This window comes from Anabrus simplex, chromosome 1 (assembly GCF_040414725.1).
Source record: "Anabrus simplex isolate iqAnaSimp1 chromosome 1, ASM4041472v1, whole genome shotgun sequence".
Taxonomy (NCBI): Eukaryota; Metazoa; Arthropoda; class Insecta; order Orthoptera; family Tettigoniidae; genus Anabrus; species Anabrus simplex.
In genome coordinates, this window is record NC_090265.1 from 390,663,603 (window position 1) to 390,735,691 (window position 72,089).

General features: G+C 40.6%; 1 protein-coding gene across 1 annotated transcript; it reads right to left on the reverse strand.

Annotated features, from left to right (window-relative positions):
• Positions 1-25,260: 25,260 nt before the first annotated feature.
• LOC136866454 (uncharacterized) lies at positions 25,261-54,684 on the reverse strand. Its single transcript, XM_067143416.2, has 5 exons — positions 54,660-54,684; positions 43,120-43,304; positions 41,659-41,887; positions 30,722-31,071; positions 25,261-26,413 (listed from the first exon to the last, which is right to left on the reverse strand). The coding sequence occupies exons 1-5, from the start codon at positions 54,669-54,671 to the stop codon at positions 25,963-25,965; spliced, it is 1,227 nt and encodes a 408-aa protein (XP_066999517.2). The 5' UTR covers positions 54,672-54,684; the 3' UTR covers positions 25,261-25,962.
• Between the last annotated feature and the right edge of the window lie 17,405 nt (positions 54,685-72,089).

Consider the following 72,089-nt stretch of genomic DNA (forward strand, 5'->3'; position numbering starts at 1 on the left):
CCCTTAAACGCGTAGCTGGAAAAGTGAATGCTAAATATAAATTTTGATTCAAATATCTTCAATAGTTTTCAAGTTGTAAGAAATACGCTCAACACGCGCCCGTTCTTAAGTTAAGTCCGGTTAATGATATCTGCCTTATAAATCCTCTTACCGAAATGATGCACATGAAAAAAAAAAGGTTTAAAAATTAATTTCCAATAAGGCAGATAGATTTCTATTAAGTTTGATTGTGTACATTTTGTGGGAGTGCAAAATCACGGTTTCGGTTTCGTATAAACCCCCCAGTCATTTCATGGATTTAGGAACAATATTTGCCCTGAAACCTACCCAAGGACAGGTGGATTCTAAATATGAATTTTGGTGGAAATATATCCAGTAGTTTCCAAACTATAGACAAACAGACAAACAAAAAAACAGACACCAAAACTAAAAGTATGCAGATGGTCATTATTACACCTGAAACGGATAACTGTACAGAAATGTCGCCAAAATAGTCAATGTACAGACACACTCTAGAAGTGCAGACCTTTATATCGAGAGTTACTGCTTTGAAACTCTGCGACATACCTGCAAACGGACCTCACCATCAGACGCCTATTTCAGTGTTCTACATGGTTGGTCCCATGACATCTTCTCGTATCTCCTATATTTATGGGTTAGATTGAGTTAGAATCATTGGGTGTGAAATTTTGTACAGTTTTCGCATACTACTTTATATTTGTGATACTAATGTGACAGATAGAATCATAAAATTTGGCTATCACATTGCCACTGGTCATGCTAATGGGCGTGCCGAATGTCATGATTCTATCTTTCCTATAAGTGTGCCAAATTAATGTTAACATATACGTGTGAAAGTACAAATTAACTTGAAATCGAGAAATACGGCTCTATTTAACTTATAAGGAATAGAAATACGATAAAATGTCATAGGACCAAAGTTGTAGATCTCTCCAAAATGAAAGGCGATTGTGCTTTCTGATTTGTGATAAGACTTACAGATTAGCCACCAATTATCCCGAAACGAAGGTGTGCACCGTCGTTAAAATTGCATCCATATTTAGATATTTTCCGGGGCCGAAAGTTATACATTTGCATAGCTTAGAATATTTCCTCAAAGGAAAGAGTGTCAAGCTTTCGGAATTAGCACTCGCATACATACGGTGTAATTAAGGAAGAAAATAATTCAGTAAAGAAAGTTTAAATTAATAGAAAATGGATTAAAACTGAGGACAGCCGGATGACGACAAATATGTAAATACCAAGTGAATGTATTGGAAAATCAAATGCCCTTCAATAAAATATGCTGGTGTGAGTTATGGATATAAGAAAGAGGTAACAGAGGAGAAATTTAGGCGCAGGCATTCATAGGTCAACAGATAAGATGGCCAATGGTGTTATTACTTAAGCTATTCGAGGACGGTTATAAACTCCAACGATATTCCGCCAATATCCCGCAGAATGGCCGATTGACGCCCTCTCTTGCCTTCTACCCAAGGAACAACCATAAGTTTAAAGGTATGATGAGGAAAATGGCAATACGTTACTTCCCTGCTGGCAAGCAGAGACGTTGCCATGGCAACCTGTACGTTCGTTGTCGGTCTGTCGGTCACACACGCAGATCATGATACCCGCAGAAAATAGTAAATTTCTCCGTCATTTGAATAGTAAAGTAAATTATGAACATAACCAAAGTTGTTTATACTGAAGAGACGTTTCACATACGGTCCACAGAGTTTACAGGAAATCAATAGTATAAGAGAAAATGGAGGAAAACCGTTCTGGTTTTCCTATAAACTCCCGTATAATCAAAGATTTTAAAATGAAATGGATATAGAAACCTTCCTCGGGGTGAGTATACTCCAAATATGAAGTTTGATTGAAATCTATCTGGCCGTTTTGCCGTGATGGTGGAACAAAGAAACAATCATACAAACAGACACGAAAAGTAAAAACCACGGATTCGGTCTTGAGTTGACCTAAAACGGAAAAATATCTAAAAAATTGGCAAAACAAACGAAATTACAGACAGCGGACCCCCTACAACTTTATTTATAAGATTAATTGTAATGTTTTTATCTAATTCTGATTCAAAATGAGATTGGTTTTTAAGCTTATTAGAAAATGCAAGAGCTTGATAAGAAAAAAATTGCAAATAATCCACTTCGAGTCAATCTATCAGACAAAGTAAGCCAGAGAATGACAGTAACTGTTGTGCTTAATGTTCCCTCAATGAATAGTATTTGAATATTATCATGATGTAATTGCCATAATACCCCGATGCTCAGGATTAGATGACTAAATACATGTTTTGTAAAGAATATCTCAAATATAAAAATACTAATTACATGGCACCGCTAACTGGTTTCTATATATAAATCAGTCGAAAAGATACACTTGTTTTATGTCGAACAAAACCCCTCAAGTTACATGTAAATTTTTATCCCCTAAACTTAAAATTGGGCATCTTCTCCCGATCTACTTAATTATTTCGTTACGATAAGAATATAGGGAGCACATTATTTAAATCATGTAGAAAAGTATTGATCATCTCGGTTATAACATTAATCTTAGAATAAAGAGTTACGAATGCCAAATTCCTATCTATATCATCTCTTAAGGGGGGACGTATGCGATTTTGGGTCGAAAATGCGATTTTTTGAAGTCAGTGTTAATATTTAGCTACATACATTGGCACTATATTTCCGAAGTTTCCTGATGGTACCTAGTCTACGAGTATGTCAAAAATAATATTTTGTTTCGATGTGTATAAGACCATGCCCCCTCCGTGGTAGTCATTACGACAAAGTGAACTATTTTGTCTATTTGGACTGGTGAATGTTGAGACAAGTCTTTCTACACGATCAAGAAGGGTGTGACAACTTCCGCTGTATGGCTGCGAGCACACAGACCGGAGGTGCAAATTGTTGTTGTTGTTGTTGTTGCTGCTGATGGGTTATTATAAACACCTTCAGAAAAGGACGGGTGGTAGACTGTTGAAATCAATTTGTGACCTGAAAGGCAGAAAGCTTGAAGATGGTAAACCACTTGGTAGGTTACACAGGCTCACAGATAAATAAATACACAGTCTGCAGGTTTACTATGACAAGGCCATAAGAGACAATGTTGGAGATGTCAAAGCTATGCAAAAAGCAGTATGGACAATATTTTTCCACAAGCTTGCTGCTAGTGAACATGCAGCAAAAACTGGTGTAGATATAAACAAGCACAGACAGAAGGAAGATCATATAAACATAAACAAAGTCATCCTGAAGCTGTGATGAATGCTATCAAGGCAATATTGCGGATTCTAGCACGTCCCAACCTGTTAAAAAATGCACTCATGGCAAAACTCAAAACGCAAATGAGAGTTACAACCAATTAATATAGAGGAGGTGTCTATAAATGACATTGGCTGCTTCTGATGTTGTTAAAATTTCTGTATATGGTGAATGTTTGGTGTTGAATGATGGAAAGAACAGAAGAATTTAGGACCTTGAAAGGCTCGGTTTTGATGCTGGTTCTTACAAGTGAACAGTCCTGAGAAAGATAGACGACTAAGGTATGGATGCTTCAGGACTATCAGGGGAAATGCTCATCGAAGAGTCCAGGTAAAAGAAACAGCTGAAAAACAGAGGTTTAGGAGAGTCACGAGAAGAAGAGGAATATGTTCATGGGCAGCATTAGTTGTTTGTTTTTGGTAAATCACATTTCAAATGTTCTTTCTTTATTTTCCGTAAATTACATATTTCAATGCATACGGAACATTTTCTCCTAAACTACTAGGACTATTCTATTGAAATTTCCAATTTTACACCACAAGGAGAGGAACACATAAAACTGTAAAATTTATCCAGACGTCTTAGGATTTGATCTCTTAGCTTATAATGAAGTATCTCGTGTAATTTTTGAGAAAAAACATAATTACTATTTGTATTTTCCCATGATAGTTACGCGATATTTAACCCCTGCATTTGGCTGTATCTTGTTGTTTTATAAGCGATGATTTACTGAGGGACAAGAACGGTCCACTATGAAATGTTTTGCCGAGGACAACCATCGTGTTATATTTGCTGACCGGTGGAAGTCGAATCGAGGCTTCTGGTCTCTACCACAATACCGCAGAAGTATTTCATCACGCTCCTTTTGATTTTAGGAGTAATCCGCCTAGCGAGCAAGTGGCTGTGCTATTTGGGCCCCGTAGCTATCAGCTTGCATTCAGGATATAGTAGGTTGGAACCCCGCTGTAGGCAGCCCTGAAGATGGTTTTCTTCCCATTTTCACACCAGGCAAATGTTGGGCTGTACCTTAATTAAGGCCACGGCCGCTTCTTTACCACCCCCAGGCCTTTCTAATATCATCGTTGCCATAAGAGCTAACTATGTCGGTAAGAATTGTAAAAGAAGAAAAAAAAAAAGATGGTTTTCCCTGTTTTCCCATTTTTACACCAAGCAAGTGATGGGACTGAATCTTAATTATGACCACGGTCACTTCCTTCCTTGGCCGGGTTGAGGCGCTGGTCTTCTGACCCCAGCTTGGCAGGTTCGATTCTGGCTCAGTCCAGTGGTATTTGAAGGTGCTCAGATACGTCAGCCTCGTGTAGGTAGATTTAATGGCATGTAAAATAACTTCTGCGGAACTAAAGTCCGGCACCTCGGCGTCTCCGAAACTGTAAACGTAGTTAGTGGAACATAAAGCCAATAACATTATTATTATTATTATTATTATTATTATTATTATTATTAATGTTACTCCCTCCCCCTCCTAGCCCTTTCCTATCCCATCATCACCATAAGACCTATGTGTGTCGGTGAGACGTAAAGTAGATTGTAGAAAAAATGTAATACATATACACTATTTCCTTTCCATATCCATTTTTATAGAATGTTCTTACGATATTTTCTTGAATGCCCTGAATTGTTTAATTTACTGCCTTTCATACGATTGCTCAAATCCTTCGTGGCGCAGGCGGCAGCGCGACGGCTGAGTTCCATGGTTCAAATCTCGGTCACATCATGTGAGATTTGTGCTGGACAAAGCGGAGGTCGGAGAGGATTTTCTCTTGGCACTGCGGTTTTCCTTGTCATCTTACATTCCAGCAACACTCTCCAATATCATTTCATATCATCTGTCAGCCATTTAATCATTGCCGCAGAGAAGTGCGACAGGCTTCGGCAGCCGACACAGTTCCTATCTTCGCCGCTAGATGGAGGCCTCATTCATTTTATTCCTGACCAAGTCGAATGACTGGAAACAGGCATGGATTTTCATTTTTCATATGCTTGTTCAAATGATCTCTCCTTAAATTATTTGTAGATACGTAAAATGAGCAAAGGACAATGTCAACATGGGCATCGGAAGTCTTCACAAACATTCATCTCAGTTAAAACACCGTGTGGAATGCTATGGTGTGTTACGTACCATTAATATCAGAAAATTTATGAACCAGAGGAATGGCATGCTAAAGAAGAAAGTTATCTAACTCCTCAGCTATTTCCTGCCAATATTCATTCAGGCCGTTATACTCGGTACGCAGCAGTAATCCCATCTATCGGAGATGGGTGGTAGCAGAAGAGACAAAGCACATCACAACAAACAACAGGTGGTCAATATAATGTTATTGTTGATCAATTTTATGAGCTTTGTATATTGTAGGCCTTAACATTTTGTTTTCTTCCGACTCTGTGATATTAGTGTGTCTAATGTAAAGGGAGTCGGGCCGATGACCTAGATGTTAGGCCCCTTTAAACAACAAGTATCATCAACAAGTACTCCTTCCTTTCATGACTCCCTCTTGTCTTATTTTTCAAGCGGTCCTTCCTTTCCGATTTTTTTCTCATTTTTATAATCATCTTCACAATTTTCCTTGTTGATACTGACCGATGACCATGCGTTTTTACACCTTAAAAATTCATGTCCAAAACCATCGTCTCTTAACACGCATAAGCAATATTTCCATGCCAGCAATGCTCGGCGTTGGTATGGACTAAGCAACACAAGTCTAAACTCCAAATCCCATGGCACAACAGCCCCGAACGGCCTTGGCCTACCAAGTGACCGTTGCTCAGCCCGAAGGCCTGCAAATTACGAGGTGTCGTGTTGTCAGTACGACGAATCCTTACGGCCATTATTCTTGGCTCTCTAGACCGGGGCCGCCATCTCACCGTCAGATAGCTCTTCAATTAATCACGTTGGCTGAGTGGACCTCGAACCAGCCCTGAGATTCACGCAAAAATCCCTGGCCTGGCCGGGAATCGAACCCGGGGCCTCCGGGTAAGAGACAGACACGCTACCCCTACACGGCGGCCGACAACAAAAGTCTAAGTTAATTTAAATTCATGCATTCTCTTGTCAATGTCGACCCTCTGTGGGTGAGGGTGGTAGAGTAATATCCATGGTTACAAGAGGCGACTAAAAGGGGCCGCACGGTCTCTGAACTTGGGAGCGTGGGTTTGACACCACAGGGCCCTTAGCTGATTCCCGGCATTGCTTCCAATGCAGACTCCTCACTTTATTATATCCGACCTCCCTTGGTCAACACTTTTTTCTTTTCTGACACGGACAGTATTACGTATGGAGGCCCAGGGAGTTTCACGCCCTTCGTGGCCCATGTCTTTCAAAGGCCGATACCTTCAGTTTTCGAAGTGTCGGACCCCTGCCATTTTTTCTCTCTGATTAGTATGTGTAAGTAGGGCAGCATCCTGCTTCACGAATTTACTGAGCTCAGAACGTTTTAAGCAAGCCTCGGACCTATGAGAGTAACGGAATCCCACTGCCGTTTGACAGGCGAGGGACTCCTTGGAAACAACCTGGTGAGCGAAATGGAATTCGATGGGGAGCTATCAATATTAATGGGGCTTATGGAAGAAAGAAAGTAGAACTGGCTGAGTCAGCAAAGAGGATGCATCTGTATGTGCTAGGAGGAAGTGATATTCGGGTAAGGGGAGATAACAAGGAAGAGATAGGAGATTTTAAAGTGTACTTGACGGGTGTTAGAAAGGGAAGTGCAAAGTGTGGGGTAGGGCTTTTCATCAGGAGTACTATTGCACGCAACATAGTTTCTGTTAGGCGCGTAAATGAGCGAATGATGTGTGTAGATTGGGCAGTTGGAAGAGTTAGGGCGAGAATTGTCTCCGTGTATTCACCATGTGAGGGTGCAGATGAGGATGAAGTTGACAAGTTTTATAAAGCATTGAGTGACATCGTGGTTAGGGTCAACAGCAAGGATAGAATAGTGCTAATGGGCGATTTCAATGCGAGAGTTGGAAATAGAACTGAAGCATACGAAATGGTGATTGGTAAATGTGGGGAAGATATGGAAGCTAATAGGAATGGGAAGTGTTTGCTGGACTTCTGTGCTAGTATGAGTTTAAAAGTTACGAATAAATTCTTCAAGCATAAGGCTATTCACCACTACACATGGGAGGCTAGGAGAACCAGATCCATAATAGACTATATCTTAACCGACTTCGAAATCAGCAAATCTGTTAGGATTGCACGACTTTTCCGGGGATTTTTCGATGATACAGACCACTCTGATCTGTAGTGAACTAAGTATCTCTAGGCCTAGGGTAGAGAACGTGAAATCTGTCTGCAAACGAATAAGGGTAGAAAATCTCCAGGACGAGGAAATTAGACAGAAGTACATGGATATGATTAGTGAGAAGTTCCGAACAGTGAAGAGTAAGCAGTTTTAGGATACAGAAAGAGAATGGGTGGCATACAGGGATGCTGTAGTAGAAATAGCAAGGGAATGTCTAGGAACAACTGTGTGTAAAGATGGAAAAAGGCGAACATCTTGGTGGAATGATGAAGTGAGAGCAGCTTGTAAACGTAAAAAGAAGGCTTATCAGAAATGGCTCCAAACAAGGGCTGACCTAGACAGGGAATTGTACGTATATGAAAGAAACAGTGCGAAACAAGTAGTTGTTGAATCCAAGAAGAAGTCGTGGGAAGATTTTGGTAATAACCTGGTAAGGCTAGGTCAAGCAGCAAGGAATCCTGTCTGGACAGTAATAAATAATTTTATGAAGGGAGAGAAAAAGAAAATGAACGCTGTTTTGGGTAATTCAGGTGAACTCATAATAGACCCCAGGGAATCACTGGAGAGGTTGAGGGAATATTTTGAACATCTTCTCAACGTAAAAGAAAATCTTCCTGGTGGTGTTACGAACAGTCAATGTCATGGGGAGGAGGAAAATGGTGTTGGTGAAATTACGCTTAAGGAAATGGGAAAGGTGGTAGATGAACTCCATTGTCATAAAGCAGCAGGAATAGATGACATTTCACCTGAAATTGTGAATGCAGGTATCAAGTGGCTTCACAGAGTAATACGATTAGCATGGAGTGTTGGTAAGGTACCTTCAGAGTGGACAAAAGCAGTAATTGCTGCGATCTATAAGCAATGGAACAGGAAGGATTGCAACAACTATCGAGGTACCTCATTGATTAATATACGAGGTAAAGTATTCTCTGGCATTCAGACCAGAGAGGCTGTCAGGATCAGATTTTCAGTATGCGCCAGGTAATTAAAAATTGTTACGAAAGGAATAGACAATTATGCTTATGTTTTGTAGATCTAGAGAAAGCATATGACAGGGTACCGAGGAAAAAGGTGTTAGCCCAACTGAGGAAGTATGAGATTATGAGTAGATTATTAAAATCAAAGGCATTTATGTTGACAATTGGGCTGCAGTGTGAATTCATGGTAGAATGAGTTCTTTGATCAGGGTTCTTACAGGGGTTAGACAAGGCTGTAATCTTTCCCTCTTGTTGTTCGTAGTTTACATGGTTCATCTGCTAAAAGGTATAAAGTGGCAGGGAGATATTCAGGTCGGTGGAAATGTAGTAAGCTGACCACTTGGTCTTAATGGCAGATCGTGCCGAAAGCCTGCAGTCTAATATCTTGGAACTAGAAAATAGGTGCAATGAGTATGGTATGGAAATTAGTCTTTCGATGACTACATTAATGTCAGTAGGTAAGAAATCCAAGAGAATTGTATGTCAGATAGGTGATACAAAGCTGGAACAGGTAGATAATTTCAAGTATTTAGGATGTGTGTTCTCCCAGAATGATAAAATTGTAAGTAAAAATGAATCGAGGTGCAGTAAAGCTAATGTAGTGAGCTCGCAGTTGCGATCAACAGTATTCTATAAGAAGGAAGTCAGCTCCCGGACGAAAGTCTCTCTACATCGGTCTGTTTTCAGGCAAACATTGCTTTACGGGAGCGAAAGCTGGGTGGACTCAGGATATCTTATTCATAAGTTAGAAGTAACAGACATGAACGTAGCGAGGATGATTGCTGATACAACAGGGGGAACAATGGCAGGAGGAACTCGGAATGTGATGATAACGGCTAAGTTAGGAATGAACTCGATCGATGAAGCTGTGTGCATAAACGCGCTTCGGTGGTGGGGTCATGTGAGGCGAATGGAGGAGGATAGATTGCCTACGAGAATACTGGACTCTGTTATGGATGGTAAGAGAGGTAGAGGGAGACCAAGACGGCGATGGTTAGACTCAGTTTGAAACTATTTAAGGTTAAGTTGTATAGAACTAAATGAGGCCGCAGGACTATTAGTAAATAGAGGATTGTGGCGACATTTAGTAAATTCACAGAGGCTTGCAGACGGAACGCTGAGAGGCATACGGTCTATAATGATGTATGTTAGTATTGTGCAGAGGATGGTTGCCTAGTTGTACCTTTTCTTAAAACAACAATCACCACCACCTCCACTCTTATCATAGTCGGTACGGTAGAAATGAATAACACATAAATGATCGGAAATTGTATTCACTATAAATTTTGCTTTGTAGTACTTTTCGACTGAAGCAATAACTTGCTGTATGCATTTAAAAATTAAATTTCAGGCGCCTTCCCCTAAACTCCCATTTCATCCAGGGAGAATACAATTATTTACAGCTCAGACTGTATTTCCATGTTCCCTGAATTTACATACCTATTTTCCTTAAATTCTGTTCACCCATTTCCTCGTTGATATGGACTTAGCAACACAAATCCAAATTCACGTGAATCTCTGTTATCATAGCTTCAAGAAACCCACCAATATCAGGAGGATTGATTCACTCAGTAAACTACTTCAAGCTACAACAGAAATGGAATGAAGAATGTCCACCAAGACACCTCCAGAATGGCAACGAGTCAAGGGGCTCCGGGATTCCAACTACCTCGTCCGATTAAACCAGATAAGCACTAATCATGGTCGCTGTGCTGCCTTGGCGTATGTGGAAACAACAGACAATCTTCCACATCGCCTTTGAGTGTCATATCGGGTGTTGCCCACGCGAGAGAAAAAATTGTATTGATGTGACACCTGATGCAGTTGAATGGCTCAAGAATCTGGACTGTAATTTATAAGAGCTGCTGAAAAGTGTCCATAATGAAGTTGTTTTTCCTTTCTTTGTTTATTCTCCATTATTTTGTGCTTTATTTACTGTATGTCATCATATATTAAATAAAAAATAAATTGTGGCCGCTACGGTAAAAGTTTATAAGACATAAATGATGGGAAATTTAATTCTGTAATCACTTAAGTTATGCATTATTGAAAAATGAAGACCTAAAACCTGTTTTCCAGTCATTGACCGGGTCAGGGATGTAATGAATGAAGCAGATATAGGCTGTTAGTACGATGGGGTCGCCACTCCCAAAGTGATTTATTCATGAATGGTAGATGCTATGGAATGAGAATGGAGAGTGTTTCTGGAATGAAAGATGACAGGGAAAACCGGAGTACCCGGAGAAAAACCTGTCCCGCCTCCGCTTTGTCCAGCACAAGGCTCACATGGAGTGACCGGGATTTGAACCACGGCATCCATCGGTGAGAGGCCGACGCGCTGCCGTCTGAGCCACGGAGGCTCTCTTTGTGTATTATTATTATTATTATTATTATTATTATTATTATTATTATTATTATTATTATTATTATTATTAAAGCGACTTTACTGTGTGGAAGTTACGGCTCCTGGCCCTCTCTTCATGTATATAGATGAGTACTAATTTACAATGTAATTTTTACACATTTACAATGAAAGAATTTCAAGAATTTACAGTTTAGTATTTACTGACAAGTCCGACTCTGTGGTGTAGTGGTTAGTGTCATTAGCTACCACCCCCGGAGGCCCGGGTTCGATTCCCGGCTCTGCCACGAAATTTGAAAGGTGGTACGAGGGCTGGAACGGGGTCCACTCAGCCTCTGGAAGTCAAATGCGTAGAGGTGGGTTCGATTTCCACCTCAGCCATCCTCGAAGTCGTTTTCCGTGGTTCCCCACTTCTCCTCCAGGCAAATGTCGGGATGGTACCTAACTTAAGGCCACTCCCGCTTCCTTCCCTATTCCTTGTCTATCCCTTCCAAGCCTCCTTTCACCCCGCAAGGCCCCTGTTCAGCATAGCAGGTGCGGCCGCCTGGGCGAGGTACTGGTCATTCTCCCCAGTTGTATCCCCCGACCCAATGTCTCAGTTCCAGGACACTGCCCTTGAAGCGGTAGAGGTGCAATACCTCGCTGAGACCGAGGGAAAAACCGACCCTGGAGGGTAAACAGATTAAGAAGAAGAAATTTAGTCCAGGTGGTATGGTATCTGGCAACTTAATCGTCAACAGCGAATAAATTCACGCCCATGACGTGGAAATGGCGACTTTCAAAGCTGAACAATGAAAAAGACTGTTCGTCCATGTCTAGGATCGTAGTATGTAAGTGCAAATCGTTTCTAGAGGACCCGCTGCAATCGCTGTTCACGATTAAGATGCCAGATACCATACAACCTGGACGACATTTACGAAATAAAAAACATACGCCTCAACCCTGGATCGACCCCTCGACCTCCTGTATGCTAACCCAAATCTCTATCCACTGCACCAACTGCGCAGCACGACTAACACGTGCTGACAGAGGTAGTTACCATACATGTGGTTTTGACACAATAAAAGGAAAATAGAAACAGGTATATATTAACAAGTCCGCCTCTGTGGTGTAGTGGTTAGCGTGATTAGCTGCCACCCCCGGAGGTCCGGGTTCGATTCCCGACTCTGCCACGAAATTTGAAAAGTGGTACGAGGGCTGGAACGGGGTCCACTCAGCCTCGGGAGGTCAACTGAGTAGAGGTGGGTTCGATTCCCACCTCAGCCATCCTCGAAGTGGTTTTCCGTGGTTTCCCACTTCTCCTCCGGGAAAATGCCGGGATGGTACCTAACTTAAGGCCACGGCCGCTTCCTTCCCTCTTCCTTGTCTATCCCTTCCAATCTTCCCCATCCCCCCGCAAGGTCCCTGTTCAGCATAGCAGGTGAGGCCGCCTGGGCGAGGTACTGGTCATTCTCCCCAGTTGTATCCCCGACCAAGAGTCTGAAGCTCCAGGACACTGCTGGGTCGCTGAGTCCGAGGGAAAAACCGAACCTGGAGGGTAAACAGATCTTAGAAATTATAGACAACACTAGCATAGTGAATTCAATATTCGCGTTTTTGTGTGCATGAGAATTTTCATGTTTATTTATTTATTTATTTATTTATTTATTTATTTATGCACTCAAATGAGCAAAATCTGTGGACCGTAGGCTAAGATGTGGTCTAAGGAGAAACCACTTTTGAGTTCGTTGTTCCTTGAAGAAGGTAGCGTAGGGGGCAGGTCGATGAACTCATGTTGTTCCTGCGAGAGAAAATGACTCGGTGATATATTAACACAGGAAGCTACACTCTTCAAAGAAACACCTCTCCGACGAATTTTAAACAGCGCGATATTTTGACACACGTTTTGTTAAAATATAGGACAGGAGTCATTTCTCTATTACATTATGTGAAAGCAGCAGCAAATCCCATTAATAAAATCAGTCATATGATTTTAATTTTGACCAACATTTTTATCATACCAGCATCCATCCGTCCATAAATCGATACTGTCATTCCTAAGACTGAAGAAAATGGAAAGGAAATTGTGGTCAATTTCTTACGCAATGCGAAAAAAAATTAGTTTCAAATTGTTTGTGCTCAGTTCAAATGAACAATTTCAAAATGTTTGAGCTCTACTCGAATAAGAAATTAAAGTTTGTTTGGTACCTTATGCTCAACTCCTGTGCGCCGGAAGGTTGCTGTCATAGGTTGCTGTTTGTGCTCCTGCAGATTCTATGTAGAGAGAACTAACCATCTTGCCCGTTATGGACCGTAGGCTAAGATGTGGTCTAAGGAGAAACCACTTTTGAGTTCGTTGTTCCTTGAAGAAGGTAGCGTAGGGGGCAGGTCGATGAACTCATGTTGTTCCTGCGAGAGAAAATGACTCGGTGATCGCCAAAAGAACTGATGGAAATAATTTTCAGGGTAGATGAATGGAAAGAAGTGTAAAGCAACTTGTATACTCAATTGATTGCAATGATTCCTGATAAGTCACCATATTGTTAAAAATAACTCGTCGCTTAAGTGCGGCCAGTATCCAGTAATCGGGAGATCGTGGGTTCGAGCCCCACTGTCGGCAGCCCTGAAGATGGTTTTCCGTGGTTTCCCATTTTCACACCAGGCAAATGCCGGGGCTGTACCTTAATTAAGGCCACGGCCGCTTCTTTCCACTTCCTAGGCCTTTCCCATCCCATCGTCGCCATAAGACATATCTGTGTCGGTGCGACGTAAAGAAAAAAAAAACAAAAAAAAAACAAAACAAAAAAAAACAACTCGTAACTGGTGAGGTACGGCCTTCTAGACCACAAATACGTGGCGTATTGAAATTATCGCCTTTCTGTCGCTGATTCCCGCACATTTATTTTATCTACATTTTTAACTTATGATCCTCACTATACTACAGCTCGGCATCGGTACATTGTTCAAGAATTTAACTAACTACTTGGTAATATTTTCGATCGGTATTTCTTTGCTTGTCTGCCTCTGTGGTGTAGTGGTTAGCGTGATTAGCTGCCACCCCCGGAGGTCCGGGTTCGATTCCCGGCTCTGCCACGAAATTTGAAAAGTGGTACGAGGGCTGGAACGGGGTCTACTCAGCCTCGGGAGGTCAACTGAGTAGAGGTGGGTTCGATTCCCACCTCAGCCATCCTCGAAGTGGTTTTCCGTGGTTTCCCACTTCACCTCCAGGCGAATGCCGGGATGGTACCTAACTTAAGGCCACGGCCGCTTCCTTCCCTCATCCTTACCCCCTTCCAATCTTCCCATCCCCCTACAAGGCCCCTGTTCACCATAGCAGGTGAGGCCGCCTGGGCGAGGTACTGGTCATACTCCCCAGTTGTATCCCCCGACCAAGAGTCTGAAGCTCCAGGACACTGCCCTTGTGGCGGTAGAGGTGGGATCCCTCGCTGAGTCCGAGGGAAAAGCCGAACCTGGAGGGTAAACAGATGATGATGATGATGATTTCTTTGCTTTCCGTCGCACCGACAAAAATAGGTCGTACGGGGAACATGGGATAACAAAGGGCTAGGAGTGGGAAAGAAGCGACGTAGACTTAATTTAGGTACAGCCCAGGACAATGGGAAACCACAGTGAGGTTCGAACCCACAATCTCCCGAATGCAAACTGCATAGCCACTTATTTGGTGATCGGTATTTCAATGTTAACTTCATTCATGCTTTAAATTTAGTACGGTTATTATTAGTTAATAATAATAATAATAATAATAATAATAATAATAATAATAATAATAAAAATCGTAAGACCACAGCTACCGAGCTGTAAACCTGGAGTACTGCCATGTAGGTGGTCTGCCTACGAATTTTGACATTCCGATTGTGCTGCGGGCTAGCAATAAAAACCAACCAACCAACCAACCAACCAACCAACCAACCAACCAACCAACCAACCAACCAACCAACCAACCAACCGCATTTAAGGCTGCCGCCCAGGTGGTAGATTCTCTATCAGTTGTTTAGTTAGCCTTTTTTCTTAAACGTATTCAAAGAACTTGGAAATTTGTCCTCTTGAATTCCAAAATTTGTTATCTTTCCTATTTTTAAAATCTCCGTCAATCGTATTCATCTACTTATGTCATTTCACGCCATCTCTCTAGTGACAGCTCGGATCAAAACATTTAGTCGAACATCTCGTCTCCTTATTCACAAGTCTTCCCAGCACAAAATTTGCAACATTTTCGTAACACTACGCCTTTGTAGGAAATCACCCAGAAAAAATCGTACTGCGTTCCTTTGGAACTCTTCCAGTTTTCGTATCAAGTAGTCCTGATGTGGGTCTCGTACACTGGAACCATATTCTAATCAGAGTCTTACCAGAGATTTATACACCCCTCTTTTATATCTTTACCGCAACCCTAAATACCCTCATAACCATGTAAAGAGACCTATAACCTTTCATAACGTCCTCGTTAACATGATTACCCCAATGAAGATCATTCCTGATATTAACACCCAGGTACTTGCACTGTCTGCATGCGATACTATCACCCCTCAACACACTAATTAAAACTGAGAGGACTTTTCTTCTTGGTGAAACTTGCAACCTGTCCGCCTCTGTGGTGTAGTGGTTAGTGTGGTTAGCTGCCACCCCCAGAGGCCCGGGTTCGATTCCCGGCTCTGCCACGAAATTTGAAAAGTGGTACGAGGGCTGGAACGGGGTCCACTCAGCCTCGTGAGGTCAACTGAGTAGAGGGGTGTTCGATTCCCTCCTCAGCCATCCTGGAAGTGGTTTTCCGTGATTTCCACCTTCTCCTCCAGGCAAATGCCGGGATGGTACCTAACTTAAGGCCACGGCCGCTTCCTTCCCTCTTCCTTGTCAGTCCCTTCCAAAATTTTCCATCCCCCCACAAGGCCCCTGTTCAGCATAGCAGGTGAGGCTGCCTGGGCGAGGTACCGGTCATCCTCCCCAGTTGTATCCGCAGACCAAGAGTCTGAAGTTCCAGGACACTGCCCTTGAGGCGGTAGAGGTGGGTTCCCTCTCTGAGTCCGAGGGAAAAACCGACCCTGAAAGGAAAACAGATTACGAACGAACGAAACTTGCAACCTGACTTTTCATCCCATTGACCACCATGCCATTGTCCGATGTCCATCTCAGAACATTGTTTTGTAGTCGCTCACAATACTGTAACTGATTTACTAGGCTACTCTTTCTTTTTTTTTTGCTATTTGCTTTACGTCGCACCGACACAGGTAGGTCTTATGGTGACTCTAGGCTACTCTATCACTGCAGATTCCGGTTCTTTACCCTTTGCCCTGTGAGACCCCTGTCTTAATCATTACAAGATGAGACACTTCACCTATTCTAATTCATTAAGTTCCCTTTTTTAGAAATGTAGCCACCCATTCAACCACTCTGTTGTCTAGTCCAATAGAGCTGATTTTCGTCAGTAATCTCCCACCATCCTCCTTATCAAAAGCCTTGGAGAGGTCAATAGCGATACAGTCCGTTTGACCTTCTGAATACAAAATGCCTGCTATATTTTGCTGGAATCGTACACGTTGAGCCACACTGGAATAACATTTTCCTAAACCCGAACTCTCTTCTGTCAAACTACTTATTAATTTCGCAAACGTATCTAATATAATCAGAACAAAACCTTTCTCAGTGCTTACAAACACATGTCAAGCTGACGGGTCTGTAATTATCCGCATTATGTTTATCATCGTTTCCCTCGTACTCTGGGGTTGCTATTGCAACTCTTCATTTATTTTTTATCGCTCCATCATGCAAACAGTGATCAAATATTTCAGATATGACACTCTATCCCAACACATAGCCTTTAAAATATCCAAAGAGTTCTTATCAATCCCAGCTGGATTTCTAGCTTTCAACATTTTCATCTTTTTGTAGGTTAAATGTCTTCATTACCTTAGGTAAATTTCACTAATTTGCCAGTATTAGTCGTCTCCTGTATCTGGACATTTTCCTTATCAATCAATCAATCAATCAATCAATCAATCAATCAATCAATCAATCAATCAATCAATCAATCAATCAATCAATCAATCAATCAATCAATCAATCAATCAATCAATCAATCAATCAATCAATCAATCAATCAATCAATCAATCAATCAATCAATCAATCAATCAATCAATCAATCAATCAATCAATCAATCAATCAATCAATCAATCAATCAATCAATCAATCAATCAATCAATCAATCAATCAATCAATCAATCAATCAGTACTGAGCTGCATTTAGGGCAGTCGCCCAGGTGGAAGATTCCCTATCTGTTGTTTACCTAGTCTTTTCTTAAATAATTGCAAAGAATTTGGACATTTATTGAACATCTCCATTCGTAAATTATTCGAGTCCCTAACTCCTCTTCCTATAAACGGATATTTGCCCCAATTTGTCCTCTTGAATTCCAACTTTATCTTCACACTACGATCTTTCCTACTTTTTAAAACACCACTTAGACTTATTTGTCTACTAGTGTCATTCCACGCCATCTCTCCACTGCAAGCTCGGAACATACCACTTCCTCGAGCAGCTCGTCTTTTTTCTCCCAAGTCTTCCCAGACCAAACTTTGCAACATTTTTGTAATACTTATCTTTTGTCGAAAATCACCCAGAACAAATCGAGCTGATTTTGTCTGGTGTTTTTCCACTTTTCGAATAAGTAATTCTGGTGTGGCTCCCATTCACAGGAACAATACTCTAGTTGGGGGTCTTAACCAGAAACTTACATGCCCTCTCCATTATGTCCTTACTACATTCCCTAAATACCATCATAACCATGTGCAGAGATCTGTACCCTTTATTTACCATCCCGTTTGCGTGATAACCTTAATTAAGGTATGTCCTTATATTAACACCTATGTACTTGCAGTGATCCCCATAAGGATCTTTCGCTCCATCAACGCAGTAATTAAAACTGAGAGGTTTTTTCCTATTTGTGAAACTCACAACCTGACTTTTAATTCCATTTATCATTATTTCAGTGCCTGCTGTCCATTTCAGTATTATACTGTACGGTTTCCATTGCTGAGTTCATTTAATTTTTGTAAGGTGACACTGAGTGCACCGACAGAAATCTTTACCATACCAGCAACAATGAAATGCAGTGCCGAGATTCAGATATCGACTACCACAACCGGGATCGAACCCAAGAATTTGAGTCAGCCACTCTATCACTGATCCACTGTCCGGTTTCGTAATTGCTGTTAATTCCCTTGGCCCGGGAACTGGGTCTTTGTGCTGTCCCCAACACTAACACTCAGTTTCCCCTACACGGCAGATGTCATTCACCCTCATCGAAGGATACCCACACGAAGTTATTATTTTTATAATAATAATAATAATAATAATAATAATAATAATAATAATAATAATAATAATAATAATAATAATAATAATAATAATAATAATAATAATCTACTGAGGTTGTTGATATAAAAATAGGCAGTCGGATCCATCTGTGTTGGGATATATTACAGGCCACGTAAGATATTTGTGGAGATACAATTGTGGTCCTGCGGTTACGTGCAAATTAATTACTGTATTTTAATATTTTCAGAGCATCAATGTCAGTCCATCAGTTTTTTATTTTTTTAATTTGTTCGGGGCTTCATCCTATAGAGATCTTTTGCCCCTACTTGCACCATTTGATATGAACCTGCGTGTAATTGGAATTGCGTACGTGTTGAGTGTTGAATGTTGAGGGAAGGAACGTTAAGGAGGACACAAACACCCAGTCCCCAGGCCAGGGATATTAATCATTAACAATTAAAAAATCCTGACCAGGCCGAGAATCGAACCCGAGGCCACCGGGTGACAGGCGGACGCCTATACTGCGGGGTCGGACCAGTCCATCAGGTAACGCAAGAGATGAAAATTCAGGCGTTCATTGTTGTGGTTCTTACAAAGCTTGCCGATGGTGAGATTGCACGTTTTTTGAAAGTTGCCTGGTAATTTATGAACAGAATGTGGAAGATGCTGGAAGCCTCCAAGCGCAAAAAGAATTCACGGCGATCAGTTAGTACTTTTTTTTTTTGCTACTTGTTCTACGTCGCACGAACACATCGAAAGTTTTCGGCGAGGAAGTGATGGGAAATGGCTAGGATTGGGAAGGTAGCGGCCGTGGCCTTAATTAAGGCACAGGCCCAGTATTTGACTGATATGTCGTAACTCCTTCCAGCTTGGCGAGTAAAGCAACAGAATACTAACTTCTCATTTCCATACACTCCTTCAGTCACTTGCCAGTGATCTATGACATCTGATGTGGCGCTGTGGCCTGATGACTCTTCACCATATTTACTAGAATCTAATGCGCCATCAATTGAATTTAATGCGCACCCTAAATTTGAAAAAGCTTAAAATAAAATTAAAAAAAGTGCTGACGGTTGCAATGCGTATCCTGAATTTTTATGGGCATTTTGTTTGTCTCTTTCATTGCAATGGTGTACAGTTTTTACGCGACATTTCGAACCAAATTGGAGACTCGTTAGTGTTACCCATTTGCTCCAGTAAGAAGTTGTGCTTATTCCGATGTTCGATAACATACCTTTGGATGACTTCCTCTTCGTGGACCGATGAACTTATCTCTTACCCCGTTAGAAGCAAATATCGCCATTTGTGCAGCCATCACTTGCAAATGGCGTTCTCTGTTACACCTATTCTTTTGCAGCCTGCCTATTTTAATGGTTTTCATAAACTATTACCTCTTGTTTGAAGCTAATTTCATATAAAACCCTTCGCTTTTTGTCTTGACTTCTATCTCTTGAACCCTTTACTATATAGTGGTTTCATTTTAAACCACCCTAAACCCCTTCCAAACAAGGTGGTTTCATTTGAAATCACCCTAACATGATTCTCCCGGTCTAGAAAGCCAAGAATAACGGCCGAGAGGATTCGTCGTGCTGACCACACGACATCTCGTTATCTGCAGGCTTTCGGGCTGAGCAGCGGTCGCTTTCATAGGCCAAGGCCCTTCAAGGGCTGTAGCACCATGGGGTTTGGTTTTGTTTGGTTCTAACATTATTCTTTTTCCGAATTCTGCAGAGTGCTTTCTTTTGAAGCCACGCTTGTAAAGCTTGATTGGTGGTGCCATCTTGTGTGTGAAACAGAAAGTGTAACTTTATTTTACAGTTTCGACTTAGTTGATGTAACTTCAAACTTTTCAGTCTATCGAAAACATTAATTATAACACATATAACATATCTGTAAAAAATACACATTCTTAAACAAAGAATGACATGTTTCGCTCTGCAAGGACATCCTCAGATCATATTTAATCACTGTAAATCATGCGTATATGTGTACAATATTGTTTAAGTCGCGCAAAAAGTTTCAGTGATTGAAAGTTGGTGATATAACGGAGAAGTAATAACAAAGAATTATTATAGTTTCTTCAACTGCCACCTTATTAACTTATAGAAATATTCAAAGCCGTTCATAAACCCTCTCAGAAGTAATAAGAACAAAGAGTGAAATTTTCAGAGAAATCGGTCCAATAGTTTTTGAGTCTATTAATCTCAAATATACCAACATCCAATTATATATATATATATATATAAGCATGGACACGTTTATAAGTGCAGACCTCTATTTCGAGAGTTACTGCTTTGAAAATTAACGACATATTGACAAACGGATTTCACCATCAGACGCCTCTTTTAGTGTTCTACATGGTTGGTCCTACGCCATTTTCTCGTATCTACTATATTTATGGGTTAGATTGAGTTAGAATCATTGAATAATTTGAAATTTGTTACAGTTTTCACATATTACTTTACGTTTTTGATACTCACGTTACAGCCGGAATCATAAAATTTGGCCAACATATGGCAACTGGTCGTGTAAATGTTCGTGCCGAATGTTATGATTCTATCTTTCCTATAAGTGTGCCAAACGATAACATATGCGTGTACAAAGTACAGAACTAACTTGAAATCAAGAAATAAAACTCTATTTAATGTCTAAGTGATAGAGATACGACAAAAATCATAGGACCAAAGTTGTAGATCTCTCCGAACGGTTATTGTGCTTCTGTTTTGTGACACGACTTACCCTTTAGCTACCAATTATCCCGAAACGAAGATCTGCACCATCGTTAAAATTGCATCCATATTTCTATACTTTAGGAGGCCAAAAGTTATACATTTGAACAGCTTGGAATTTTTCCTCAAAGAAAAGATTATCCAGGTTTCGGATTTAGCACTTGCATACGTACGGAGTAATTAAAGAAGCAAGTAATGCAGTTAAGGAAGTTGAAATTAATAGAAAATAGGATTATAACTGAGCACAGCCGGATAGGACAAATATGTAAATACCAAGTGGATGGATTGGAAAATAAAATGCCCCTGAATAAATTGTGATGGTGTGAGTTACGGATATAAGAAGGTGGCAACAGAGGAGAAATTTAGACGTAGGGATTCTTAGGTTATACTTAATCCTAAAGAGGCACGCCAGAAGCCAGGAATTGCCGGGCTGAGTGGCTCAGACGGTTAAAGCGCTGGCCTTCTAACCCCACCTTGGCAGGTTCGATCTTGGCTCAGTCCGGTGGTGTTTGAAGGTGCTCAAATATGACAGCCTCGTGTCGGTAGATTTACTGGCACGTAAAAGAACTCCTGCGGAACTAGATTCCGGCACCTCGGCGTCTCCGAAAACAGGAAAAGTAGTTAGTGGGACGTAAAGCAAATAACATTATTATTATTAATATTATTATTATTATTAGAAGCAAGGAATTAAAGCGGGAAACAGATGTATATACAGTAAAAATTACAGTATAAATTATGGGAACTTACGGTGGGAAATAAAGGGCTACACTCCGCGGTACTGCTCAAATATTAACTGTGCCCCTTAATGCTATTCGAGGAAGATTGTAACCTCCAACGGTATTCCGCCAATATCCAGCAGAATGGCCGATTGACGTCTTTCTTGCTTTCTACCCAAGGAACAACCACGAGTTGACAGGAGTGATAAATGGCAAACGATTGTGTAATGTTGTTTTATTCTTTGATCTGACCACTGATGAAGGGAATGGCTGAATTCCTGAAACATGTTTGGTTGAATAAATAATTTTCTTTCATTAATAAGTGTATTGACAAGGCTGATTCTAATATAACTATTTTAAATATTTCTGTACTTCATTCAAACTAGTCAATACAATCATCATTTTAACCTATCATGGTTAATGGCGATACGTTACTTCCATGCTGGTAAGCTGTCAGAGACATTGCCATGGTGACCTGTAGGTTCGTTGTTGGTCTGTCGGTCACTCAATGCAGAACATGAGACCCGCAGAAAATAATAATTTTCTCCGTCATTTGAAGAGTAAGCGAAATTATGTACATAACAAAATCTGTTTATAATGTAGGGACGTTTCACATGTAGTCCACGTATTTTACAGAAAATCGATAGTATAAGAGAAAATGGAATAAAACTGTTCTGGTTTTCCTATAACCCCACCGTCTATTCAGAGATTTTTAAATCATATGCAACTCAAAACTTTCCCAGGGATGATCACATTCTAAATGTAAAGTTTGGTAGAGATCTATCCAGCAGTTTCGCCGTGATGGTGGAACAAACAGACATGAAAAATAAAAACCACTGATAGGGTCTTAAGTTAACCTAAAAAGGATAACTATCTAAACATTTGGCAAAACTAACGAAATTGCTGACAGCGGACCCTCAAAAACTTTATTTATATAGAGTATTTTACACTGAAATTATATCCTTATGGTATATAATGTCATAAATAATACAAGGAGAACACGTTTCCCCCAATTATCTTAACGTAAGACGGTAGGCTGAAATTTTTTAGAAAATTGATTTTTAGACTTTTGCATAATTGGATACTATGTTCTTTTCTGAATATTTCTATGTATTATATACTACTGTCCTTCAATTATAAGTGTATTATTTACCGGGAAAGTTGACCGCGCGGTTATGGGCTCAGAGCTGTGAGCTTTCATTCGGAAGATAGTGGGTTCGAGCCTGACTGTCCGCAGCCCTGAAGATGGTTTTCCGTGGGTTCCCATTTTCACACCAGGCAAATGCTTGAGCTGTACCTTAATTAAGGCCACGGCCGCGTCCTTCCCACTCCTAAGCCTTTCCTATCGCACGTCGCCATAAGACCTCTCTCTGTCGGTGCGACGTATAACAAATTGCGAAAAGAAAAGTGTATTCCGGTTGTTAAATATTTTTGAATTTTTATGACATCTGTCACTCTGTAATAATATTTTGCGCCTTTTCGTAAAAGTATTATAAATATCCGACGCTTTTACAGTTAGAGAATGAGGTTCTTGGTTAAACTGCTACTGCGCATATCTACAGTCGAAATCAAACCAATCTACGGGGACTTTTCCCACCCTGACTTACTGAGGAAGGTCTTGCACGGCAAGACGTAAAATGTAAACGAGGCCTTCAATAAAGTTGTGTGGGCCCGCATACGTAAAACTGTGCTTGCTGGTTACAAAACGTTACAAATAGGAGTAACGTGGAACAATGGAAACATTGCCAGACTAAAACCTTTAGAACAGTTAGATATATCACCTGGACAGAATACTGTAACTATTCTAAGAGAAATTGATATCTTGAGCACCGTCAAGTCAGATTATGCTGCTCTCGAAATGTTTAAAGAAGGAAAATAAAATGGGCCAATGAACACAAAGATTATGAGGACTCTGATTATACTGGAAGATTCTTCTTACCAATTCCTAGAGAGAGATCTGTAAGATTTTTCTGACGTATATATGTTGTAAAATTTTATGTCTCATTTTCTCAAAACTATAAATTCTGAAACATTTGTCCCTTATTTTCAGACACTATAAGAGAAACTTGAATGAAAATTTCATACTTTGTAAAATCCGCTGTATTGCAGCTGTGGATCCTCAGTCATACTGATTACACCAGTAATTATGCTGTAATTATGCTCTTTTCACACAAAAAAATTGGAACGCATGAAAATTAATATATACATGTCTTCCAAAGGACTATACCGCTGCTATTCTGGATCAGTGAGTTGTACAGAGATCATCAAATTAACAGTAAAAATTTCAGAGAAATCCGTTCAGTAGTTTCTGAGAAAACGGGGCATGCATTTGCTTACTATAACATTGTCGGTATAGGGTCTGCAAACCAGCCTGGATACACTTTATAAAATGTAATATTTTAACCTTTACCGTAGCAATTTGAAATTTGTTTATCTCGAAATTAATGTCCGTGTGGTACAAAGTGTTTAACATCGTCAAATAGGGTGCTTTACCGTAAACATTTTATTTGTGATTATTTTATCGTATGTGTATTAACTATGGAAAGCTAGTACTTGTGATTCAACAGGTGACATTCCAGAGTTGTATTACACCACTTGCTGCGAATCAGTAAATTTACCTTCAGCAAAAGCAAGGGAAAGCCTACTTCGTTTTAATATCCCGACCACTATACTATTTATCTGCATTTTAGCGGAATAGTTACTATTCAGCTGAATAAAGCTGGAGAGAAGACGAAATCTTCTTTTACACGGGAAATCATCTTAATGTTAGACATAATTTTTAGACAGAGAATCAGAACCAATGTAAAAGTGTCAAAGGTTGATTTTTATTTTAAACTAGCTATAGCTTATTTATGACAGGGAGCAGAAAAAATCATTTCCTCTGACGAACTCTCATCTGAAAAACTAGTTTAGTTTCTTCTGTTTTTAAATTATGAAGCATCGTTGAAGCAATAGATAGAAGCGTGAAATCATTATAAATTTCAGAAAAAAATAATCAGCTAATATTATTAACTCCATTCTTCAAGACGTTATAGTGTAACAAAAGTTTAAGAATCTAATGGTGGGTATGATAAATAATATTTAATACGTAAAGTACCTACTCGTTGTAAGAGTCTCATTGAGCAAGACTCGAACAGGACCATCTAATTGGTTTAACATCAGTTTTCAGCCGTCGTACTCGCACTGTAAGGAATGGACCCTTCCACAAGTCAGAGAAAAGCTGAACTTGCATACTTTAAATACCAATATAGAAGTTTCCTCGTTCAGCTTAATGGACTCAATGACAGTCACGTGCAACTACAACATAGGCTTGATTCATTCAAATCCTTTGCATCAGGTAATAACCATATACAAAGGAATAAGGACTAGTCCCATTAGAAAAGGAGAACATTTTCGGACAGGCATTATAGATGGGCTGAAGTGAGAAGTGATTAATTGCTGAGTAAAATCTTATTTAATGTTGGATGCTGCAAATAAAGGGCTAAAATTCTTGTACAAGCAACTGAATTTGTTCGTCAAATAATCGATTACAAAATAACTATTTTTCTACGCACCACTTGGGACAGGAAATAACCATGGATAAATAACAAAAACTAGAAATTATTTAACATACGTCTTTTTATTTTTGTAAGGCACACAACATTATCGTACCTGTTACCTTACATTTTAAATTAATTGTAATCTCTGTAACAATTTTTTTAGGAGTTTGTGAGGAAAGTGAGCATTTTTTCAATTACAAAAAATATAAATAAATCATATCATACATAACACTTCAGCGAAATCAGATGAATACAGTCTTGAGGACGATAGTATTTATCTGATATCAAAGTAGAGTCGTTAACAACTAGCAGACCATTGCCTGCTATGAAACATGGCAGTTTCGTGTCGCTTTTGTGGGAGAATATGTTTGAAATATGTAATTGATATTTCAAGATCCAGCAGTTCTCACTCTTAGGGTTACTCCAAAACCATTGATTTACTATATAAGTTATAAATATTCCGGTTAAGTATAATGAACTTCGAAGAGTCATTCGCGGTACCGTTTCTGATAACTGTGTTCCATGGTCTTCATATTAAATTTAATGGAACAAAGCGGCAAACATATGAAGTCAGAAAGAGGTTGCGAATAAAAACGTCCAGACAATATGCCTCTGACAATGTCCTTATACTGCATTACACTGCGAGGTTTATAAGAAAATGGAAAAATACCATATTCATATAATCTGCTGAATTGTCCGGTCTATGTACGCGTCGGGTACCCAGAGACTTATAAGGAAATATGCAACTGCTGGAGCTGGAAGTATCGGACCATTGGGGCAGTTCAGCGCGTTAGAGCCACGTATCCTTTGTTTTCTTGTCGTTTGAAATAAGCTTCTAGGATCCTCTGGGCCGGCGCTACAACGGGGGGAGCGCCTCCGGACGGTCCTGCCACAGCAGTCGCTGCCGGCGCGGCTACAGCCAGTCCTCCGGGACCAACGAGCGCCGTTCCCACTGGAGCGGAAGCAGCAACGCCTCCCGGTCCTGCCAGTGCAATAGCCTGCGGTTTCACTTGAGCTACTGAGGGACCGTGGGGATTATTTGCTTCTATATCCTCGCCATCCTCTTCTGCTTCTCCGTCGTCCTTCTTAGTGCCTCCTCTTCGGTCTGCATTCACTACGATGGAACCCAGGTCACTGCTGCTGTCTGCCAGCTTCTGTTGCTCAAGGTACTTCTGAATCTCGTGAGCTGCATGATCGGCTCCACTTGCCACTTGTCTCTGTTCCTCCAGGTATCTGCAGAAAATAACACAGCCAAATATCACAACTGATTCAAGAGCCTAATACGTTTTGATGTGAAGTGACAGTCACAGAATTACATCAGCAGAAAATATGAGCAGTGAGAGTGTGGACAGTAATGGAAATGCTTTACACGTTGATCTACTGCGCTAATAATCTTAACTATTGCCGTATAAGATTTACAGCATTCACGTACATTTATCCAAGACTTCTTTTTTTTTAAACAGAGCATGAACACAGGTGGATTTTTCATTGATTCTGATGTAAGAAATTTGAACTCTCCATTTCTCAAATTCAAGCAACCTGTACCATGTAGCCATATCGGTTGGTTGCCAAGATATTATGGTATCTGGTCCATTTAGTTTACTTCAAAACTCTCACATTGTAGCTGTTACGAGCACCCTCACCTGGAGCTCAAAGGTTTTTCGTAATTTTCCCCTGTGATATCTTAACTATTGCCGTAGAAGACTTACAGCATTCACGACATCTATTCAAGACCATGAACGCAGGCGGGATTTTCAGTGACTCTGATGTAGGAAATTCGAACCCTCCATTTCTCAAATTCAAGCCTACGGTTACGCAACCTGTACCAGATACCCATACCGATCGGTTGCCCATATGTTTTTGTATCCAGTTCATTTACTTTACTTTACTACCCTCACATTATAGCTGTCACGAGCACCCTCACCTGGAACTCAAAAATCTTCGTAACTGTCCCCTATAATATTTACTCATGTTTTCAAGGTTGTTAAGAAATTCCAGATGAAGTCCACTAGTATTGCAGTGAAGCAATGAATTATGCTCGTTATATTTCCGTTAACATTCCAACACAGCCCCAACAAGTTTTTGACAAGAATGATTTCTGAATTATTCTGCAGTCTGTTGTATTTCAGAAACCTGTCACTCCATACTATATAATTACAATTTTATGTATAAGAAACAACACACATAACAATATTCTAAGAAAACACAAAGAAAATATATTCCTTTCTGATGAAAATGTAAAAACACCTACAAAAAAGACCAAACCAGCATGTGGCAAGACTTTATATAGATTCCTGCCTGTTTGAAGTGAAAGCCATAGTTCTTATATTTTACGATGCCAAACATTTTAATACCCTGGGTACATTATACCAACAATAATATTGCTGACATCTGCTTTGAATAGTACTCAGGTAGTTAATGTCCATATATGAGTTTATAAGGTCACGAATGCCACAAGAGGCATTTTATGCTCAGTACAACAGGAAGGTTGATTAATGAGATCGTTACAGCTCAGAATAAGGTTTTGTTTTCTTATAAATGATTCTGATGACTGGTTTGTGTCTCAGCTAGGTAGAAAGCTCATGTCTCTTCCTTACTACAATTATGAGCTACTCATTGAATTATTTATTGAGTATACACCCCTATAAAATGTTACTTAAAGTAAGACGAGTCACGCGTGTGATAATTTGTTTAACATAGAACGAGTAACAACAGACTTAACTGCAATAGATTGAAATACTTCACGAACGCACACTTTACTTGCATAGTTCGGAAAATACGTCCACACTTTAGGAAGGGAACGTTCAATATATCTCTACAATTTTCCAATATCTGACCATAAAATGTTTCAATACGTTTATCGTTTGGCATTCTGGAATCTTATTCTACAGCAAAATACAAATTTTACCACCTTCTTCAAAGGCATCCCTAGAGATTAATTAAAAAGCTGACTTGAATTTTCTACTCTTTAGATTAGTGAGTTTGCCAGTATACTATATAGGGAGTTTTAACTTATATCACACGAAATCTGTAGCTACTAGGAGTTGATTTCTTTAAGTATTTTAAATACGAACACATATTTCATCCTAATCAAATATTTCATGAACAACCTTTTCTCCAGCTGTATAGTTTAGTGAATTAACCGACTGGATGTTTATCTTTTACCATTGTGAAGATACAGATTTTCTATCTGAATTACTATCGATAACATTCGATATTTCATATTATTACAGAACAGTGGAAACGAATGTAGTATGAAGATTTTATCAGTACTTGTATGGAACATACAGTACAAAGTCTAACTAAAAGTGTTCCCCAGTTAGTGTCAAGGAAAGTACTTTATATAGGTAACCCTTTCTGTGTGAATTTAACTCACGTTTGTTTGAACTAATTTCTTAAAAAGAATTAAGTTATTTTTCATGGTATAAATATCCCAATAAACGTTGAATAAGCAAAAATCGCGTCGTAATTTCATATAAAAATGGTTTGCCTCCTTTAGTGATAAATTATTGAATTCTGTAGGTTATATAGATGCTACAGCGTAGTAGAATTTCGTTCCAGAGACGTTGAATAATAGTTTACTTCACACAATCGTTACATCCGACTGCAGTGGAGAACTAATTCAAACGACTGTCACAACATGCATACATGTTTAGCTAAAAGATAATCATTATAGACTGATACTTTTGTTTCACAATGTTTTTCATTGCTACATCTTATTTGTTGAGCTTTCTGTTGTACTCTTGGTACAACAATCGATGAGGCAGTGTCTGAGAGTCCAAATGTAAACTTTACGTCCTCCAAGATGACTTACCGAGCGAGTTGTCCGTGTGGTTAAGGTTGCGTATCTGTGAGCTTGCATTCGGGAAATAATTGGGTTCAAACCCTACTAACGGCAGTCCTGAAGATGGTTTTCCGTGATTTATTTATTTTCACACCAGGCAAATGCTGGGACTGTGCCTTAATTAAGGCCACAGTCACTTCCTTCCAAATCCGAGCCCTTTCCTATCCCATCGTCGCCATAAGAGCTATCTGTGTTAAAGCAAGATTTTAAAAACGGACTCATTGGCTTTTACATAATTATTTCATTCGGTTTTCCGTACATTTTGAAACCTGGACGACTCGTTTTACGGTTTTCTTAGGTTTTCTACAGTCGGTTTATGCGATATCAGCAGGGTAGCATACAGATATGTTGCGGTTGAAAGAAATGGGTCTAATGCGTATAGATACTGTTACTGGTTGCATTAGTGCGAGCTACTCACGTCAGTTTGAAAAACAATCATATGAACTTTAAGAATTCGATCATATTTATTGGTGAAGTAAGTATCCTCTGTATATTAAGAATTGTATCATTATTGTACATTATTTATTGATGACATACGTATCATTTGAACGTTTAAGAATTTGACTATTGTTGTGAAATCTTAATTGGTGAAATAAACACCCACTGAACGTTTAAGGTTGTGTTCAATGTTCTACATTGCTTATTAGCTTATCCTCCAAACGTTTAAGAATTTGATTATTATTGTCAGTTATTTCTTGATGAAATAGTGATGTTATTTGCTTTACGTCCCGCTAATTACATTTACTGTTTTTGGAGACGACGTGGTGTCGGAATTTAGTCTCGCAGGAGTTTTTTATTTGCCAGTAAATCTACCTACACGAGGCTGACGTATTTGAGCACCTTCAAATACCAGCATACTGAGCCAAGATCGAACTTCCAAAGTTGGGGTCAGAAGGCCAGCGCCTTAACCGTCTGAGCCACTCAGCTCCGCATTGATGAAATAAGTATCCTCTGAACGTTTAGGACTTTAATCATTATCGTGAATTATGTATTATCCGGCTCCTTGCTTAAAAGGTCAGAAAAAGCAGTTTTCGGAATTTGATCTACGTGTGGTTAATTCCTCTGGCTCGGGGACTAAGTGTTGATGTTCGCCTTAATACACATCTCTTCATCTGCACACAACACACCACACTACCAACCACCACAGAAACACGCAATAGTGATTACATCCCTCCATGTAAGGTCGGTGTAAGAAACGGCATACGGCTGTGAAACAGGGCTTAATCTACATGTAGTGCCTACCCGATGGGATTAATTTCATCTAAGTGTTTGAGAATTTTATAATTCTTGTGAATTATTTATTGGTGCTCGTTTTCCAAACCACCTCAGTTTTCATTTTTAGCCAGCTTATCATGTTCTTAAAGAGTTGCCATGGTACAAAAACTTTCTATGATGCAGATGAGTACCCTCTTGTTAACTCCCCGCTCTTCAAGGCGATAAATAAGTTATGACTTAAAGTTTGTATTATCAAACAGGATTAATTAAGAAATGAAAGGTGAGCCTAATTGCATTGTGAATATGGTCAAAACATTCTTCCTAATTTTAGAATACCAATGTTGATAGACCTCTGCGTTGTCCATCCAATTACATGTGGATATTTCTGACCAAAACTTTTCTCCTCTTCTCGAAAAGAGGGAATAAAAATTCTTTAAACTATTTTTAATTGTGTCTTATAGTAATAGAGAATATTACTGAACCTCTGGAATGCCAATGCGGCGGTTCCTGCATTGCTCAGGTCCTTGATCTTCTCTGGCTCTGGCTTGCCTCCGAGGTGGTGTACTCCGGGAGATCCTCGGACCAGCAGGAAGTTAGGGATCACTCCTTTGTTCCCCAGGTTCTTGACTCCCAGTCGCTTCAGTCCCTCGTACGTTCCATAGTATTGAGGTTGCCCCAGGATGAACCTCTGGTCTGGGCTGGAAGCCACACTGTCTGGAGCAGGAGCAGGAGCAGGAGCAGCGGGCATTGCCGGGGAGGCGGGTTCTAACTCTTCCAATTTAGCGGGAGATCCTTGGCCGGGCTTTGAATTGTCCACAGGGGCGTTTGCAGGCTGAAACAGAGTGAGTAGTGAGTAAGAGACTATTAGCAATCAGTGGTTGAAAACATTCAATCAACATAAATATGGAGGAACACTTTGTATATCCAGTACCTAATGCATTTTAAATGTCTGAGAAGGATCATGATACTGAGTGCAAATTGTACGAAAGGGATGAGAAAAAGGATATCTCAAGGAAAAGTGGCATTAATTATGTATAGGAACCCTTAACTGAAAATATAAAATTAACACCAAGGAAACTATTTACTTAATGCCATGTACAGAAGTGTCGCGATGATATTCAGAATAATAAAAATGTTGAAGAAGGAGAAGAAGGGTAAAGGCCTGGAAAGGTTCCAAATTGATTGTGACAAAGCGTAGAAGATATAAAATGGACACTAACGAAGAGGACCAGAGAAGCATAAATTTAACCCTTAAATGCGCAATTTAATATTTCTTTAAAATATGATGGTTTTTCATTAAGACATAAAAATAACAGACTGTTACCAGAAAAATATTTAAAATATTATTTGTCAAAATTAATATATTTTTATTTGTATCAGTCAAAATGTTAAGAGTTCTGAATGTTTTAAGCATCGGTATATACAAAACTGTACGATTACTGTAGCTACTGCCACATTCAGTCTTAAGGATGTCGTGGCTCACGAATTCTCTGAAGTAAACAACATTTTACTTGTTTTATCTTAACTGTTTAAAGTTTACACCACTCCAGCTGATTAGCAAGAAACCACATAAAGTAAAAGATTGTTAATTTTTTATACACTAGCGACCACTAGCGAGTTCTTCTGCAAGGCAGAAGTAAATGGACACTTGTAAAATCATAAAACAGATATAACAATCAAGTATAATCTCCTTTGCACATATGCAATGCTGCGCATTTAAGGGTTAAGGAAAGATATGCTATGGAGGCAACACGAAATGGGGAAGTTACTGCCACAGACTGGAAAGGGACTACATTCAGAAAACGAAGATAGAACGGAAGATCAGTGGAAGGTGAGGAAGTGGAAGATTCGGAATATTGACATATAAAAAAAACAGAAGGACTTATGATGGAGGATGACAGTCCTAGACCTTCTGAGTTTGATTTTTTAAAGATTTGTCAGTGCTCAGTGCATAAATATGGTGATACAGAATGTTACTGACAGTTAACGAGATTCTTTCACAATCATAGATTATGCCCATAAACACTCAAAAGAATCATGATCGCTATGTTGCTAGACTATCAGTGGAGGACCCACACATATTTCCATGATATATAAAACGGGTATGTTTGAGAGATACACCCACTTGCCATTGAGATTACACTTGATTATTGAAGACAGTCTCATTAGTGATACCGTACGGCTATAGAGGAAAATCACTGACTCAGAGAAAGTATCATTAAATTAAAATTTAGAGGATACATGCTGTTGCACAACATGTGAGTTTACAATTATAGTCTTAGGCATTCTATTTGCAAATGTAAGTCTTAGTATTTTGAAAAGTGTTCTCCATTCAATATTAACTGAAATAGTTTATATTTCGAATCATAATTTGATTGGTTAACTGTTGTCAACCAATCAGGAGTATTAAATGGCATTTCATGGCATGATCTTCTACCATTCGGGTCAGTTACACACTGCACCTTATTAAAAAAGATAACAGAAGTAGGAAACGAGTAATTTACGGAGGAACGAAAGAAATTATGCTCATAAAGAGTGATGTCTTGGACTGAAATTGATCTACGACTGTCGAATTATTCCAGAGTACTACCACTGTAGCAATAATACTATATTTTGCATCGGGTTTCCAGATTTTAAGTAAGTTATAAAATTGGATGTTTATATTTGTATCTCTTGTCTTGATTGGTGATATTTTAGAGCTGATATTAAAATGTACTTTACACATTTGCAGTTATCTAATTTGTTATCTAAATGTATCGAATACTGAGTAATCAATAGTATAGTGAATTAAAATATCAGGAAATGTACAGATTTCGAGAGAAGTTTCCACCCGCGTATGTGCACCAATTTGTCATCAAAATATTCACTATGTCACTGTTGTTGGAAAACTTCCTCCACTTCACACTGCCAAGCACACTAGGGTCATACTCATCTGAAAGGGGATGTCCAAACGGGAGATACTATTATAAACGAAATTAATCTAAACTGTGACAACATATTTTAGGTTGCTCATAAACCACCGTATTTCCCTCTTACCGCCAACCCTGTTCTTTTTTCCCCTCTGATGAACATTAACAACCTATAGAACTAGGGGGAATCTCTAATGTTGGCATCGCTGACTGTATGCGATCTGTATGTGATGACTCCGCCTCGGAAGAGAAATTGGTTTACTTAAATCGACATACTGAGATGAACTTCATAAATTACATCGTTTATAACAATGAAAAAAGTATCCTTATTTCGTATATTTGAACGTTTTCTTGTTTTGGTTACAAAGTAGAAAATTGCAAGAGAGTACGGCGCTTCCTACTACTTCAGACTCCCATCTACGTCAGTCCAACACCACCAAAGGAACGAAACTCGTATGTAACTGTTGATTGTTAACTGGTACGGAAAACGACACTATTATACAGGAACGGAATTAGTTCCCAGCGAAACGCTATCATAACCAACTCTCATGACTGTTTCTCCATAGAAAATGCCAATTTGTCGCATTGGATTCTGTATTATCGATGTCAGTCCTTGAGAACCAAATAACCTTAAGGTCAACCATCCTTCAATATGCCTTCATATGTAATCACGTAATCCCACTCAACCTACATCTTTGAATCCATTTAGCATGCTATCCATATTACCCTTCGCCTCACCATTCCATGATAGTCAGAATTAACCCATCTCATTTTCCCCTTAGAAAACACCTATTCTCCATGAATCTTTCGCTTTTTTTATGAACAGCTATATACAAGTACTGCTATTTTTAACATCTACTAAAACATAAGAACACGTTCATTTTCGTCTTATCAAAGCCATAATCTAATTGGCTGTCTAAATAAGTTCATTTACTTCCTCAAAAATTATAAATAACACATTTTCCTAAATGAGGACTTACTTTTGACCAAAATGTACAAAATTGGAAAGGAAACCTTCAAACTGGTCCGGCTTATCAACTTTAGAAACAGGGAATGCAATGTTAACTAGATAATTAAAGTATATAATACTTTCGAAGAGATAGATAGCATTATACAATGTGTTAAGATTTCGGTTCCTTAGTCAATTTTTATGTAAAAATTGTTGGAAGAATTTTATGTAACATCCTCTCTCATATAATTCTACTTCCATGTCGTCTTGGTAGTGGAGAAAGTGTTTTGTTGTTCATATAACTGTGAATTCTCAGTATTTAGAAATCAACAATATTTTAAAAATATATTTATTTTATTGCAGTAATAAAATACTGTCCGATTCAGATGGTCGACATATTTTTCAGGAAAAGGACTTACTGCACCAACCAACGGGTATTGGGTGGCCTAGACTTCGATGAAGAAACCAAACAACTCAGGAAGTTGAAGAAAAGACTAAGGATTTAAGATCATGGGGAAACTTCTGAGGAAGATCAAGAAACTTCAATATTTTTAGATATACATGGTTCTAATTGTAATTAATCGTTACTATATTCCATTTTCAATGAAAAATACATATTTAATATACACAAACTAATATAATTAGGAGGGATAGAAACTATTACCCCCTTTCATTTTTCTTGCCATGTTTTCCTATGCCTCTTTAGTTTTTCTTCCGATTGGTGAAGGAGGGACGAACTGTGAATTTCATAGGACATTCTGTGTATATTAATTAGAAATAACAGCTTTCTGCTGCTATTTGTAAGAATCTTAGGACTGAAATGAAGTTCAGAAATGTGATTTTAAACTCTCTGGAACAAGTAACCTTTAGTTTTAAGACGACTAAGAAGATAAATTGATTCAAATCCTTTCCTTCGGCATACAAACAGACTGTACTTCCGTGGTTTTCTTCACTTCAACTATTTGTGAATATTTTGCGTACAACTAAGGAGTTGACAATGGTGGAATTTTTAGCTGGATGAGGAACAGACATGCAGTTCCAGGATGGTATAGACCACTCAATTCTAAACTATTAGCAAGGGGATTTGACTTTACTTATAGGACATGGATATCGCTGAGCAATATTCGCACGGGACAACGAAAGTGTGTTTACTTCCTCCACAAATGAAGTTTCAAATCTATTGACGTCCCACTAACGACTTTAGGGTTTTGGGAGACGACAAGATGCTGTAATTTTGTTTCAAAGTTCATTTGGGTGCTGGTAAATCTACCGACACGAGGATGACGTATTTGAGAACCTTCGAATACCACCGGGCAGAGCCGGGATCGAACCCTCCATCTTGAGCTCAGATGACCACCGCTCTACCGCCTGATCTACTCATCCCGGCAAGTGAAATTTCTGAATTCACCTGACTTTAATTGTGAAACACTGTGCCAAATCGTGAATATTCACTCCGATCCAAAGCCGCACATTTCAGACACACCTGTTTCTTTAGCAAAGGCTTAACGAACAATGAACATTCGAAGTGCCATGTATGGTGATAGTAATAGCCCATTATAATTCACCTTTCTTTTCTTAAGGGTGTGCATCCTTAGATCATATTGTGCACTTATATTTAGGCTACGTATTATGCCATACGCTGAATAAACAGTAAACCACTAATTATTTACATGTATCCAAATCAGTCCACATCAGGCTATCAGACAGACATGGCAAGGACCAAGGATGGTCACCGAACTCAGTTGACCGGGTGCTCACCTCACTGCTCTGACATCGAATTTAAGCTCAGTTGATTGACATTTATAACTTCCTATGGTGTAGAGTTAGCATGTCTTCGTCTCAGTCGGAGTTCGCGGATGGTCAACGCATTTCAATCCTAGTCTACTGTATTGGGTGGAATGGGGTTCACTCAGTCTTACGTGACCAACTGAGGAACCTGTGATGTGGGAGACTGTGGACCGGTCAATAATGTCGTCACGATGACCACGTGACACCCCAATGAGTGAGCTATGGTCGTCTTGTCGGCCCATTGAGGCAGTGTTCGATATCGCACCAAGTCTTTGTTCCCACCGAGCGGGCACCTTGAGTATAGTGCAGTGCCTCGTCCTTGTATTCTCCTAAGTATGAGTTTTCTTTGATATAATAATTAATTATTACTGAATAGCGTAAATGAATGTCGACGTGAAGTTACTTTGTTATTTTGACATATTTAATACAGCATTCTTGTATAAGCTTATGCAGGTCTAAACAATAACATGATAATAAAGAAATTGGTGAAATTTCGAGCAAATACCACCGCGGAGATTTCTAAATGTGGAAGAGAATTATGGATCCGACTTCCCCTTTCCACCATGTAAAAGTGCTAGTATACGTTATATCACAATATTTATTGAGTTTGCGATCACTGCGTTAACAATTGATTGAGAGTATCGACTTAAAAATAAGTAGGGCTGTTGGAAGCGATTGTCAACTGAGATACTAGACGTGTTAAACCCACTCTGTTGTGGGGTACAATACGGAGTCTATTTGTTATTTTTTAACACAAAACACATGGCATCATCTTTATAGACTGTTACGGCTCTCAGCGTTCATTCCTCAACGAATTAACTATACGGCTCCACAATATTATATATATTTGCTAGTGGCTTTACGTCGCACCGACACAGATAGGTCTTATGGCGACGATGGGATAGGAAAGACCTAGGAGTTGGAAGGAAGCGGCCGTGGCCTTAATTAAGGTACAGCCCCAGCATTTGCCTGGTGTGAAAATGGGAAACCACGGAAAACCATCTTCAGAGCTGCCGACAGTGGGATCTCTATCTCCGTGACCTCATGTAATTTCTCGCCTCTTGTACCTAAATCATTAAAGGCTCAGTCTATCTATCTTAATCTTCGTCTCCCTATGCTTCTCTTTCAGGTAGAAGGCAGCACGTTCTATATCGGAAGTGATAATTTCTCCCGGTATTGTAAGTAAAGTTTTTCTCTAGATTGTTCCAAACTTACTTGAATGATGTTTTATACAGTTTCAAATCGCACTAAATATTTTTTCCTTACTATCGCTAATAAACAGGAAAAATGGGAGACATCACAATAACTGAAAATATCGGAAAGGATCCACGAACACATGGGTATGGTCACTTTGTTACTAGTTTTAAAATGGCACAAAGGATCCACGAACACATGGGTATGGTCACTTTGTTACTAGTTTTAAAATGGCACAAAATATAAATACTTTTTTGGTGTTATTGTTATTGCTTGACGTAAGGAGGTAGGAAGATTATGGGTGTAAAGTTTCTTTTATATCTTGTTTCGTCGTGGTGACTCTTTTGACGTGAGTATTTGTAATGAAGTTATAGCAAGGATTGGGTAGAGAACGTCGTCTTTGTTAGACACTATCCTGACAGGATTTATTCTCTTCCCAATACGTGGAAGTAATTTTAAACTCTACTCATATTTTGGATAAAATCTATACAGATTGATGAAAAGGAATACCAATAATTATCGATTATATAATTGCTGATTAAATCAAACGAATTTAGCACACCGGGAAAACTTGATCATTTTCCACTGGAAACATATATATTCACAAAAATAGTTTCATAATGTGGAACATGAGAGGGTATGATACACTAAGATGAACAGATTGCAGTAGGATGACTGAATATGCATAGGACCTCACCTTTATTCAAGGTTGTGGGACCGATTCCTTATCAGTTATTTGCCATTGAGTATTTAAATGTGAAATACCCTTGTCAATAGACCAACTGGCACATTGTAGAATCACTGTAACGCGACAAATATACGATGTTCCTGATTCTCATGAGAATAAAGTGAGTCCACAGATGTTTAAACATAATTGTACTATTTTCAATAGAAAACCAATACCTAAAGAGACGCTATGAAATATATGAACGTAAGTTCTTTTCAGCTTAACTTTTATGTATTGATTGATTTATTTAACGTATGGCTTTTAGTATTGGGAGTTCCCGAGGACGTGTTCATCTCGCTTTGTGCGGTCTGTCCATTGACGCTAATGGTCGACCTTTGTATCTGGGTGTGAGATAATGATGATGGAATAGGGAGAGGGCAAAACCAGGTGTCAACTCGTAGCCTACTCCTGTCGAATAACACCAAGGGGTCTGCTCAAGGCTCAACGTCTCCATCCGACGGATAAATCACCATCAACAGCGTCATATGCTCTCACTGCTTATGAACGCCCTGGAGTGGTTTGGAACTGAATCCATGCTTTTCGCACGCAGTTCAGTGATTGTAAATTGTATGCCACCAACTCTCCTATTCTGTCGGTCAACATTCTGATAGTGAACATATTTCGACCAACAGGACTCGAACCGGCTAACCAGGGCATCAAACACCTTGACGATCATGACCATCAGGTGGATTTAAGGAGCATCTACGTTTTATGGGGGCCTACCTAGCCGAGGCGATAATGATGCACTTGTTTCATTTAGTAGGATATGGTATCGATTCCTCATCGGAAGGACGAATAAATTAGAAAATAAACCACAATTTATGGACAACCAAATGGTGCTTCAGTTAACTCAGCAACATCAGTCATAAGTCCCATATCTGAATTTCTGTCTGAAAATGGCTATCAGCTTATTAGGTCTTGTGGAGTACCAAGTGAATCACCTGCCCCTACCAATACTTTGTTCTGCAGCCCATCAAACGTGTAGGATCGTCGAGAGGTCGATATTTCACTGCTAGCACTGTAATCATATTTTGCAGAAGATTCTGAACATTATTACCATACCCTTTAAATCATTTATCGTACATCAGTCTACAATGTAACAATATTAAGATGTGCCAAGTGACCGGATATAGCAAAAACTATTAGTCCACGACAGAGTGACGTGGAGAGCGTACTGAACAGGGAACTGGAGGAGTAACTACTCTAAGGCATTCTGATTAGAAACGTCATTAGCAGCTGTGCCATAGCACATGTAGTCGAACGCTAACCTACCAATTAATGGAACATATTAACTCTCCATCGTCCAATATTTTTCACATCGATATTAAGCTTCAGTAATTCGACGAAGGCCTGTATGTGCCACATCAGGCAGTAAAACGCCACTATAATTGTTTTTATGTGCTGCGCACATGCACTGCTGTATGGTTGGAGTAAAGTAGCTTCAGTCATTCGTCTTTTATTCCAGGGCCGAATAAGTTGACAAGCAAGCAAGCATGAGAGAATTCGTTGCAGGCACTACGTCTGTATCAGGAAAGGTATCTGGACAGGCAACATCCGACTACAAAGACTTTCCTCAGTGTTGAAATATGTTTACGAACAATACGGGTACTTCAGACGATGCCACCTGTCCGAAAGAACGTCTGGTGAGATCGAGGAGGCTGTTCAGGACAAAACTCGCAATAGTCCACAAACGGGTACACGAGCAATTGCACAGCAGGTGAAAATCAGCCAGGCTTTCTTACTACGAATATTGCATGCGCATAAATATCACCCCTACCATCTACAACTAAGGGGCAGGAGTTTGAAGCTATAATGAATTTATGTCAGTAGTTGTTAGTAAATCTGGAAAATGATGCAGCATACAGCATTCCTGCCTGTTCTCGGACGAATCGCCATTCCACAGTAATTGCACAGTCAACCGCAACAACATACACTATAAGAGTGCTAACGATCCCAAGGGGTGATACAGGTAGCCTATCAAATGCTATGAGGAGTGAATATCTGGTCTTGAATTTTGGGTGATCGCCTCATTGAACCCTTTCTTTGAGGGTCATTTAAGAGCCGCATGCTACCTGCCATGAAATTCCACTTCTGCTGAAGGATATGCCACTTGGATAATATTTAACGATGTAGTTTTACAGGATGAAGCTTCACCACAGTGGACGTTAGCCGTTCGTAACCATATGAATGAGTCACATTCAGAAAAATGGTAGGAAGAGGAGGATCTGTCTCTTCGCCCGCCAGATCACTAGATTTAACGCCATTAGACTTCCTGTGGTGGCATTTGAAACAATGAGTTTACATCCAGGTGGAAAAGGAATTCCGGGCTCCTTCGACAACTCATCGCCGAAATCTGCAAATCAATATCACTAGTTTTGCTCCAGCGCACTAGAATATCCACTCTGCGGCGTGCCCCGATATGCATAAACCAAGAAGGTCATCACTTCGAACTAACAACTCTATTCAACGTAGCCTCAATGGTAAAAATAGTAAAAGCGTAGACTTTCACGACCACTAAATTACAATATTACATTATTTGGCGGATGTTAGGTCGGGTAATAGTTATTAAATGATGACGCGTTTCAAATCTGCAAAGAGGATCGTCTTCAGAGCAATGACAAAGATGTTAATGATAATTGTCACTCAATAGTAACAAGATTCAAGACAGAAAAATCCTGTTAGAAATGTAGTTAATTCAAGGACTTCCAGAGTAATTGTCCTGTAGACGTTGCAGGTTTGAAACGCGTCAGCGTATAATAATTATTACACGAACTAACATTCCAAAGATAATATAATTATGTGTAAACTGTGCTTCACCTTCTATTCCTCCCAGGGCCATAGGCTCTACCGATACATTTTTGCTTTACTGTTTCATTCATGGGTTTAGTGGGAATATATCAATACACCCTGCAGTACAATTTCATTTCTGTTCACAAAAGGTAGGTAAGGGTTATTCTGCCCGAAGGCAGGTCCGAACCTCCGCAGTGGTGTTCCTGAGCCGGAGTTTATGTGCGGTAGGGTGGCCAGTTCCTTTCCGCTCCTCCATTCCCATACCCCCAACCAACAGCGCGTGGCAACCCATCCAACTCCTGACCACGCCCAATGTTGCTTAACTTCGGAGATCTCATGGGATCCGGTGTTTCAACACGGCTACGGCCGTTGGCTCTGTTGACAAAATGTGTTTAAAATTTGATCTGCATCATTGCATATTCTTCATCGACGTTACAGTGATTGGCATCTCAAGTAAATGTGACAGATTTCCTGTGACGAGGAGCTATAACATTATTTAACTAATTGAAGGCCACTTTGACGCTCTACACCGCTGTATTGTAATTACTGTTAGAATTGTGTGGAATACTATGTGTTTACTGAATGATGTGGTATTTACCATATAACATTTAGTGCCGGGAGTGTTCGAGGACATGTTCGACTTGACTTGCGAATCTGGGTGCGGGGTGATGATCACAATGAGGTAGAGAGAGGGTGAAACCCGGTGTTGGAACATAGCCTACTCCTGTCGAATAATATCAAGGGATCTGCTCAAGGTGTAACGCCCCCATCTGGCGGACGAATCATCATCAACAGCGTCTTATGCCTTTATTCCTCATGGACACTGAGGAGAGGTTTGTAATTGAATCGAGGCTTTTGGCACGCAATCTAGTTATTAAAAATTGTATACACCGCCTCCTGTACCCTGCAGGCCAACATTCTGATGGTAATATTTTTCACCAACGGGACTCGGACCGGCTAACCATATAGACTTGACGCCTTAACCATCATGGCAACCAGCAGTTCTATGACAGATTAGGCAGTGAAATTGTTACTCTAACTTGAATATGTTCAAGTGCCTACCTGATCTCCTGGGCTAGCAGTGGTGCTGTCCCCACCTCCGAATCCAGGGATAGACGGAAGACTTGGGATGAAAGAGGGCCATTGGAAGTTGAACCAGCCTCCGTCAGGCTTCTCAGTTACTCCTGGTTTCTCAGTGTTCCCTTCTTCCTTCTCTTGGCGGAGTAGAACAACGTACTGTTGTCCACTGACGGGAACTCGTCCTGGCACGGCGGCAGCGTATTGTTGATGGCTGGAAACAATGTTTAAGATTACGTGTACTAGAGGGAAGACGGAAGAAGTGTTTATAGAACATATAAGGGTTGTTCAATTGAAATATAGACTGTTATCTAGAAACTCATTCTAATATGTATTACACAACATGCACTATATGCAGTGACAACATTCTGATGATAGTTTGAGAGAGTCTACAGATAATCATTACCAAAGGTCGGGCACCTGTCCCAACGCTGAACAAGTTTCTCTATATCCTCTACAATTAAGAACAATTAAGTGGTTGAACCACTCTGCCTCAGCATCAGGAACCGCTTGATCTGTGGTGAAATATCTACTCTTCAGAAGTTTCTTCAGCAGACCAAAGACGTGACTATCGCAAGGGGAGTTACCATAGCTGTGCGGCGGATGATCCATAAGACCCCAGAAAAAAATAGCTCCAGGTGTCCACTGTTGCATTGGCAGCGTGCTGACATGTACATGATGGATTTTTCGGTTAAATTTCCTTTCTTTCACGTTGTATTAGTTTGGAAGTAACCGTTTAATAATCATGTTAGTTCAACTTCTTGTTCTACTTTGCGGACGCCTATCAGACCGACCACGTTCTGAGATATTACTACAAAAAAGAAACCATGCAGTGCTGCCACCTATTGGTAGTCCCGTCAGTTATTTACAATGTTGCCAACTCTGTCTATGTTTTAATCGAACAACTCTTACGTAATTATCGGTCAAATCAAAGAGGGAATAAAATGTTACTACCAGTGCTGGGCAAGTAGTAGCTTAAATCTGAAGATTTCATGATATTGATTAAAAATACAATGCAACTCAAGGGAAGAAGGCAACAGAAGAAAAATCTACATCACGTTACGTCATTCGGTTCCTTGAAAATTCTAAAGTAAATTACGAAATATTATTCGAAATGTTTCTGAGTCCATCAATGAAAGGGAGATGCAGATAAAGCAGAATGAAAAGAATTCGCCTCGCAGTGTTCAGTAAAAGCAGCAGCCTCATATTCTACTTGATGCTTGCTATCAGTCGGCGAGTCTCTAAAGTTTAGAGCAATACATTTCTACTCGAGGTACACCAAAATTGCCGTTGACTTCTATCTATTGTAAGATGGGGACAATTTGTTCTAATTCTGTAAATTCATCTCTTTTTGCATTATAGAAACATGAGTAAAATAAACCTTTTGCACGACCATCCTTTCCAGAGCAAAGTTGTAGTAGTTTTCGTGTTTAATATAGTACTTACTTCGCTATGCCTGCGATGCCTTGAGGCAGAAGGACCAGGTTAGAAGACTGTGGAACAACTGGTGACTGTGCCACGATTTGCTGTGCTGGCAGGAGATGTGTGTAGTAAGCCAAATTCTGTGGCACAGCTGAACTCGATTGTGCCAGTAAAAGTATTAGACCGGCACAGAATACACTGGTTCCCTTCTGAAAATCACAATAACATCAGTAATTACGACCATATTTGAATATACGAGTAAGAAAATGATTAAGAGTAACACTGAATTTAAAACAGAAATTGATAGGCAATTGAGAAATATTTTAGAAAGTCGAGTGACATTAACACAATTTTAGGGTATATTTATTATATAATATTGGACTACTTTTATTTCTTCATATTATCCTTCCTCACTGAACCGATTTTCTTTAAAACTCAATTAGATCTGGATATTCAGCAATAATAATGTATTTACGTAATACGGACTCGTAGTTTCTAGGGTCACTTCTTCGAAAATCTCACAATCCTGAATAATCATGAGCAGCATATTTAATGACTGTGATGTCCCATGCTCGTTAATTTATGAAATGACAAACGAAAAGATCACCATTGAAATAAAAGATCTACAAGTGACCGCTATGATGTTTTTTGGATGTAAGTAATTATCTATGAATCATACACCGATCAATAAGAACACAGTTAATCGCCAGGTCCATATTTGACCTATAGTCCTTCAATCCATCGATCTTACTATTTCATTGTTTAAATACAGCTGCTCGCCAGGTTGTGCTGTGTATGCTATATAAGTTAATACACGAATAAGGTACGACAGAACTGAACATTGCATTAGCGTATAATGGAATGATTGCCAATGTAGCATATCAAGATAGGGAATTAATGGAAATCGCATATGAAATTTTCCGCGGTTACCATATCTACAAGAGGTTGCATTTTTCGCATTAAGATTGATCCCAGCCAACATAAGTAAATCTAACTAAAATCCTCCCACTAAACCTAGAGGGGCCGGGCTGAGTGGCTCAGACGGTTAAGGCGCTGGCCTTCTGACCCCAACTTGGCAGGTTCGATCCTGGCTCAGTCCGGTGGTATTTGAAGGTGCTCAAATACGACAGCCCCGTGTCGGTAGATTTACTGGCACGTAAAAGAACTCCTGCGGGACTAAATTCCGGCACCTCGGCGTCTCCGAAGACCTTAGAAAAGTAGTTAGTGGGACGTAAAACAAATAACATTATTATTATTAAACCTAGTGGAACTCGTGAAAGAAGACATGCATCTTGTATTCAGTATAGAATATTCTTCCCGATTTGAAATTTTGATATTCCAGAATTTAATTTCTAAACTACTGCAAAATTATTCAAGCGAGGAACAAGATAAAGCTACTATGTTACCCGCGCGTTAAAATCTCCCAATAGGTATTTTATAAAGAGTGTCAGAAGTGATTGAATCTCGATTCAGCATCCTATTTGTATTTGTCATTGATTAAACTGTAGTAGATAGCAGATATAACAGTATACTTCTTTTCCTTACTATTATTATTGGTATTAAGAGTTATAATGATGTCAGGATTACAATAAGCTGTAAGTGAATGTCAAAATATGAACGTTGGGAAAAAATAGCAAATTTTTATGGAAATTTTTAGGTCAAAGTTGTTTTACTTTACATTTCTGGAGGTGTATAATCCTTTTTACAGAATATTTTTGGATCATAAACCCGAATTAAAAAATCCTTAGTAAAATGGTGCTGAAATTTAAGATCGTATTTTAATGAAAGAATTGATATAATTGACGTTCAACACAAATATAACGATTTAAAATTCATATTAAGTTACATTATTATTCTTTTGCGACTTTGTTGCCAATTTTTCACCAAAAATTACACTTTGATTCCAAATTTTTGGAAAATTTGAAAGAGAGGGAAGTTTACAAACAACTGTGTTTGTTAATTCTTCGCCACTCTCTGACTTGATATAAAGTGTTCCAAGCAGGTCAGCAAGGCTTGCTGTCGCTGTCGCATTGGATTCGAAGTAATAATTCATAACAGTAGTAAAACCCAAAAGATTATCAAATTCCACTTTCTACTCCATTTTATGTACCATTTTTTTCCCGGAGAGAAGTAATACCGAATTTTAAAAAACAGAGTGGTTTGATGGTATTTTTTTTACAATAATAACATTGTGTGACCTCGACTGGCAACTTACGCATCAGTTTGATGTTCCGTTCTGTACAGCCGCACTACTAGATTAAATGCTGCAAAGCGCTTCGAGTAGCGAAACTGAGAACTCTGCGTACATTAATTATAATGAAAATCCACAGCCTGTTTCCAATCATTCGATCAGGTCAGGAATGGAATGAATGAAGCCCCTATCTAGCGGCGAGGGTAGGAACTGTGCCGGCTGCCGAAGCCTGTCGCACTCCTCTGGGGCAATGGCTAATGAATGACAGATGCTATGGAATGAGAATAGAGAGTGTTGCTGGAATGAAAGAAGACAGGGAAAACCGGAGTACCCGGAGAAAAATCTGTCCCACCTCCGCTTTGTCCAGCACAAATTTCACATGGAGTGACCGGGGTTTGAAAATACCTGCAAATATAATTTTTGCCCGCTAAACATCTAATGTGTTCACCAACGCGTATAATCATCCGATATAAGAGGCCTTGGTCAGATTCTAACCTTAATCCTAGGGTTAAAGCGATTACTCGAAACCTACTCGAGTACATGTACATTTACTGTGTCACAATGTGTGACAGTCCTCTCGAAATGGGCCCAGCGCTGGATTGTAGCACACTGTAGCATGTATTCATGACTCCCTGTATACCGGTATTGAATTTAAACTGCATTCCAGGGAAACATTGAAAATTAAGTGGAAAAGGCTTTAGACTACTGTTTTGTAGAAGAACGCTGGCTCCGTGGTGTAGGGGTAGCGTGTCTGCCTCTTACCCGGAGGCTCCGGGTTCGATTCCCGGCCAGATCAGGGTTTTTTACCTGGACCTGAGGGCTGCTTTCGAGGTCCACTCAGATTATGTGATTAGAATTGAGGAGCTATCTGACGGTGAGACAGCGGCCCCGGTCTAGAAAGCCAAGAATAACGGCTGAGAGGATTCGTCGTGCTGACCACACGACACCTCGTAATCTGCAGGTCTTCGAGCTGAGAAGCGGTCGCTTGGCAGGCCAAGGCCCTTCAAGGACTGTAGAGCCTTGGGGTTTGGTTTGGTTTGTAGAAGAAAACAGAACATAACACTCGGTGCTAACATTACTTCAACTACTGCCCGTTTGAATAGACATAGAATGTCAACATTTTGGTATGGACATGCATACCTTATCGTCATTAGTTGTTATCAAATACCGCTCAACTATACAGGTATTCAACCCCTAGCAAAGCAAAGCAAAGCAAAGTCATCTCCGTACAGGCCATGAAGGCCCTTGGAGGTGTGGAAGGTAAAGGCTTCCACTATTCGTAACCTCGGCACGTGATGGGATACAGTAGTTAGCTCTACGCCCGGCCGCCTTTGTCCCCAAGAATTAATCTGGTACTCATTTTTGGTGTAGCTGAGTGAAGCTCAGGGCCATATGCACCTCCAGAAGTGGAAATCTCGTTTCTTAAATTTTACGACTTCCTGACGGGATTCGAACCCACGTCCTTCCGCGCGAACCGCGCACGCCTTTACCGCCTCCGCCAGGCAACCCCGTGTATGTATGAGTTGTGTGTATTTTCACATTATGAGGTCTTGTTACTGTACCCTCGGAGATGACTGTTGAAATCGTATTTAGTGCCTTGTGACCTCCTGTCTTATATGGAATATGAACATTTCTAGTATCTCATGTGCACTGGTCAGGCTTCGAGCTTTGGCCGCCTTAGGGAGAAGCGAGTGACGTTCTCCATCAGCTATCAAACGAAAATTTATGCGTACCTTAAAAGTATATGTCAGCGAATATATGATATGTGCAGAAAAATGGACATGTGTGCGGAAGTCTAGGTCGTGAAGAATCTTGACTCAGTAGTAGGCGTTCAAGAGGGCGACATGAATCACTGACTGACTCTGGCCCGTGTCCAGCGTATTGGCGGTGTGCGTGTCCCCTTGTGACCTCGGACACAGCGTGGCAACGCCTCGTACGGCAGCTAAATACTCAACTACCTCTACTTGTCAACAACTCCAGGACAACCATTTCGACGTAACAGTGCATTCCTTCGTTAAGAAACTCTATTGTTGTCGCTTGTGACATTGGCATCCCCATAAATATAGTGTGCATATGTGATAAACGTGTCTGGTTTCTTGGCTAAATGGTCAGTTCACAGGGTCCCGTGTTCGATGCTCGTCCGGGCAAGAATTACGTAATTCATCTGAATGTGATGAGAATGTTCGAACTAACAAGCAAAACTCACATGCTGTGTTTCTGATAATTAGTCCCAAAATTTCCAGTTTACGTGTATTTTCTTTTTCGTGGAAGATGTTCACCATAAAATTTACATCGTTTTAGTATCAATACTTCGTAGAAAAACAGACATGATGGTTAGTTCAACAACTAATATAGGGGACTGCGAATTTCTGTCATTAAAGAAACAATTCTGAGCTGGATGGATAGTGTGGTGAAGTTACACCTCACGGACAAGTCAGTCTGATATTTTGTAATGTCGGGGTGTAATGCGTAGAGTGAAAGAATATTAGTAAATTTTAATCACAGAAAATCAGTAGTTTAGAAGAGGAAATTGGCATCTCCAAATACCCTTTTGCCAAGTGATAGGCTGATTTCTGCGAACCAGGAGATCTTTACGGAAGGTTTTTTGGATGCAATAATCGAACTGAACTTCATTATTCTCCACCATCATTACCCTAATCAGTATTAATACAAGAACATTATTGTTTAATATTTTTATCATTTTCATCTTTGATATTATTTGTCTACATTTGAATCGCGTGTTGAAGGTAATAAACTTCGGGTGAACAGAGCACGCCTTTATCACCAAGAAGAGGAATCCGTCTTAAGTGTTGCTTATCCGTCCCAAGATTACTTAAGAACCAAACATTTTATCAATTACTAAGATTTTGATCGTATTGGACGATTATCATTTCATTGTCCGGCTCCATAGCTAAATGGTTAGCGTTCTGGCCTTTGGTCACAGGGGTCCCGGGTTCGATTCCCGGAAGGGTCGGGAATTTTAAGCATCTATGGTTAATTTCGCCTACACGGGGGCTGGGTGTATGTATCGTCTTCATCATCATTTCATCCTCATCATGATGCGCAGGTCGCCTACGGAAGTCAAATCAAAAGACCTGCACCTGGCAGACCGAACTTGACCTCGGACACTCCCGACACTAAAAGCCATACGCCATTTCATTTCATTTCATTTCATTTCATTTGTCTTAAGGGGAATGGGTTTGACTGAATTCTAAAGAATGTTCAGCTCAAAATCTCCCCCACCAACTTGGAACAAATGAAAGAGTGTGACCATCTAGAAGCTGAATCTGACATTATTTTGGCTTATTTGTACATGGATCCTTTTTCAATCTTTCGCGCCTGACCTTATTATTTTCTTTTCCGAGAACAATACTACCCATGTTTCTTGTTGAGGAGTCTTCCAGCTTCGCACTCTTTATGTACAGCGGCATTCCTTTTGAGCAATGCCCTGAACAGTCGAACGGCTGCACTCTTCCTTCTACAGATACTGTTACAAGAGGAGAGCATTCTTCAAGAAAGCATCATCACCACCACTAATAGACTGTAACAAGTCAGGAAATCATTTCTAACGTAATGTCGCAATAAAAATTCCTTCCTCAAAATTACTTTATCTTGTTTCGCCTTTCAATACTGTGATGTGCCTTAATCAATCAATCAATCAATCAATCAATCAATCAATCAATCAATCAATCAATCAATCAATCAATCAATCAATCAATCAATCAATCAATCAATCAATCAATCAATCACCACTGATCTGTCTTTAGGGCTGTCACCCAAGATACCTAGTCTTTTCTTAAATTATTTGAAAAAATTTGGATATTTATGGAACATCTGTCTTGGCAAATTTTATTCCAATCCTTAGTTCCACTTCTTATATTTGGATATTTGCTACAATTTGTCCTCTTGAATTCCTACTTTATCTTCATATTATAATCTACTTTTAAAACCTCCACACAAGCGTTTCCATCTACTAATTGCATCTCTCCACTGATAGCCCGGAACATACCGTTTAGTCGAGGAGATCATTTCCTTACTCCCAAGTCTTCCCGGGACGAGGATTGTCATATTTTCAAGACACTACTCGTTAGTCAGAAATCGCCAAGAACACATACTGGCTGTTTTCCTTTGGATCTTTCGCATATCTCGAATCAAGCAATCCCGGTTAGGGTCCCGTACACTGGAAGCTTTCTCTAACTAGAGGTCTCACATGTGAGTTACGTGCCCTCTCCGTTACGTCGTTACTACAACCCTTAAGTGCCCCTGGTTTTATTATTTTTCTTTTTGCTATTTGCTTTACGTCGCACCGACACAGATATATCTTATGGCGACGATGGGATAAGAAAGGCCTAGTAAGTGGAAGGAAGCGGCCGTGGCCTTAATTAAGGTACAGCGCCGGCATTTTCTGTTGTGAAAATGGGAAACCACGCAAAACCATCTTCAGGGCTGCCGACAGTGGGACTCGAACCCACTATCTCCTGATTACTGCATACTGGCCGCAGTTAAGCGACTGCATCTATCAAGCTCGGTCCCCTGACTTTAAACATATGGAGATATATTTGGTCTTTATTTAGTCTCGTTAATCTGATTGCCCCAATGAAGTCCTTTCTTTATATTAACACCAAGGTACTTACAATGATTTACAACACTCCATCAACACAGTAATATGTGATAACTCTTGGTGAAACTTACGAGTACAATCTGAGTTGTATGAAGGGTCTCAAATGGAATCATTGCTTCAATTCATTTCATACACCAGGATAACAAAGGATAGCAAACAGCCTTCATTCAAAGTGCAGGCCTTAGTTTCGTTGCATCGTCACTGGCTTCTCACCAAGGCGGTCGTGGTTCGAACACCGGCCAGTACATGTTGGATTTTAAAATGGTACACACGTCCCTGTGGTTCAGTTTTCACGTAAAACTGAATGTCCCGTGGCTTATTATACTGATATTGACTACAAGCTCGGTGTGTACATTATAGTAATAATAATGTTATTGACTTTACGTCCCACTAAGTACTTTTGGCGGTTTTCGGAGACGCCGAGGTGCCGGAACTTTGCACCTCAAGATTTACGTGCCAGTAAATCTTCTGACACGAGGCTGACGTATTTGGGCACTTTAAATACCACCCGTCTGAGTCAGGATCGAACCTGTCAAGATGGTATCAAGTCAGCATCTCAACCGCCTGAGCCACTCAACCCGGCGTATATTGTAGTCACCTTCGCTGCTGTTCAAATATTAGACAATGCATTTCACAGAGAATATCACCGGGAATATCAACAAAATGACAACAGTTGTCCTGCGTATGGGTTATTCTCTGGGATGTCCACACACTCCACCGGAATGCTAGGCTAGAGATATACAATTAACAGCTCCTGGGGTACCTACCCCCTATCCTAGGGTTGATATTCATGTTGTCTATCTTCTATTAACAATAATTATCTTTACATCAAACCTAAATACACAAAATACCACAGATCTCTCAATTATACATGTTACCGTACAGAAAGGTGAGGGTTAGGTCACTTTTTAATTGGCTTTACTTCTCACCGACACAGGCAGGTCTTATGGCGACCGTATGACAGGAAGGGGTTAGGAGTGGGAATGAAGCGGCCATGGCCTTAATTAATGTGGAGCTCCAGCATTTGCCTGGTGTGAAAATGGGAAATCACGGAAAACCATGTTCAGGGCTGCCGACAGTGGGTTTCGAACCCACTATCTTCCGAAAGCAAGCTTAAAGCTGCGCACCCGTAACCACACGGCCAACTGACTCAGTAGGTTAGGTTACAGAATATATTGTTAGTGATAACGTGAAGCAATATTCATTTAGAAAAAAAAAACACTTCGATGCGATGATTTGAATTGAAATGAGGGCCATGGCAGCTTAGTGATATCGCCACTGGCTGATTACCAAAGTACAGGCGGTTCGAATCACACCCAATGCACATGGGAGTTATGAAATAAAAACTCACCTCCCTGTGGTTCGGATCCTACGTAAAACTGCAGATCCCGTGGCTATGACCACTATGTCAACAGTTACATAATATTGCAAATTTCCTTTGATTTTAAATGAAAATATTTCCTATTTAATCGTTCAATGTCGCGCTAATACCTCCAAGTTCTTGTTGACGCTGGGTAAGGTGAGTAGTAGGTATGTGAAGCCGGCCCGGTGGTCTAGTGGTAGTGTGGCTGCCTCTCATGCGGAAGCGTCGAGTTTGACTCCCGGCCAGGTCAGGGTATTTACCTGGACCTGAGGATGAATTCGAAGTCCATTCAAACTAAGTGATTAAAACTGAGAAGCTATCTGAAGTTAGGATGGCGGCCGCTGTCTAGGAAATCAAGAATAACGTCCGAGAGGATTCGTCGCGCTGACCACGCATCACCTCGTAATCTCCAGGCCTTCGTGTTGAGCAGCATTCGTGTGGTAGGCCAACGCCCATCAGGGATGTAGTCGTGGTCTGCTATACTGTACAGCCTGGTGTGCAAATAGGAAACCGTGGAAAAACACTATCATGGTTGCCGACTGTGGGATTCGAACTCACCAACGTCCGTAAGCTAGTTTATAGCTACACACATCCATACCTCGATGCCAACTCGACCGGAGGAAACTTTTCTATTGATTTCTTAATAGCGGTTTATCGTAACAAAAATACATCGAAGGTTTTCAGTGACGGACGGTTGGGCAAGTGCTAGGATTGGTAAAGTAGTGGCCTTGGCCTTATTTAAGGTCCATCCCCAGCAACTCCTTGGTGTGAAAAATGTGAAACCACGGAAAACCATCTTCAGAGATGCCGAAATTTGGATTCGAATCCAATATCTCCCGGATGCAAGCTCACAGCCGAGTGCCCCTGACCGCACGGCCAACTCGCCCGATAGCTCAGGTTGGCTATGGTCATCTGCTACACTCAAGATTATGAGTTTGAAACCAGACGCAGTCTATTGTTATTTTAAAGTGGACCACGTCAGGAAATTTGGAAGCACGCAAATGATGATCTTTTTCAGAAGAAACTTCCTGGATTCTAACGTCCTTTGAAACTGATAGTTGTTGAAAATAAGTAAAACGCACGAAATATAACTTTGTAAATTTTAATCTATGAAGCGAGTGTGTCTTGGTGCAATCTCTCTGACAAGACGTCATAGCTTTGTGTTCTCTTGTTCGGTTCTTCATGCCCGAAGTAGCACTGGGAAAACAGTGTTTAGTACTTTAACTTATCATTCAAGCTTGTAAGTGATGATAGCAAGTGAGAATTCTTTCCTGAGCACTGAAGGGGTACGCATTCATAATTACGCGGTTTTAAATCCAGTGTTTGTCGTTTACATTATCGGTAGATTTACATAGAATCTGAGCCTCAGAGACGTGATTATCTGATTCGAAATTTCCACTAGCATAAACAAGATGTCCGCCTCTGTGGTGTAGTGGTTAGCGTGATTAGCTGCCACCCCCGGAGGCCCGGGTTCGATTCCCGGCTCTGCCACGAAATTTGAAAAGTGGTATGAGGGCTGGAACGGGGTCCACTCAGCCTCGGGAGGTCAACTGAGTAGAGGTGGGTTCGATTCCCACCTCAGCCATCCTGGAAGTGGTTTTCCGTGGTTTCCCACTTCTCCTCCAGGCGAATGCCGGGATGGTACCTAACATAAGGCCACGGCCGCTTCCTTCCCTCTTCCTTGCCTATCCCTTCCAATCTACTCATCCCTCCACAAGGCCCCTGTTCAGCATAGCAGGTGAGGCCGCCTGGGCGAGGTACTGGTCATTCTCCCCAGTTGTATCCCCGACCGAGAGTCTGAAGCTCCAGGACACTGCCCTTGAGGCGGTAGAGGTGGGATCCCTCGCTGTGTCCGAGGGAAAAACCGACCCTGGAGGGTAAACAGATGATGATGATAATGATGATGATAAACAAGATTTCAACCGCCTGCGTAACGTACAGTAGTTGCTGGACACGTCTTCAATTTACAAGTTTGCAGGATCGAATCCTGGCATAGTCAGTTAACATTGAAATGTACTTTTAAAACTTTTAGATCTATTCTCCAGTAGAACTGTTGGCACTTTAAGGGCCACTTTTCAGTGTAGGAATTCCGAGACTTCAACGTCTTTTAAAACTGTATATGGAATTTATACCAAATTTCTAAACCATTTATAAAATGACAAGATTTCAAGCAGAGGAGTGCGATAGCTGGGTGGCATTGTCAATAGTTTCTCACTAAGAGAACCATGGTTTGAATCCCAGCGTGTGCTAATTTTGAAATCATAAGTCACATTCCTGTGGTTCGGATTCCACATAAATTTGGAGGTTCCTTGGCTACGATCATGTAAAACTGCAAGCTTATTTACCTTGATTTCAAGCAGTGGTGAGAAGTTGCAAACGAGCTATATAGACAGTCCTGGAGAACGACTTATGCTATTTCACTGACTTGGTAGCACATTCGGTTCGGCGCTCGCCTGCTGTGCTTAACGCTGTACGATCGAATCCCAGCAAAGTTAGCGGCGATTAAAAGTAATTAAGTGTTGGCGACTCAGTAGATTTGCTGCCACTTTAAAGAGTTCCTTTTTCGGGGCGAAATTCTGGCACTACGACATGCTTTTGACTGTCTGAAGTCGAAGCCTAAATATTCATTTTTATTATTATTTATTCGATTTTAGTAGTATATGTATTATTTTGAACAGTGATCAGTACGAACAGTTAGTATTATTTTATTTACGAATGAATGTTTCAATAGACACTAGTTACTTTAGTACATTGACTAGTCGCTTAAGTGCGGCCAGTATCCAGTATTCGCTGCTTGTTGCTTGATGATGATGCTTGTTGTTTTAAGGGGCCTAACATCGAAGGTCATCGGCCCTATCCAGTATTCGGGAGAGAGTTGATTCGAACCCCACTGTCGGCAATCCTGAAGATGGTTTTCCGTGGTTTCTAATTTTCACACCAGGCAAATGCTGGGGCTGTACCTTAATGAAGGCTACGACTGATTCCTTCCCACTCCTAGCCCTTTCCCATCCCATCGTCACCGTAAGACCTATCTGTGTCGGTGCGACGTAAAGCAACTTGTAAAAAAATAAAGTACATTGGCTAAGATTATATGGACTGTTCGTGAAAAATGCACCAATATAGAAACATAGAAAATCACGTAAATATTAAAAATTATAACCTTCTTTTTATTTGTGTAGCCTTATGAAAAATAAGTTCTCACTGATTAAATATTTTGGAAATAGCTAGTATAACAAAATTTCAAAAAATGGGAAAGGGGAGTCAGTACTATCATCCGCATTATGATGCAACGTTTCACTGCAAAACAACACTACTTCAAGTCCCGCTGCTGTGCGAACCGTTAAACAACGAAAAAGAAACAAATGAAGATGTGATTACAGTTCACTCACCTGCCACGTCATGTCGCTAGCGTTGCTGTTCAACAAGTGTGTGCTGAGCAAGCAGAGTCTGCCGCTTATAAAGGAAACCCTCCAATCACAATGGCCTGATTTTTACTTGCAACCATGTGCGAACAGGGCAGAATACAGATGCATGGTAGCTGTGGGTAAAAGAAGATAGAGAGAGGGAGATAGATAGAGTAAGAGAAAGAGAAGCAATCGAGGACGCAGCGTGGCATTGACACCGCTTGCTGCCCCTCCCCAGGTTGCAAGAGCAGGAGGAGGTGGAGGAGGAGATGAGAAGGGGCCTATCTTACTTGTATTAGGAAGTGCTATGGTTGCTTCTGTAGGAGAAATTTCGCGACAACAAATATCGTAGTTAAATTGCAACTTGATTTGACCTTCTGACGCGTGGTGTCCTCACATGGTCAATATGTTCGTGCCGAGCTCTTACAACAGAGTTACGTAGTCATGTTCCCATGTACCCTAGAATCTTCATCGATCATTAGTCATATTCATCATCATTTAGTATACATAAGATATGAACACATTGTAACAATTAAAAGACAGGGTGAGCTGGCGACACATTTTGGGTCACGTAGTTGCGACCTTGCATTCGATAGATGATGGGTTCGAACTTCATCTTCAGCAACCCTGAAGATGGTTGCCCTATTTGCATACCGGACAAATACTGAGGTTGTACCTTAATTAAAACCACGGTCGCTTCCTTTCCAATCCTTGCGTCCCCAGATTCCTTTCGTGTGTTAGTGCTACGTTAAATCACTAGCAAAAAAGGAAGAAAACCGAATAAAAGCCTGTGTGTTCCATATGCAAAGACTCGATGCATTCTCGGCTCCATGGCTAACTGGTTAACACCGAGCTCGATAGCTGCAATCGCTTAAGTGCGGCGAGTATCCAGTAATCGGGAGATAGTGGGTTCGAATCCCACTGTCGGCAGCCCTGAAGATGGTTTTCCGTGGTTTCCCATTTTCACACCAGGCAAATGCTGGGGCTGTACCTTAATTAAGGCCACGACCGCTTCCTTCCCATTCCTAGGCCTTTCCCATCCCATTGTCGCCATAAGACATAGCTGTGTCGGTGCAACGTAAAGCTAATAAATGATGAAAGCCTTTACTTTCCACTCTTTGAAGGACTCTGATGGCATGTTTGTAGGTCACTCTGCTTTGCTTATATATTTGTTTGTATTACATCCTCATCTTCACATTACTTTTCGAGTTTTTTAATCGAGAGGCCTGGTTAACATGCTGTTCTTTGGTTCAAGGGACGCCGGGTTCGATTTTCGGTCGGTTCTAGGATTTTAATCATCAATGGTGAATTCTTCTGGCTCGGGGGCTGGGTGTGTTTGTATGTGTATGTATTTGTATGTATATTTCATAGGTCTCTGTCGTCACAGGTACACAGGTTGCTTATGGACGTAACTATAAGTATCTACCAGGCCTCTCGATTAAAAAACTCGAAAAGTAATGTGAAGATGAGAATGTAATACAAACAAATATCTAAGCAAAGCAGAGTGACCTACAAACATGCCATCAGGGTCCTTCTAAGAGTGGAAAGTAAAGGCTTCCATCATTTAGTAAAAATGTGAAAGAAGTTTATAGTCAGTCGAACAACACTTATAATACAAACAACAATTTAAAACGTAAGAGCTGAAATATAAGATACTATTATTTAACACTCTCACTGCAAATGTGTCAACACCTGAAAGCACGTGTTCCCACTAATCGCTACCTCAGTTGTAAGTGTGGTAGAGTGGTTTGCCCTAGACCAGGAATGGCGAACCTATGACAAGCGTGCCACTAGCTGACACTCGAACACGACTTCTGAGGCACGCCAGACAACATCCACATATTTTAATGTTCTTTACGTGTAATACGTGGGTCTAAAATATAGCAACATAGTCCGGCTCCATGGCTAAATGGTTAGCCGGCTGGCCTTTGGTCACAGGAGTCCCGGGAAATTTAATCTTAATTGATTAATTTCCTTGGCACGGGGGCTGGGTGCATGTGTCGTCTTCATCATCATTTCATCCTCATCACGACACGCAGGTCGCCTAAGGGGGTCAAATCAAAAGACCTGCATTCGGCGAGCCGAACTTGTCCTCGGACACTCCCGGCACTAAAAGCCATACGCCATTTCATTTCATAGCAACATAGCATATTTTAATATTACACTTTAATAAAGAAGTAAGTTATGTCCGAATTAATTTTATGGCCATATTTGTTTAGAATTTTATTAGGCTAGAACAAAAATATACATTATTCTTAGAATTTACCTGTTCTTTAATATGTAATTTTCAGTGTTGCTTTAAAATAAAATCACGAAACATTCATTCGAATAGATTAAGTGTCTCCTCATAGGCCCTAAGTGGAAATCTTGTTTCTAATTTTTAAAGCTTCCTGACATGGAAGAAAACCCACATCCTTCCCGGTAAACAGAGTTCTCTTTTACCGCCAACGCTTTCTACTTACAGAAAGATGCATTTTAATTTGATCATATTCTTAGGCAAATAGTCTAATACACATGTACATGTGTATGTTGAATCCTCAGCTCGTGGGCTGGTTGGATTCTCAACACCTCTACCATCAGCTGTCATAGCTAGCCTATGAGTCACTGAAGAGTTGGAATATGGAATTAATAATGGTAGGTCCCCTGTAGTTTACCATCCAGAATCAGAAGAAGCTATTTTATATCAATCTGCCGCAGCCGTCGAAAAGCCCACACTAAGTGACACTCTCAGACCATTCATAACAGAGAATGAAGGACATTACTAGCATTGCTCATACTTCAGTCACGTTCATATCGTTAAATCCATGATCAGACTGAGGCTATCTGTGACAGCTGATGAGGATCGAACCAGACTACGGGCTGAGTACTCAACATTTTTGTTCTAGCCCATACTAGAAGACATACTATATCTCACCAGAGATGACTCTCTGCATCCTACACACATCTTGTATTTCCATTACTTCTCTCAACTAATTTGGAATTTGAATTGTAATTTGGCGGAAAGACAAGCATCGATAAATAATGCCCGTGATTGCTCTTTTAAGGGATAAAACAACAAGAGGAAGAGTGTTATTTCATATTTCGGTGACCATATGCTTTATCTGGTCTTCCCTGAGTGTTTTAACACCGGAAGAAATGGATAGTTCCTTATGCATAAATATAATAACAGTAGCTTTATATTTTAGTTTAAAAATGAGTTGTCTAAAAATAAATCATCACCTTCTTTCCAGTCACTAGTAACTCTGAACCTGAAAAAAATCACACTCTCAGATATTTTCTTTAAACATTAATGATGATTTTAATATTTACACCTGCATTAAGTCAAATATGACTTGCAAACAGATCATTAAATCAGTTTGATATATTATTATTATTATTATATTATTATATTTGCCTTTATTTGTAGTGGCGAAGTTAGGACTCATGGTCCTCTCTTACACATAGTGCTTCATATTAAATACCATATGACATTTAATGCAATATTATCTTGTCCAGCACCTTGGTTCAATGGTCGGCGTACTGAATTCGATTCAGACGACCCTGGATTCGATTCCCAGGCCGGATGGAGATTTAATTTCATATTGTTAATAACTGCGGTTGGGAGGCTGGGTGTTTGTGTCCGTATTAATACTCTTCCCTTCGTCTTTATACAGGGTGATCAGATACGGCTTACTCCGGCACCCGGTGTTTGTACTGTAGGAAAGCGCACACTAATATGACACGTGCGGGTTGAGGACAGTAGCGGAAGACAAACTGTATAATAGTAACACAAACATAGACATGATATAGGCTTTTGGGCTTATGCCGTTTCAAGAAAATAAGGTGAAATTATTTACGTTTTGCAGAGAACTTTGCGTCATCAGAAGAAAATATGGACTGTCTACAAGAATGGATTCTCAGACAATGAAGTTTGAATTTAGACGTTATAATAGAAGAAGAAATTGTACGTTCATTCGTCACCAGATGGCTCCCCGGACGCGGTACAGCGCTAGCGTTCGAAGCGAAAGCTGGCGGAACCACCAGAATCAGTCTGAGAGGTTCATATAACATGACAGGAGTACGCACGAAGGTATGACATTGACACAAGCCTGGAATGAAACATCTGGCGATGAGGAACGTACGAATTTGGGAAACACCGAAACGAAATAAGAATAGTGAAGGGACAGGGAAGGGAACTAGCTTTTTTTTTGCTAGGGGCTTTACGTCGCACCGACACAGATAGGTCTTATGGCGACGATGGGATAGGAAAGGCCTAGGAGTTGGAAGGAAGCGGCCGTGGCCTTAATTAAGGTACAGCCCCAGCATTTGCCTGGTGTGAAAATGGGAAACTACGGAAAACCATCTTCAGGGCTGCCGATAGTGGGATTCGAACCTACTATCTCCCGGATGCAAGCTCACAGCCGCGCGCCTCTACGCGCACGGCCAACTCGCCCGGTAGGGAACTAGCTAAGTAAATACTTAATGGCTGGCAACCAGGTATTACTTAATTGATAGCCAGTGTTCCTGTTGAAAGCCGGCCCCGTGGTGTAGGGGTAGCGTGTCTGCCTCTTACCCGGAGCCCCCGGGTTCGATTCCTGGCAAGGCCAGGGACTTTTACCTGGACCTGAGGACTGGTTCGAGGTCCATTCAGCCTACGTGATTAGAATTGAGGAGATATCTGACGGTGAGATAGCGGCCTCGGTCTAGAAAGACAAGAATAACGGCCGAGAGGATCTGTCGTGCTGACCACACGACACCTCGTAATCTGCAGGCCTTCGGGCTGAGCAGCGGTCGCTTGGTAGGCCAAGGCCCTTCAAGGGCTGTAGTGCCATGGGGTCTGGGGGTTCCCTGTTGAAATTGTTAGGATTTCTACATATTTCCACAGCTTCCCGTATAATCCTGGACTATAGTGTTTAGTGTGAGTAAGAGCTCGAGCACATGGAACATGAAACCATGACCCGACGATAGAGCGTGCTAAACTATTGCTGATTTATCTGGCTTGTTGAGACGAATATTACGTTCATGTTCCTTGATACGAGTACCAATGGACCGGCATGTTTGTCCAATGTATACCTTACCGCAAGTACAGGGAGTTTCGTATACCCCAGGATGTAAAAGTGGAGACAATTTGTCCTTGGTTTCACCCAGACTGCGCAATTTTTGCGACGGTGCCTTACACGGCTTTTAAATTGGTCCTTGGCAATTCGATCTGTGGTGTTGTGAATGTAAGGCAGGTAGGCAGTTCCCTTCACTTCTTCCTTCTGTGAGCTTTCCTTGGTCGTTTCTCTGGGATGGAGGGCTCTATGAATCTGCAAATCACTGTAATCATTATCCTTGAACGTGAATTTGAGTGTGTTCATGTCCACCTGGATATTTGATAGCTCGCAGATTCGTCTCGCCCTTTTGGTGAGTGTCGTGAGAATGGCTTGTATTTGTGCTGGATGAAGGTGAGAATCTGCATGAAGATAGCGATTTGTGTGGGTAGGCTTACGATAGACGGTATGCCCTAAGGATATCCAAGAAAGAAACCATAGTGAGATGGAGTCGGACGGATGTCTGCCTTCGTGGCCATACTAGTGAGTCATAGTAGAGTGACATTATCTCTGGATTGTCACCAAGGTGGTGACATTTTCCAAATGAAAAATCAAGTGCCTATGGTTTGAATTCCACGTAAAACTGGACGGACCATGGATATGACCATAATGTCGACTGCCATGCAAACTGCAAAACTGAAACAATTTCGTAGGTCATACCGAAATATATTTGCATGGTGTCCCCCCCATCCCCGCCCTTACCACACCACTTAACTTCCGCAGTAAATACTACATACAGTTGAGCTTCCTCCTTCTCAATCCTAAGAATAGAGCCATTGAGAGTATTGATCTGGCAGAATGAGTGCTGCTGATTGCCTGTAAATACTGAACAGGGCAACGACTTTCAATGTTTGTTCTGCTGCCTCTCAAAGCAAACATCTCTCTAGAAATCGCAAGGTTGAGTGAAGTGCTTAGTTCAGGAATAACAACTCAGGATGGGCCGAGAATAGAACACAGTGCCTCTGGGTAAGAGATAGCCATGACACTCCTGGACTACGGGCTAGCCCTTCCCAATAAAGCTAAAGCAAGGAAGTTGGAAGAGTGGAAGATAAAGCCTTCCACTATCCGTAACCTCGGTACACAAGGTTACAGTAGTTAGCTGTATGGCCAGTCACCTTTGATCACAGGAATTGACTAGGTACTTATAGTATCTTTGGTGTAAGCTAGGTGAACTTCAGGGCCATGTCACTCTGCAGAAGTGATATTCTCTTTTCTATGTTTTTCGAATTCTTGTTGGAGAATCTAATCCACGCCCTTACCGGATGAACCAGGTACGCATTTACCGTATCTGATCGACACCCCGCATTCGGGAGATAGTCGGTTCGAACCCCAGTGTAGGCAGTCCTGAAGATGGTTTTCCGTGGTTTCCGATTTTAACACCAGGTAAATTCTGGGGCTGTACCTTAATTAAGGCCATGGACGCTTCTTTCGCACCCTTAGCCCTTTCCTATCGCATCATCGCCATAAGACCTATCTAAGTCGTAAAGCAACTTGTAAAACAATAGACAGTCCTTCCCGGTACTAATCCCAATTATACATTCACTAGTGCAGGAAGCACTACCGTAGACACACATGCGCTCAATAAGGAAAGGACTGTTGCCAGGGATGTTTCAGGTCAGTAAATAAAAACTACAAATGCTAGGTAGTAAATTTACGTGACTGCTTATCATTGTACATCTATCCTGTACATGGAACAACTAAAAATCATTTTAGCACATGTGGAGAGAGAAGGAAGTTTATGTTTATGAGTGAATAAAAAACCAAACCAAACCCCATGGCACTACAGCCCTTGAAGGGCCTTGACCTACAAAGCGACTGCTGCTCAGCCCGAAGGCCTGAATATTACGAGGTGTCGTATGGTCAGCACGGTGAATCCTTTCGGCCGTTATTCTTGGCTTTCTAGACCGGGGCCGCTATCTCACCGTCAGACAGCTTCTCAATTCTAATCACGTAGGCTGAGTGGACCTCGAACCAGCCCTCAGGTCCAGGTAAAAATCCCTGCCCTGGCCGGGAATCGAACCCTGGACCTCCGGGTAAGAGTCAGGCACGCTACCCCTACACCACGGGTCCGGCTTATGAGTTCATACTGCATAGAAATGAAAGTAATCGAAAGAACAATTCATCATCATTTGTAGCAAATGAATTGTATGAATCGTATGAATGAATTGTAGCAGTTGAATCGTGGAGTCGAGAAAGGAACAAAATCAAAATTTGCTACTTTTGTGAGTGCAAATCATTTATTTAGACAAGTTTTGATGAGCATTTTAAAATGTTTGATATACTGAGACAAGTGAGACATGAAAGTGAAGTGATAAGAATATGCTCCGGTGTATGTTATAAATTTTACTGTTGTTAACATTTTTAGATTTAGTTCTTGTCTCCAGTAATGCAGTATCAATTTTAGGAGATGCGAAGAAATCTATCTTATTTGAATTTGCTAACTCGTGCTATACAGAGTCTTTCAATAATACATGACATATTTTTAGGTTTGAATTCCTCACATACAGAGAAGGAAAACAGTGTATATAAATATGGCCACGGAAATGCGTGCTTTCTTGACCTCCACGATACCCTGATCTAGACCCGTTGGGCTTCTTTGTGTGGGGTTACGCGAAATCTTTTGTGGAGGTGACTGTTGTGGAGGATGAAGCAACACTTCATGGCAGAATTGTAACGTCCTTTCAAACAATATGTACAACACCGAGCAAACTCGAGCGTGTTCTTAACTCCATGTGTCGAAGAGCACAATTCTGCAGCATGGCGGGAATTTTGAACATGTCTTGTAAGGTAATGACCGGAGTACATCAGTGCATGCAGGCCAGACCACATTACCTGAGTTCCTAGCCCGCCGTGCTGATTGGCATAGACGGTTGAGGCGCTGGCATTCCGACACCAACTTGCCAGGTTTGATCCTGGTTCAGTCCAGTGGTATTTGAAGGTGCTCAGATACGTCAGCCTCGTGTCGGTAGATTTGCTGGCACTTGAAGGAACTCCTGCGGGACTAAATTCCAGCACCTCGTCGTCTCCGAAAACCATGACAGTAGTACTTAGTGGGACGTAAAGCCAAAACATTATTATTATTATTATTATTATTATTATTATTATTATTATTATTATTATTATCATCATCATCTGTTTACCCTCCAGGTTCGGCTTTTCCCTCGGACTCAGCGAGGGATCCCACCTCTACCGCCTCAAGGGCTGTGTCCTGGAGCTTCAGACTCTTGGTCGGGGGATACAACTGGGGAGTATGACCAGTACCTCGCCCAGGCGGCCTCACCTGCTATGGTGAACAGGGGCCTTGTAGGGGGATGGGAAGATTGGAAGGGATAGGCAAGGATGAGGGAAGGAAGCGGCCGTGGCCTTAAGTGAGGTACCATCCCGGCATTTGCCTGGAGTTGAAGTGGGAAACCACGGAAAACCACTTCGAGGATGGCTGAGGTGGGAATCGAACCCACCTCTACTCAGTTGACCTCCCGAGGCTGAGTGGACCCCGTTCCAGCCCTCGTACCACTTTTCAAATTTCGTGGCAGAGCCGGGAATCGAACCCGGACCTCCGGGGGTGGCAGCTAATCACGCTAACCACTACACCACAGAGGGCGGACATTATTATTATTATTATTATTATTATTATTATTATTATTATTATTATTATTATTATTATTATTATTATTATTATTATTATTATTATTATTATTTTATAGACCATGACAGGGTCTGATATCTTTTAAAGTACGCATTTACAGAAACCATGTTTCACTTTTTCTTTCTCTGTATGTGAGGCATGCAATCCTAAAATTATGCCGCTTATGTTTGAAATACCTTGCATACTGTAAGCATTTGACATTAACTGCATCGTCCCTGATTGAACTTCGTTCAAAGGCTAAAAAAAAAATGAGTATAAAATTACGTTTTGGCACCACCTAACGAAAATATATATCTTAGACTGTTAACATAAATGTGTGAATATTTGTAATAGATGGTAGTTACGTACATAAACTGTTTTACAGTATTATTACCTCACGGATCAATAAGAGACTGATATAGTAGATAGTTCTCATTAACCTAAGGAGAGTATGTTGGCTGCTACGTCATGCTGGAATAAAACGTTAAAGTCAGAGGGTGCAATACTCTATTTGAATAGTTTTCTTAATTCAACCCTCTATGATTTTATTGGAAGTTTGGATATCGTCGTTGCGCCTGCGAAAACCGATATGTGATAAGGTTCTGGGATAAATACTGACCCGCAGCACATATATCATCAAGAGGGGGGATTCTCTGAAATTACTCGCACAATAATGAACCTTAGATGACAGAATGTTACTGGTCAAAGTTATAAGCTGAAATATTTCACATAACCGTTTTTGCGGGCACAACGATGTGTAAGGCCTACGGATATTTTTAATGACCTGTAAACCATATTCTAATGTGTTTTGAAAACTATAAATAAATACTACTACTAATAATAATAATGTTATTGGCTTTACGTCCCACTAAGAACGTAAAGACGCTGATGTGCCGGAATTTAGTCCCACAGGAGTTCTTTAATGTGCCAGAAAATCTACTGACACGAGGCTGACGTATTTGAGCACCTTCAAATGCCACCAGACTGAGCCAGGATTGAACTTGCCAAGTTGGCGACAGAAGGCCAGCGCCTGAACCGTCCGAGCCAACCAGTCCGGCTGTTCCTAAAAAGACATAAAATGAAAATTTTACTTAAATTGCGAACTTTATATAGTACTAAAATACAAGTGTGAAACCGATGATTTAAGAAAAGTACTGTATTTATGTTTGTTTATTTTTCTTGTGAAAACTTAAACCGACCCAATTCAGCACCCTTAGACTGACTGCAACTATTGTTGTCTGTTAATATCAAATACCCAGAGTGTGTACAAATAGCTCTGTGATGGTTTCGGGGACCTATGAACAGTGTATATGCTGAAATATATTTTACTAAACAGAATTGCATTGTGATCAGAGAACTCGAATAAAGAACAGACTGTTCAGGTATGTTCAGGTATATTTTCGTCAACAGGATCACTGAATCATGAGCCTTAAGTTAATTTTGTGTGTTTTACTTTTATTATTATATTACATCAATATAAACTGTTTTCTCTATGTCATTCCTTAGCCTGTGTTTGTATATACTATACCATGGGTAATCTCAGAAACTACTGGACCAATTTTGAAATTTCCTCACCATTTGAAAGATATCATCATTCCGGGTAACATAGACTATATATCATCCTAGAATATCAAAATGCTCCCGTGAGAACCGTGAACTGGGCTGTTCGGCACGTTGGCATTGGTTAATACAGGTGAAATATCGAATTTATCATACAAGGATGAGACAAATCTCATTTTAAGCCTCACGACGAAAGAAGAAAAACGCTGAATGTCCCACCGAAACCACCTTTTAAGGCTCTAAAACCAACCTTTTTTGAGATATAGCCGAGTGGCATCGTCACTAGCTTATAACACAAGTGGCTGTAGTTCTTTTTTTTTTTTGCTACTTGTTTTACGTCGCACCGACACAGATAGGTCTTACGGCGACGATGGGACAGGAAAGGGCTAGGAGTGGAAAGGAAGCGGCCGTGGCCTTAATTAAGGTACAGCCCCAGCATTTGCCTGGTGTGAAAATGGGAAACCACGGAAAACCATTTTCAGGGCTGCCGACAGTGAGGTTCGAACCTACTATCTCCCGAATACTGGATACTGGCCGCACTTAAGCGACTGCAGCTATCGAGCTCGGTAGGCTGTAGTTCAAAAAAACCGGCCAGTGGATGTAGGACTTTCGGAATTACAAGTCATGTCCCCGTGGATCGAATTCCAGGTAACTTGAGGACAGCGACATCAACAGTTACATAAAACAGCAAGGTCAATTAATACAAAAGTCGGACTGTGACCGGTCACTGGTCTGTATGTGTCATTTGCAGGGTCGATTGATTTATGCATTACAGTTGGCTTCATAGACTTATTTGTAACAACCTCTCTGAAAGGATGAGTAAAGCAACGGAAACTATTTCACTCAGCACCTCATCATTACCCCGCTTTGTTGACGCCTAGGCTTTCTAAAATGAGATATTAGCGAGACTGTTGGGAGAATCCAGCAAGCATTCGTACTCAGAACACACACAAACCATTTAATAATAATAATAATAATAATAATAATAATAATAATAATAATAATAATAATAATAATAATAATAATAATAATAATAATAATAATAATAATAATAATAATCGTTTGGGTTCTGCTACCGAGTGCAGGCATTAGAATTTGACGCCGTCTGGCTGCCTGCTTGGCAATTTTTAAGTTGCGATTTACTCGAGGTTTACAATATGGCAGAATAAAGGGATTCTCTCCTGGGCGTCTATGGTTGACTTTCAATGAATGTTGTACGGTGAACACCACATGGCGACATCGTACGACATTCAGTATTGATTGGACTATTTTTCCGCCTTTCAAACGCCCGACTACCTCTGCCGAGTTTAAACCAGCTATCTTGGGATCCGGAGGCATAGACTCTATTACTGATCCACAGAGGGACCTATAATAATAATAATAATAATAATAATAATAATAATAATAATAATAATAATAATAATAATAATAATAATAATAATAATAATAATAATAATAATAATAATAATAATAATAATAATAATAATAATAATAATAACAATAATAATAATAATAATAATCGTTTGGGTTCTGCTACCGAGTGCAGGCATTAGAATTTGACGCCGTCTGGCTGCCTGCTTGGCAATTTTTAAGTTGCGATTTACTCGAGGTTTACAATATGGCAGAATAAAGGGATTCTCTCCTGGGCGTCTATGGTTGACTTTCAATGAATGTTGTACGGTGAACACCACATGGCAACATCGTACGACATTCAGTATTGATTGGACTATTTTTCCGCCTTTCAAACGCCCGACTACCTCTGCCGAGTTTAAACCAGCTATCTTGGGATCCGGAGGCATAGACTCTATTACTGATCCACAGAGGGACCTATAATAATAATAATAATAATAATAATAATAATAATAATAATAATAATAATAATAATAATAATAATAATAATAATAATAATAATAATAATAATTTGGAAACTTTTGGAGAAAGATGTTGGTGGTGGTGGTGATTGTTGTTTTAAGGGGAAGTGTAACTACCCAGAAGCGACGTTTAAAATGTTGACTGTACACTTGAAAAGTTTTGTCCCATACATCGTTTTTCAAGATGTCAGATTAGGTAGATATATAATAGTAGAAACTAGGTTCAGTTCATTTTTTGTCGTTTGTTTGTTTATACCGGTCCCATGGTGTAACGATAGCGTGCCTGCCTCTTGCCCGGAGGCCCTAGGTTCGATTCCCGGCCAGGTCAGGGATTTTTCTCTCGACCTGCGGGCTGGTTCGAGGTCGACTCAGCCTACGTTATTAGAATTGAGAAGCTATCTGACGATGAGATGGCGGCCCCGGTCTCGAAAGCCCAGAATCATGCCCGAGAGGATGCGTCCACACGGCCCCTCGTAATCTGCAGGCCTTCGGGCTGAGTAGCGGTCGCTCAGCCCTATCAAGGGCTTAAGTGCCGTGGGTCTGTTTGTTTGTTTGTTTGTTTGTTTGTTCGTTCGTTCGTTCGTACTGACATCACGGGGAACTGGCCGAACAGAATTTCTCGAAACTCGGTATTTAAGTTGAGGAATAGCCAAAGTGTGCATAAGGCTATATATTATTTCTTTCAGTACCAACAGTCATGGGGACAAAACAAGAAATGTCAAAAATCTCCGTTAATATCAGTTGCATCGAAAATCTCTAAATAATAAAAGTTATGCACAATTTGATTTGATTTGCCATGTGTTTTTTGCTATACGTGAAATAATGGCGAAGATATTCGGAATGATTACATTTTTCACAAACTTTCCAATATCTCAAATATTAGTTACACCTAAAAACTGCACATGACAAAAAGTGATAGAAAATCCAGTTTGAGATATTGAGGTATGATTTGTTCTTCTGCTGCCACTTATCTCTGCTGAATAGCATTGCTGCTGCAGTCATAGCTATACATTCCCCTGGAAACAATTATCACCACCACCACCACCAACATATTTCTCCAAAACTTTCCGGATAAAAGTTATTATCATGATTATTATAATAATAATAATCGTTCAGTCAAGGGCAGGTTCAACAAGATGGACAACGCACTAACTAGTAACGCAAAGCTAACGATGCTGATGATATTATGGAAGTTAACAAAAATGACAAGAAAGAAATACAGTGAAGAAGGTAGGCTAATTGTTTCAAATCGTAGATGCAAAACCTGACTCATTGTGGACTTCCTGTATCTACTGATAATGATTTCCTTAGACAATTTTCCGAAGTTGATGGATTTATCTATCGTAATGAGTTCCTCTGGGAATTGTCGGGAGTTGATGGGTGAATTCTGCTGTCGTAATGATGTTCTCAGTGCCCATTTGAGTAGTTGAGATGGAAGAGCGCTAGCTTTCTGACAATAAGTCCAAGTGGAATCAATCCTCAGTCAGTTTGGTGGTATTTAAACAAGTTCATATACGTCGGCCTCGAGTCGATATATTTATCGACACGTGAAGTAACTCTTGTGGAACAAAACTCTGCCAACTAAGCGTCACCGAAAAACGTAAAAGTTGTTAATGGGACTTAAAACCAATCGCAACAGACACGTTGTGCACAACTTGAAGGTATCAAATAGTCCCAAAATACAGTTCCAAACATCGTATTCGCCTAGTAGCAGAGCGCACAAGGTCAATTTCCACATCGCGTATCAGTGCTTCCAGTCCACAGCACTGCATTTTGCACTTCGACATGCCCATTAAGTAATAATAATAATATTGGTTTTACATCCCACTAACTACTTTTTACGGTTTTTGGAGACGCCGAGGTGCCGCCATTTCCTACAGCAGGGGTTCTTTTACGAGTCAGTAAATCTACCGCCGCTTCAAATACCACCGGTCTGAGCCAATATCGAACCTGCCAAGCTGGGGCCAAAAGGCCAGCATCTCAACCGTCTGAACCACTCCACCCGACAGCCCATTAAGTAGCAGCAGTGCGATGGTATTCATCCTTATTAATATCGCCGTGTTCCTGGTGACAGGAGTGATCTGATGTTGTTGGTTAGCGACGGTTTTCAATTTTGATGTACAAGATTAACTGGGAAAGCAAAATAGTAGAGGTGTACGGTAAAGAACTGTAGTTCACGCCTATTTAGTGACTAGGGTGTGTTTATGTTTTTAGAATTTTTAGAGGAGTTTAATCATGAAAATAGTGACCATTTCCATTGACTTCATATATTAGTTATTCGTTGGTCGGTGATAGATTTGCCCTTTCCTCCTAAAGATGTACATAGGAAACTTTACTTGGAGGATGGTAAACGATCCTGCTTCTAATGTTTTCCTTCTAGAATTATCTGTGGTTGATGATGGATTTTCGCTGGTCCTAATATTGTATCGTTACAGACGGTGTACGTGAACTAGCTGACCGCTATACGAGTATTGATGAGAGAGAGAAAGGCACGTGTAAAGGGACGGAAGTTGTGTTTGGTCTACAAAACTGTCGCTCGGGGCGATTTCAGTTCTCAAAGAGGTCCTTGGCATTGGCGCCTGGGCGTGCTCCATTTGTTTGTGTGCGGTCGAAGTTGATTTGTTCTCCTCAGAGCAGCCTCTCTGGAGGTACACGACAAAGTTTCGCCTACGATATGAGGTGCAACAGTTTCCTTGTAGGCTGCCAACCTGTTCACGTAGATTTGGAAGACACTACAATTTGTGTCCTTTTTCAGAAACTTGACGCGCGGAAAATTATATATTAGAAGTTCTTCCTACGTGAATGTTAAATTGGTTTCTTCTACTTAAGGCTATCCCTTGAAGGCATCTCAAATCGCATTTCTGTTATTATCGTAAATATATTAACGCTCGGTAAAATTTTATGAATTTCAAAAATTGTGTTCTGAATTCATATCTTTGGAAATAACTGATACATCTCTCTCATAATTGAAGTATTATAATTTAGCTTGAAAACGAAAGGAAATTACTTTGACCGGATGAGTAGTCCAGTTGGATAGCCGTTTTTTCTCTGTTTTCAGGTGTCTATAGATCTACTGGCATGCAGAAAAATCATTCTTCAGAACAACGTTTTGGTACTCAGCCGCATTTTGAAACCAATAGAACTTGAAATAGTATTATACACCATTTTTAGATATTGTTTTGGCCACTTAGGACCAGAATTTCTGGATTTCCAGTACCCTTCGCTCTTTGGAGCCCTCTGAACCAGTTTTCTTCATTCCTTCGGGAAGATCCTTTATCCCGTGTACACTAGATCTGAAGTTACTCCTTTATCGAACCAGTGTCTCAGAGGAACCATCAGATCCTCCTTCACTGCAGTTACCGGTGGAGTGGTACATTTCCAAGTCATAACTTGATCAACATTTCTGCATGATATTCTCATGCTAGGCACTCGAGAGAGATGACCGTAGAACGTAAGATACGTGTGAAACTTTCAAAGAGGGAGACTACATTTGACCTGAGGTGATATTCGCCATTCAGAATTTTTACGTGGGTCAATGATATGTCGTAGAAATTTCCTTTATTTATATCCTCTCTATCTGAGCGTGGTGGGCACTCAGCGGCATATAAGGGTTCAGAGGATACTACTGTGGTTTAATGGCGTTATTTGGCCTCCCGTAAGATTGATATGGATGAGTAAGTGCGTTTACAGGGGTTCTATCCATTTGGCCCGATATTTCAGGGCTTAATTCCCTGATACAGTGAATGAAATTATCACTCCAGGGCACTTAAAATGAATGTGTTTGATTATTCGATATTTGGTATAGAGAAGTGCGGTGGTAAGCTCACCGGACAAAAAATTAATCACCCCCTGGATAAATCATTACAAGCATCATTTAATGACATGTAACTCCGCCTCTGGGCTTGATAACCTCCTGGATTCGATTAGAAAGCTAGTGTACAATTTTGTGCAGGTACGTCCCATCGAGCTTAAGTCACTAGCTGACTGTTTGATCGTGCGTGGGGATGATGATGGAGTTTAAACCGCTGTTCCAACATGTCCCACAGATTTTCAATGGGTTTCAAGTCAGATGATTTTGCAGGCCAATCGAGATGTAATAGGGTAGGGGGTGTTCTTCAAACCATTCACATATGCGACCAGCCCGATGAAATTTCCTGTTATCATCTTGAAAAATTGGTGTATCAATAGCATACTCATCATGCATATGTTGGCTGAAAGGCAACACCTTCCAGAATATGTAAATAAACAAGCTGGTTCATATTAGTGGTCACGTCAGTGAGCGGGCCCAATCCATGGTACGAAAAACACCCCCAAAACATCACAGACCTACCCCCGGATTGAAGCTGACCTTGCACACATCCAGAATGAAGTGCTTCATTTGATCTTCGGTGCACTCGACGACGTGCGTCGTTCTAATACAGACAGAAACGTGATTCGTCAGACCTCATTACGTTCCGCCACTCAGCTACTGTCCATGTTCAATAATTTCTAACCCATTGAAGACGCATAGCTTTATATGCTTGTGTGAGCAATGGCCTCTTGCACGCAGTTTCCGTCGCAATATTATCTCGATAACAGGTTGTGATGGACTTTAATTCACTGACTGCAGCAATTCCGGTCGGGTTTGAAGCGATTTTCATTCACAAGCCATGCAACGCGTCTCCGGACCATCTCAGGATGTTTTCCCGACCACAATTCTGACGTCGTGTTTCGTGGCCACGTGTAGTACACCACTGGTTGAAGACACACTGAACATTCCGCTGCGAAACACCAAGAAAACTGGCAACTTCACGCATCGTATGGCCATGGGGACGGCCAAACACGATTGTCCCTTTTTGCCACCCTGTCACGTCCTTACATCTTCCCATGTTGTTGTATACTGTCCGCTTTATACATCAATGACTCACTGGTCGCTACTGCCTTGTGCTCACGAAGGGGCAATGCGCGTGCCGTTGAGCACGAGACTTGTTCGCTGCACAATCTGTACTGGTTTAACGATCCATCTGTGCGTCCGCACTAGGATGACAATTTTTTTTTCCCGGTGAGCTTATTATGCCTTCAGACATAATAACTTCATTTTTTCAAAGGAAATATAGAGACCTAGAGCTTCAGCTACTTCTTGTCATGTTTCAACCTGGAGGGGGGTGATGTTGAGGTCATATGTCATTACGACCACATACAGTAATCTCAAAAGCACGATAGTCGACGTTCACTGCTTTGGATCGAGTGTCTAGTATAACACCATTATTGGGTAGTTTATTTCTCCCCTTGACGGCCCCGCGGCGTA

Coding starts and splice junctions, on each gene's coding strand:
- LOC136866454 (XM_067143416.2), bottom strand. Junction 41,888..43,119: donor GGCATCGCAGGCATAGCGAA/GTAAGTACTATA, acceptor CATTGTTTCCAG/CCATCAACAATACGCTGCCG. Junction 31,072..41,658: donor CTGCTAGCCCAGGAGATCAG/GTAGGCACTTGA, acceptor ACTCTGTTTCAG/CCTGCAAACGCCCCTGTGGA.